The sequence below is a fragment of the Tachysurus fulvidraco genome, chromosome 18 (genome assembly GCF_022655615.1).
Source record: "Tachysurus fulvidraco isolate hzauxx_2018 chromosome 18, HZAU_PFXX_2.0, whole genome shotgun sequence".
Lineage (NCBI taxonomy): Eukaryota > Metazoa > Chordata > Actinopteri > Siluriformes > Bagridae > Tachysurus > Tachysurus fulvidraco.
In genome coordinates, this window is record NC_062535.1 from 15,315,106 (window position 1) to 15,385,068 (window position 69,963).

Sequence of the window (69,963 nt, forward strand, 5' to 3'; positions counted from 1 at the left end):
CTCTGCAAATCTCAGATGAACTACCCAGCGCATAGACTCGAATTTCTGGCTTTAAAGTGGGCCATTTGTGACAAGTTTAGCCATTGGCTAAAAAACGGACATTTCACTGCATGGTCTGATAATAATCCTTTGACCTATATTCTAACCAAACCCAAATTAGATGCATGTGAACAGCGATGGGTGGCAAAGCTTGCTGCTTATGACTTTGACCTGAAGTATGTCCCTGGCACAAAGAACGTTGTTGCAGACGCCTTGAGCAGAGAGCCCTTTGTCAAGTCTTGTGTCAGCCATCGTCTGTTGAAAGAACCATATGTCTCTCTCTTGGATGAGGTCAATGGTGTTGTTACCGGAACTGTGCAAGATGCCTTTCGTGTCACTAACAACTGTCAAAATGTGCAGGATACCAGTGATGGCATTGCTGGGAACGAACTGCAAGATGACGTGAATGACTCGTGTCCTGGATCCTTTGATGCTGCTGAAGTGTCTGCTGCCCTAGGTGTTCACTGCAATGGTGGAGTTAGTCCGTTAACTGTGGCCAGTCCGACGTCACTACAGCTCCCGGCTGAAGATCCATCTGTTGCAATCCCGTTTTCCAGACTCGCTAATCTCCAAGAGCAGGACAACATAGTCGGTAGAGTCATCAACTATGTTCTGAGACATAAACGTCCTTCAAAGAGTGAGCGGGCAAAGGAACCTAGCTCTGTGAAAAACCTTTTGAAGCACTGGAAAAAGCTAAAGATTCGTAATCACGTGCTGTACAGAGTAAAGAAGGATCGTCTGATGAATAAGAAACTCTTTTAATATGTTGTACCGGATTCCTTGAAGCTCGAAGTTCTCTGTGGTGTACATGATGCAGCTGGACATCAGGGTAGTGCCAGAACTCTCTCCCTCGCCGCTGAAAGGTTCTTTTGGCCAGGACTGAGCAAGGACATCAAGCTTTATGTGAAGAACTGCCGGAGATGTGTTGTCGGGAAAACTCCAGAGCCAGATGCTCGTGCGCCCCTTGAGCACATTCGGACCTCTGAGCCTATGGAACTGGTATGCATAGACTTTTGGAGTGCTGAACAGACTTCAGGGAAGGTCGTTGATGTTCTAGTAGTGACAGATCATTTTTCGAAGATGGCACATGCCTTTCCCTGTCAAAACCAGTCAGCTAAACAAGTTGCCCGTCGCCTCTGGAATGACTTTTTTTGCATTTACGGATTTCCAAAGAGAATACACTCAGACCAGGGTGCAAATTTTGAAAGCAAAATCATAAAGAACTTGCTTGAGATGGCTGGTGTTCGAAAATCGCACACTACACCATACCACCCTATGGGTAATGGTTTGGCAGAACGGTTCAATAGGACTCCGGGGAATATGATAAGAGCTCTCCCAGTGAAATCTAAGGCAAGGTGGCCACAGCTTCTACGAGCGTTGACATTCAGTTACAATTGTACAGTGCATGAGACGACTGGGTTCGCTCCCTTTTACCTTATGTTTGGGCACATCCCGAGGCTGCCGATCGACATCATGTTTCAGCATGTACTTTGTGATGATAGAGTGGTCAGCCACAATGAGTTTGTCACTGCACTAAGAAGAGACCTGAACACAGCTGCAGAAATTGCCCGAAAACACACTCTCAAAGAGCAGAATCGCCATGCCATTCTTTACGATCTGAAGGTCAGAGGTTCACCGTTAGAAGTGGGAGATAGAGTTTTGCTGGCTAACCCTGGAGAGAAAGGCATGAGGAAAGTTGCGGACAAGTGGGACTCTGCGCTGTATGAGGTACAATCAGTGAAACCAGAAATCAATGTGTATAAGATTAAGGATGTTCATACTGGCAAAGAAAAAGTGGTGCACAGAAATCTGTTGCTTCCTGTGAACTTCTTATCCTGGGATGATGATGGTGAGGAGTCAGTTCGATCAGATTCCACTGGTGCTACCCATGGCAGTGCTTTTGAATCCGCTCTAATGGATGATCCTGATCCTGTTTCAAAGACATCAGAATGGTTACTTCAGACGGATGGAACACATGATAGTGATGTTATGCAGGATGCTACTTATGGTGGAGCTTCAGATATCCCTGATGAGATGAATCGTTCAGAGTGTTCTGACAATGATCAGCCAGAAAGTCCAGAAAGTTCCTGAACCTGTTGAAAGTACAGAGAGGTTACCTGAATCTAAGCCAGATGATTCCTCCAGCTGTTTGCATGAACTTGATAACAGACTTGCCCCTGTCATTTGCGAGCAGCCCGCAAGTACACACACAGGCCACATCACTACACGATTAGGGAGATCAGTTAAGCCCCCTAACAGACTTATTTGTGAAATTGAAAATCAGAAAATAGTGACAAGTGATTCACACAGTGATGCCCATGTTATATGTCAGGGTACAAACTTTGTTGTGAGTTGATAAGGAACATTTTTGGTTAATGTTGATTTCTATCTGAGATAACTGATTAAGAGTCTGACATTGAAGTGAGTTATTTTCTTCTCTAAGAGTCTGAGGAGTTTATTGCATCAAAAGAAGAGCAGAGATACATTTGTAACCACTAGGAGTGTGTAGACTGCACCTCCTATAGTCTGTATTGAGTGTGGGACCTGGTACCATTCCATTCTTATACACTTCCTGAGAAGAGATTGATTATCTGACGAATTGTATCGCAAAGCTCTTGTACTCACACCTGTTTGTTTTTTTTCTTTTACTACCGTTTTCACTGTATGTTCTGTTTGTTACATATGCTCGTTCTTGCCCAATTTAGCAGAATTTTAGGGGGGGTGTATGTAACAGGGTTTAAATAATATTAGTTAAATTCATGCACAAATTGGGAAAACTCGCCATTGGCTGTTGCATCTCTTGTACGTACGTACGTTGTGTTGAGAGGCGGAGCTGTGTGTTCTCCAGCAGTTTCGCGATGGTTTGCTGCTGGTAAGCTGCCTTGATCATTGCTCCGTCTTAATAACTAAGTTTGGACTGTTTTCAAGTGCAAAGATACTACACACAAGTTTACTGCTTTTGTCTGTAAATGAGGAGTGTGTGTATTAACATGATTGTGAACTCCGAACTCTGTTTATTTTAAGATTATTCATGCAACGGTGATGCAGAGCCTCTAACCAGCCTTTTTGGCCGTGTGTCTTCTCCAGACCAATAAAAGAGAAACCTTGAGTGACCGTCCACCTGATTTCCTGCTGAATTAATTTCCATCAAGATCAACACAGTCACATAAATATACTGAACAAAATTAGAAACGCAACACTTTTGTTTTTGCCTCCAACTCAAAGCTCTAAGACTTTTTCTATGTACACAAAAGGCCTACAGTATTTCTCTCAGATATTGTTCACAAATCTGTCTACAGTAAATCTGCATTAATGAGCACTTCTCCTTTGCTAAGATAATCCTTCCACCTCACAGCATGATTATTGCACAGGTGTACTTTAGGGCCTTTTTACACCCGGTCACTTCATGTGTTGTCTCTGATCCGATAGCTATCTGATTTGTTAAAACTGTTCCATTTACATTAGGCCACATAAACGCGTCTCGGCGAATCGGATATCGATCCGATCTTTCTACTCCCGCCCAATATGCAGATATATTTTACCTCATTTCCGGGGTAATTGAACTGGAACACGCCTGGGTGAAAGATCGGAGCCAGCACTGGTGTGAAAACATATTTGTTTCTGGTGCAATGCATGACTCGTGAGTCACCTGCGAGTGATGTACTTCCGTTTGGGAGGAGTATAGCGCTGACGTACAGTACAGTATGTGGCTTAAACAACCACATTCATTTACACCTGTCACACTTTCATCTGAAATGCGTCCCAGACCATCTCCTGAAGGGGTTTGTACCATCGGATTTATATTCGTCTCCAAAACGTTTCGGAGGGCGTTTAGACCTGGTCTTTTTACCATCGGATAGCTATCGGATCACAGAAAATGCATGCAGTGACCAGGTGTAAAAGCCCCTTATCCTGGGCACAATAAAAGGCCACTTGAAATGTGCAGTTTTACTGTATCGGGGGGTCCGAAAACCAGTCAGTATCTGTTGTGACCACCATTTGCCTCACGCATTGCAGTACATCTCCTTCGCATAGAGTTGATCAGGTTGTTGATTGTGGACTGTGGAATGTTGGTCCACTCCTCTTCACTGGCTGTGCGACGTTGCTGGATATCGGTAGAACGTACAACATGGTGTCGAATACACCGATCCAGAGCATCCCAAACATGCTCAATGGGTGACATGTCCGGTGAGAACGCTGGCCCTGCAAGAACTGGGATGTTTTAAGCTTCCAGGAATTGAGTACAGATGCTTGCAACATGGGGCCGTGCATTAGCATGCTGCAACATGAGGTGACGGCCGTGGATGAATGGCACGACAGTTGGCCTCAGGATCTCATCACGGTATCTCTGTGCATTCAAAATGGCATCAATAAAATGCACCTGTGTTCGTTGTCCATAACATACCATAACCCCACCGCCACCATGCGCCGCTCGATCCACAACCGTTCACCCACATGACGCCATACAGTACATGCTGTCTGCCATCTGCCATGTACAGTGAAAACCGGGATTCATCCGTGAAGATAAACACCTCTCCAAAGTGCCAGACGCCATCGAATGTGAGCATTTGCCCACTCGAGACGGTTACGGCGACGAACTGCAGTCAGGTCGAGACCCTGACGAGGATGATGAGCATGTAGATGATCATTCCTGAGATGATTTCTGACAGTTTGTGCAGAAATTCTTTGGTTGTCTGGTCTCAGACGATCTTAGAAGTGAAGATGCTGGATGTGGTGGTCCTGGGTGTGGTTACACGTGGTCTGCGGTTGTGAGGCCTTTTTGATGTACTGCCAAATTCTCTGAAACGCCTTTGGAAACAGCAATGGTAGAGAAATGAACATTCAGTTCACAGGAAACAGCTCTGGTGGACATTCCTGCATGTCAATTGCACGCTCCCTCAAAACTTGCGACATCTGTGGCTTTGTGCTGTGTGATAACAACTGCACATACTGGAGTGGCCTTTTATTGTGGTTAGCCTAAGGCACACCTGTGTAATAATCATGCTGTCTAATCAGCATCATGATATGCTACACCTGTGAGGTGGATGGATTATCTCGGCAAAGGAGAAGTGCTCACGAACACAGATTTAGACACATTTGTCAAGAATATTTAAGAGAAATTGGCCTTTTGTGTATATAAACAAAAGTCTTATAGCTTTGAGTTCAGCTCAGGAAAAATTGGGGCAAAAACAAAAGTGTTGCGTTTATCATTTTGTTCAGCATATATGATGCTCACAACCTCAATGAGGATTCAGCATCGAGGACTTCACGGTACTGAAAGCGGAGGTCATTTGTTATGAGCTGGAAAAGAAGCTTTAGCTAGCCAAACGTGTCCATTGTACATTATAAGCTAATTCCTCTGTAACAACGTGATCTCGCTGGCTAGCGTTAGCTTGTGTCATGTCATTGCCTCAGACACTTAATTAGCTCGCTAATCCTGTTAAACTCTCAGTGAGATGACAGTTAGCCATTCAGTACATGCAGTAGAAAACAAATAAAATTAAATATATTGCCCCTGCAATAATCCTGTTGTGATAATTCCATCCTGTCATAACGTCCACCTTTGGAGCGAGGTATTACGTTTACTTAGAAGAGGACAGGGTTGCCAGGTTGTCACAGAAATCATTCACAGCATATTTTTGAAAGTAAAGTATACTCAGTGTTCGCATGAGAAACAAGTTCACACACATTTTGACCGCACTCTCTACAGGACAGCATTATTTCTGCTGGGGGACTTTCATAATAAAAAAAATTAAAAAAAAAAGATTGAATCCTATTTTAAAATATTAACTTGTGTTACACCCTCACACACCACAAACACCCCCACCCACTCACCCACTCACACACACACACACACACACTGTCCCTGATGAATGCTAAGCCACACGTAACTTGAAATAAAATGTAAATCTGTAAAACGCTGTATTTTTGAGGGGGCCGCGTGACCGCGAGGACATTCGATACTCACAAATCAAATCTTTCTTTGGCAAACTCGCATAGTCATGTACAGCTGCACAAATATGTAAACAAATCACCACACACACACACACACACACACACACACACACACTTCTGTGAAACCCATCTGCAGGGAAGTGGCATTGCGTTGAGGTTTTTTGTTTCTTCTGGAAATGACCATCAGTGTAAAACAGAATGACTCTGTTCTTCAGGTAAAACATACCACAGCCGTCACGCACTCAGAAAGGGGATGGGGGTGTTGGGGGGTGAGACATGGGGCATGAAGGGGTACATACAGGCCCAGATTAGTGACCAAATTGTAGGCATTTTGCGCTTGTTGTTGCTATGGGAACTGCGATAACAACAATACGGCCGTACAGATAAGTTCTAAAAAAAGTTGAATGTGGTATTGAATTTTAAAACGGAAGTCCGTTTAATCTCGTCACGTCTCAATTCGGGTTACTTTTTATTTATTTATTTTTCCACGAACAAACTGCTCTCACATCCCTTTTCCATTCACTGCCAAGTCTACGAATTTCTTATTTCTTATCACGCACTGACCACAATGACAATAACGAGGCTAACGTCCGTGTCCACCTCTCCACATGAAGAAAAAACAAAAACAACAACAACAACAAAACACGCGACGTACAAACGCTTCTGTTCGATCCGGTATGAAGAAACAGACTATTGCTAGGAAGAAGAAAAAAAACATGAAGAGGTGGATGAAGAGCCGTTTCCGTTTTTTTTTTGTTGTTGTTTTTTTTCTAAATTTCTTTTAATTGTTTTGTTTTCTCCTTTTTTTCCCCCTCCTCTGTTCTCTTTCGTTCTGTCGTTTGTGGGTGTCTGGTTACCGGAACATTCTGCCTGCGACACTGTTTTAATGCAGCGGCTTTGAAACGCAGGATGAATATTCAAGCCTTGACACGAATCTGTAAACATGAATACATGAACAATTAATGCACTCTGGAGAAGAGCTGAGGAGGGTTGACGTGGCTGGGTGCAAGAGGCTTTCTGCAATTGTGTGTGTTTGTGTGTGTGAGTGTGTTTTACAGTTCAAGCTATTATTTTAGTGAAATGATACCATCATGAAGTTGGGGAAAGCACCAAGCTAAAAATATTTCCACTCCTCGTACAGGAGCCAGCACATGAAGCTCTCTCAGAGCTCCTTCGACCTTCTGCCTGTGAAGACCAATTTACTCCTGATTCGTTCAAATAAACGCACGCTTCCTGCGAAGAGTCGATTGACATGTTTTTGATGTTACTTGCCTACAGTGTTTATTTAATGTGTTGTATGTTCTGGAGAAATCGAGCCTCGCCTGTTATGTAAGCGAATAAACACTCCGGGGCATGCGGTGACGGGAAAGTCGTCAGCGACCGGAAAGCATGATTAGTATCGGACGTTGATTATATTCTGATTACAATACTGCTTGTTTTTAATTACTCATCCTTAACAGTGCTTTGTTAGCGATTACGATTTTTTATTATTATTATTATTATTATTATTATTATTATTATTATTACTCTTTTTAGTTACATTTAATTTCCTTTAAACAGTTACAGTAGATTCCTGTTAGCGCTTTTATTAGAGCAGCTGTAAACACTTCTGTTTTTCCTTCATGCACATTTCTTTATATTTATTGTACTTTTTTTTTTTTTACTTAACTTTGAGAAAGGCATCACTGGTGTAAGACCACTGCTTTGAGAGAGGTGCCATTACTTTCTTGTGTGGGCAGATAGCTGCTCTGTGACTGTTTATAGATGCTCACCCTGGACAGGGTGCCAACCAATGCACACACAAACACACACACACAAACACACACACACATACACACACACACACACTTTAGAGATACCAAACAGCCTACAGCACATGTCTTGCGACTGGGGGAGGAAACCGGAGAACCCTGAGGAAACCCCCAATGCACAGGGAGACACACACACACTTCACACACACAGAGCAGAGGCGGGAATCGAACCCCTTACCCAGAGGTGTGATGCAAGCATGTTAACCTGTTAACCACCGTGACTCACTAACAGTTTAAAAAAAGTTTCAAAGAACTAAAAGTACTCAACTGCATGGTTTTCATTTGGAGATCTTTATCATTTCGGGTCACAGATTAAAGATTACAAACTACCAAACTTTCATTCTTTGCTTCTTCTTTAAACAATAAATAAACATTAATAAAAGGCTCTTGTGAGGTGTGTTGCAATCTGTGTGTTCGAGCTGAACCAGGTTATCAGGGTGTGTCCCGATTACTGGAAGGAGGCTTTACCGAGGGATCCAAACATGGCCAAGGTGTTTGTACGCTCTTTCCGGTATTTTCTGCACTGCATACGAATACACCCCCCCCCCCACACACACACACACACACAAATACACATACACCCCCCACCACCCCATACACACACCACCCCACACACACATACACTCACACACCCACAGGTCTGTGTGTAAGACGGGTTTAATTTGAACGTTGTTTAAAGTGTGGGGATGAGACATAGCTTACTCACCCACATAAGCACACACACACACACACACACACACACACACACACACACACACACACACACACACACACACACACACACACAGGTACAATATTGTGTGTGTCATATTTCCTGTATGAGATCATTGCCACTGATTCGATGACCTCCATCTCCAGCTTTGACATCTTATGAGAACTTGTTTCTCCCAAAGGAATAAAAACTGCTAAGATTCCCCCTCTCTCTCTCTCTCTCTCTCTCTCTCTCTCTCTCTCTCTCTCTCTCTCTCTCTCTCTCTCTCTCTCTCTCTCTCTCTCACACACACACACACACACACACACACACACACACACACACACACACACACACACACACACACACACACACACACACACACACACTGGGCATGTTCACTCTGCTGATCTCAAGCTTTCCTAAGGTTTATTTTAGCTTTTCCCCCTCATGGCTAGACTAGCGGCTAGTTTTTTTTTGGCACAGCGTCCAGTTGTTGACAGAATCAAAGCCAACAAAAAAAGCAAAGCCAGGAATTTACCTCTGACAAGTTTTGGCAGAGCATCGCAAAAATCTCTGAGCTCAGTGATGGAATATTTATCTCCAACGCATTGTGTTTAAAGTAGATCTTTAACCCCCAGTCTGAGAGGGAGTGAAAGAAGAAAGTGCCTCGTCAGCAAAAACACCACGACAGAAAATACAGCTTTGCATTTACTCTGATAAATCCCATCGATTTAGTCACAACACACCCCATCGACACGGAGAGGCCATGACCGAGGAGGAGGAAAAGAAAGAAAGAAAGAAAGAAAGAAAGAAAGAAAGAAAGAAAGAAAGAAAGAAAGAAAGAAAGAAAGAAAGATACTGCACAATAAAATGTTAAAATCTAGTTTTAAAAAATGTAAAAAAAAAAAAAAAAAAGAAAGAAAGAAAGAAAGAAAGAAAAAAGAAATGGATTAATAAAAATCATTAAAAAAAACATCTGAAAAAGAAAAACAGTAATATTGACCTTTGACCTTTGACCGGATGTTTTACCCCTTTCTCACAGAGCAGTACCTTTTTCCTTTTATAAAGGCTTTTTTGTTTTGTTTTTTTTCATTTATTTTTATATTTGTTACTTACGAGCTAGAGATTTTATACCACACACAAACTTTCACTGTTTTTATTGCCACAATCACAAAATTTCCACCAGAGAATGAACTTTTAGACATTAGCTTTGCTCTCGTGTCTCGTGATTAGAAGCGCGCAGCTGGCAACGGCTACAAAAATAATATAGTCATTTTCTTATTCATTTAAAAGTAATATATATATATATATATATATATATATATATATATATATATATATATATATATATATATATATATAAAATCCAAAAGGTATATATGTCAGAATTTACTATAAAGCATGTCCTTAAAATTGGTAAGAAAAGGGAAAAATATACAGAGCATATAAAAGTCTAGTCTAATATTTCCAGCAGGGAAAACATGTTTTTTTTGTAACGTTTCCTGAACTTATGTCTATGAAGCAGTTGAGAGGAAGCACATGGGACCTGAGCACAACCTCTCTGCTGATAAAAACAGCTAGTTTACATGTAGACTGTAATTCCATCAGAATTCCAAAGGATTTAGCGGTTAACAAAAAAAAGAGAAAACACTCGTTCATTAGCATCAGTGGAAAACTAGAGCCATCAGGAACTATTACTGTACATCAGATATGTACAGTGTAACAGACTGGCAGTGTGTGTGTGTGTGTGTGTGTGTGTGTGTGTGTGTGTGTGTGTGTGTGTGTGTGTGTGTGTGTGTGTGTGTGTGTGTGTGTGTGTGTGTGACCTAAGGGACCTTCAGCCTTTTCCTGCCACACTCATTTCACCCAGTGACATCAGTAGGTCTCACATTAAAGGTCTCAATGTGCTACAAGGCATCATGTCGCAACCCCTTAAACCCGCCATGCTGCAGCTTTCTGACTCCGAGGTCGTGTCACGAGGTGGCAATTAACCGAGTTTTCATTAGTGCGATTAGACGTATTCGAGACAAACTTCTGACCCTCGGCACTGAGGGATAACATATGACACGGACGTGCGTTTAAGTGATAATAACCATCTGTTATGGTGAAACGAGAGGAGTGCTGATCTCACTGATCGTTACGAAATTTAAAAGGAAAATCTGTCAAAACGATTCCGTGGTCAGACACCGGAGAATAACAGATTGACAGAATAACAGATTTTTTTTTCTTCTGTTTTTTGTTTGTTTTTTGTTTTTTTCAGGATGTTCTCCTTGCTGTCCGGATCCGAAAGAGAGAGAGAGAGAGAGTGTGTGTGTGTGTGTGTGTGTGTGTGTGTGTGTGTGTGTGTGTGTGTGTGTGTATGTGTGTGTATGTATGTATGTGTGTGTGTGTATGTGTGTGTATGTGTGTGTGTGTGTGTTACCTGACTCACCGCACCTACGGGGCCCTCACGGGTCACTGACTAGCATGCTAACTGTAACCTTGCCAGCTCGAGACGGCTCGAAGAAATTCATTTGGTCCATTTGGTAGTGTGGGCCAAAGTTAAGTGCTTGGCGAGCAGCTTGCTAGGAGGGAGTGGAGGCGTGTCAGGCTGTCACGGTGTGTGTGTGTGTGTGTGTGTGTGTGTGTGTGTGTGTGTGTGTGTGTGTGTGTGTGTGTGTGTGTGTGTGTGTGTGTGTGTGTGTTTGGCTGTCAGAATCACTGTGTATGCCAGCTTGCTCGAGGCGGCATCTTGTTTTTGTCCTTCACTGCTCTACACTAATCTAACTAATGACTCCAGATAGACTCAGATGTGGTTTTTTTTGGTCACAGATTCAATTATCTTGTAAAAGTGGAAACGATTACTTACAGTTACTCTTTAAAAGAATGCCAAGCTCTGTGTCGTGTATCTGATCAGCACGCGACAGACGATTAACGCTAAAGTCTGAGATAAAGCGTATAATCCTCAACAGTGCTTTGTTAGCGATTACGATTTTTATTATTATTATCTTTACTCTTTTTCTAGTTACATTTAATTTCCATTAAACAGGTAGGTTCCTGTTAGCGCTTACATTAGAGCAGCTGTAAACACTTCTGTTTTTCCCTCATAACCTTGTGACACAAACAATAAAGATGAAAGTATTATTAAACCTGAGTTATTACTGGCTGCCTTGCAGACTAATCTATCACATTGTTCCGTTTAATGTGTTTGTGTATTTTTTTTATTTACTGTAAAAAATATCTCTATTATTATTTTTTGGCTTTATTATGTCTTTTGCTTGTTCTCTGTGTGTGTGTGTGTGTGTGTGTGTGTGTGTGTGTGTGTGTGTGTGTGTGTGTGTGTGTGTGTGTGTGTGTGTGTGTGTGTGTGTGTGTGTGTGTGTGTGTGTGTGCGCAACAGCTATAGAAGGTAAACACAGGGACATGTGTTTAAGCTTTACAGAAGGACTTAAGGAGTCTTCAGTGTCAGTCGGTTTTCCACCGGTAAAAATTAACAGGACAAAAAAAGGAGGGAAAAAAAAGAGTGGACGAAATCTTTGCGGTTGCTGTAATGTAAGCAAGAACAGGAACTAACTTGTCCTAGAGATGTTAAAAACATGTTTGAAATAAATGAAATAAAGTGAGTTTGTAGCATGAAGGCTTGTGTGTGGTATAAACAGATGTAACTACTGACTGGTTGCTAATTCACAAGAGTTCCAATTCCGAGAGTGGACCTGTTCTCACTCTGGTTTTGTCTCACTCTTCTCTATGATAACAAGGAACGCTTCTTGTTCTCTCTCTCTCTCTTCTCCACTCGGTTCATATTCCGCATAAATTGGCACGAGTCTGGAAAAGAAAATGCACGTTTAACCTTTTGCTCACCATAAAACGTGCGCTTCATTTTCTTCTTTTCTCCTTTATTTATTTACTCATTTCTTTACTACTGTTTTATTCAGTGATTTTATCCTGGCTGTTTACAGTGCAAAAGTTTGTAAGAGCCACAAACCCACCCCAAAACAAACACTCACCCCCCCAACCCCACCCCCCTTGGTGTTGGACAAAGACGGGTTTCAAAAGGACTCGGTAAGCATCTGAAAAATGTTTTGATGGACGTTTGTCCCCCGGTATGAAAAAGGCGTATGACATCTGACAGAATTATGGCACAAATGTCAGGAGGAACCTGAAGGCAGTCAATATCATCCCATTACAAGGGAAAGAGTTGCAGGGAATTAGAAGCTGTTAGAAAAGACCGGACAGCGTTTTTAAGTTAAAGATGTAACCTGACATCATTTGTGATCTTTAAGAAACATCTGTTGAAGGAAATGTAACTGCTGTGAATTAAAGTTTATTTTCTTTTTCACCTTTCACAGGGGTGTGTAAACTTTTGCACTTAATACTATTTGTGTCTGAAATGGGATTAAATCTGGTAAAATTATTGTTAGAATTGCTTCCTCTTTCTCTCTCTTTGTTTGTCTGTCTATTTGTCTGCCTGTCCATCTGTCCCCTTCTCTCTCTCTCTCTCTCTCTCTCTCTCTCTCTCTCTCTCTCTCTATCTGTGTGTGTGTGTGTGTGTCTCTGTCTCTCTCTCTCTAATGGTTGGTGAACTTGTTTAAGCGTTTATCCCTGTGGTCCTACTGCAAGCATCATGTTCACTGGTGTGAATAATTGTGCTGCTGACATACTACTGCTGTCCCCTCATCTCTCTCTCTCTCTCTCTCTCTCTCTCTCTCTCTCTCTCTCTCTCTCTCTCTCTCACACACACACACACACACACACACACACACACACACACACACACACACACACACACACACACACTTTATTCCCTTTGTCCCCAGTATACCTTCAGACAAACCTTAAAATACGCCTTGTCGTCCTGTATTAACTTCCCGCTCTGAGAACATTCTCGACAAGTTCGAAAAGAAAAAGAAAAAAATGCAGTTACAATAAACGAGTGCTGGACATGCGGTCCAAATATCACACCTCCGTCAGCCTACACCTACAGGAAACATGCATTTCTGTCTAAACTCTCTTTGATGTGGACGCACTGCTGCAAAAAGCACAGACCCGAAACAATTCCCACCTATTTCACTCTTTTACACATTTTCAATTTCTCTTTCACTTATTGAAATTCACTTGAAAGACTCTCGTTATACATTATAACATCGTCAAGTGATGGATCACTGCAAAATCATACAAGATTTAATGACAGGATTTCTAAATTAATCAATAAACACTGAAAGCTAAGCTGAGTAACTAAATGTTTATAATCAACTCTGCTAATAATAGCTATCTAGCAAGCAGTATGCTAACCTGAAAGCATGTTTATAAAATGCAGTGCTAAAATGAGCTATCAAACTAATATTATGCTAACCTGAAAAAAACTGATTATAATCTGCACTGCTAAAATAAGCTATCAAGCTAATATTATGCTAACCTGAAAGAATGTTTATAAAATGCAGTGCTAAAATGAGCTATCAAGCTAATATTATGCTAACCTGAAAGAATGTTTATAAAATGCAGTGCTAAAATGAGCTATCAAGCTAATATTATGCTAATCTGAAAGCATGTTTATAATCTCCAGTGCTAAAATGAGCTATCAAGCTAATATTATGCTAACCTGAAAGCATGTTTATAAAATGCAGTGCTAAAATGAGCTATCAAGCTAATATTATGCTAACCTGAAAGCATGTTTATAATCTCCAGTGCTAAAATGAGCTATCAAGCTAATATTATGCTAACCTGAAAGCATGTTTATAATCTACCTTCTAAATATTAGCTATCTAACAAGCATTAGGCTAACCTGAAAGCATGTTTATAATCTACTTTGTTGATATTAGCTATCTAGCTATTATTTTGCTATCTAGCTATTATTTTGTTAACAGGATTTGTCAGATCATTTTTAAGCAATGTTTCGGAAGTCAATCATTTGTTTGTGTGCCGTGTAACATAACAGGATATGATTAAAACTTATAAAACAACCCTTTTTTTTTTTTTGAGACCTAACACGTTTAATATAAGTACACATTTATATCCCTATTTATTTGTATTTATTCACTGTATGAAAAACCTTCTCTAAGTAACATAATTAAATTATGCGTAATAAAATCCCCTTTATTTTTATATGTATGAATATTTAATAAAAATAAAACAAAAACATGAACCAGTTCAATGAATATCCATCAGTAAACAGTTTAGGTTTTTTAGGTGAGTCTCATTCACAACATTCTATTTATAAGCCGAGAGTCGACAAGCCGTGAAAGAGGAAACCAATTTCATACGCTGCTATTATGATTTTGAGATATCAAAGAAGAGTCACGGAAGCCACTGTTTTCTCTAACACCACCACACGATGCACACAGATACGCTTCCTCTCTCTGTCTGTCTCTTTCTTTTTCGTGCTTTCGTTATGACTCGCCCATTCATGATCTGGCACACGGCACCACATCAACAATTAAAAAAAAAAAAGAAAAATAGAACAAACGAACACAGAAATTAGTCATCATATAGTTCAGTATTCATGTTAATATAAACAATAACCAAACACTTTTATCTGGGTTTATTTTAAACCGGGTGGCCTTCATGCACATACATTTGTACTATTGAGACATTCTCAATTCTGATTGGTCAAAATCTAGACGCTACTTCCAGACACTTTTTTTTGATACGTTCTGGTTTCTATGGTAAAAGAGATGTCTGTTGTTTTTAATGAATGTGTTGTTGTTTAACATCCGAGAATAACGTACAATCGTGTTATTTAAGAATGACAGAAAGGAGTCTCCAGTGTCTGCACAGAAATTTCGGCAGGACAAATGAGTTTTATTGCATGTAAATATACTGCGGCGGTCATTTTGTGTTAAAAGAAAGCTACACAACATAAACCAAAGCCCAAAATAGTGTGATTAGTATTCATGTTCAGAAGTTGGAGTTGACTTTAAATACGGTGAAATGTCTTTCTCAACTTTTAGACTTTTACAGTAGGTTTCTGACGAGGTCTTAGATTGACAGACAGACTGACAGACAGTCAGACAGACAGACAGACAGACAGACAGACAGACAGACAGACAGACAGACAGACAGATAGATAGATAGATAGATAGATAGATAGATAGATAGATAGATAGATAGATAGATAGATTTAAGGTAAACAAGTTATTTCTACAAACTGGTGACTTTCTCAGACGACCTCCTCCTCGGTTGCCGTAGCGATCTGTGGAATACAATCTGATTAATCAATATTAAAAAAGCGAAACATACTCAGTAACCTGCTAATGCTTCTCCTTTCGAGGTGCTAAGCAGACACAGCAGGCACGAGGCCTGACCCCTGGGGTTACCCTCAGTAGCGGAGTGGCTGTGAGCTCGTGTGGGTGTGCAGTGCTTTGGCAGTTCACCTGCTGTGTACTGATTCAGCACACATTAACATATTCGGCAGACAAAACAGGTGTCGTGTCAGAACCACGCACTTTCTTACCATCATCCACAAACACCTAGGTGGAGTTTGTTTCTGTTTAAATGCCATCACTTGCAGGCCTTCGCCGAATACACAGCACTGTCATGTAATCTATAATAAGACATAATACTTAACACTCACTGGGTTCTTGTACCCCATTAGGGATTTAGATATTAAACACAACACTCTTTCAGAAATGAAACTTAAACTAATCTGTTGTCTGGAGTACTTGTGAGTTGTCCATCATTAAATGTTTTACATTCATCTTGAGTTTCATTTTTAATAAACAGTATAGAAATAATAATGAAGTGTATATCCCCCGAAAACTGGGAACTCCTTCCCATGCACAAATAACTGTTTTAGATTTTTTTAAACTCACTTATTTTACATTTATCAGATTTTTGAACATTTTATGTGCATTTTTAGTCTGCATTAAATATTTTCATTTCCCCTGTTTTACTCAGTTTGTTATTGCTCATTTATTTTATTTATTTCACGGCTCATTTCTGTCATTTTCCTTAATCCTATGTTTCCCTATTCCTTTGTTTATGTAAAATTGTGCCGTATATAAAATATCCTCTCTATGGTATTGGATTTGCTGCATTATTTTTTCAGCTCTTTAGAAAATGCGCTCGGAACTAAACAAACTTGAACTCGAGGCCACTTGCTTCCGTTGTCCTCCACACCTCCTCGTTCTTTTCTCTCCATCCTACACAGTGAAGGAGATTTCATAAGCCGGCTCAGATGGTCCTTCTTCTGAGCAGAGAAACTGAGGTAAAGGCCATAAGGGGACAAATAACTCAGTCGATTGCTTCATTATTCGCAAACTGCACGGTTACGGTATACAAGAGCTTTTCTTTTCAATGGATCGAGATGAAGAGCTTCAAAAAGACCCTCTGTATTACCAGATGCGTTCATTTTCGTTTCTTTTGAATATAGTTCAAGGGGTTCTTCTAAGAACTATTTACTGAAATGTTCTTTTGGGAACCAAAGATAGTTCTTTAAAACTGGCATCACTGGGGAAAACCCTTTTTTGTTTCATCCTTGCACTTCTATTTTTAAGAGTATTAGCCTCATTATTTACATCTGTATGTTAATATTTTGACCAACAGAACAGTCCTAGCTGTTACTGTGCTGTTACTCAAATCAGGTGAAAAGTCAAACATGCAATTAACTATAAGAACTCAATAATAACAGAGGGGATGGTGGTTTAGTGGTTAGCATGTTCGCTTCACACCTCAGGGGCTTGAGGGTTTGATTCCCGCCTGTGAGGGTGGGTACGTTCTCCCCATGCTTCAGGGGTTTTCTCTGGGTACCCTGATTTCCTCCCCAGTCCACAGTCATATGCTATAGGTTGATTTACATCTCTGTTGGGCAGCGAGTATGTGTCCTGAGTATTCTGGGATAGATTATAGGTTTCCCATGTAGGACATTATGTAGGAAATGTGGTACAGAAATTGGATGGAATGATAGAACTCAATCATAAATATGAGAACCTTGATTAAGGTTGGTTGTTGGTGTGCTGTAACATGTGCCTCAAAGACCCCAAATTTGAGAGTTCCAATATGTCTATTAAAAAAATAGTTCACTGATTATTTAAAGGTTTGATGATATAATAATGAGGTTCTTAGCCAGTGAGGTTCTTAGTCATTATTTCATAGAGTACTAGAAAAATGATCAGGTTCTACACTGTCTGAGAGTGAAGGAATAAGCCATAAGCCCCTGGAGGTGTGTTTTGGTGCTGTTGTTTGTTAGAAATCTTAAGCTTAGCAGGTGCCATGGTGGCGCTGTGGGTAGCACTGTTTCCTTACAGATCCAAGGTTCCTGGCTCCATCCTGAGCTTTTGTGTGTGTGTGTGTGTGTGTGTGTGTGTGTGTGTGTGTGTGTGTGTGTGTGTGTGTGTGTGTGTGTGTGTGTGTGTGTGTGTGTGTGTGTGTGTGTGTCTGTGTATGTGTGTGTGGTGCACAGTGATCACCAAGTCCAGATCTACCACAAACATGACGCTGTTTTACAAAAAGAACTTAAAATAATTGAGAAATTGAGAACGAAATAAAATATAATCATTCGTTCAAACGCTCATTATTAAAAGTTTGATTAAATTATGATTTCCAAAAAAATATATAGATATTTTGTTTTCATTCAGACACCAAAATGCAGACTTAATGAAACAGATGAGGACAGAAATACAGTAGTTCAACATAACAGTTTAAATGCACTTTGTGTTTGACAGACATACTAGAAGCTCTCCATAACACTAGATAAACATATAAACACACAAACACTGTTGTTGTCACCTATAAAAGGACAAATCTGCTTCCTCACCTCCTGAATCCCAGTTTCAGCTCAGTCTATAAGCATCTCAGCTTTATTTAGAACCCTCAGCCTATTTCTCTGACCACAGCTGATGTTATTGTCATTGCTTTTCCTTTACCCCCTTCTTCCCCATCCGTCCAGGGAAACTGCTAACACTTTGTTTTTATATTTGGTTTAGTGTAGTTTTGTTTAGTTGTTGTTGTTTTATTTTTTTTTTTTGTTTTGTTTTTAACAGGCGGTCGAGTTGCGTCTATGGAAACGAGACTACGCGAGTGCGCGCCTCCAACCTTGTTTTCAAATGTAGTTCCTGGCAACAACGTCATGCAGGCGGTGCGTGGCCTGTTTCCAGCCAATAGACAGCGTGCTTTGGGGCATGAGGGTATAAATCGAATGGAGTCAAAGCGCAGAAAGTTTAGATACGCGTGTTGCGGAAGGACGTGAGCGCTTAGACGGCGCTGTGTGTGTGACAGAGACAGAGAGAAAGAGAGAGAGGTTTTGGACATCATTTTCAGGCAGAAAAAAAAGGAAACGCGCCTGGCAACTTGGTACAGTAAACTAAACGTTTTTTTTTCTCCTGGAAGTCTGATTTTATAGCCTGTTAAATTTCTTTTCGTTAATATTTACGGAACGCACGAGATGTTTGGACAGTGTGCGCTATAGTGTGCTCATATATTTACATGTACATATTTTAATAAAACATAAAAATAAAAAGCCCTGCTCTCTAAATGTGTCACATATCAACCAAAATGGAGCAACCGTTTTATCATGACGACTCGTTTCTCTCTGCTTATGGCACTCCAGACGCCGTGGCCCTACGCGACTACAAGCTCCTAAAGCAGAGCATGAGCGCCAGCTTTGTCGAGCCTTACCGCAACTTCAAGAGCGACTTCTACCCGGCCGGGAGCGCAGACGCCGGCTCGCTGAAACTTGCCGCTCCGGAGCTAGAGCGTCTCATCGCGCAGAGCGGCGGAGGCGTGATCACGAGCCCAACCCCGGGTCAGTACCACCTGTACGGTCGCTCCATCACAGAGGAGCAGGAAGGCTTCGCGGACGGATTCGTCAAAGCCCTGGACGAGCTCCACAAGATGAACCAGGTGGCACCGCCGAACGTGTCAATCGGCGGAGTAGGAGTGCCTCCGTCCGTGCAGACCGATGCACCCGTGTACGCCACTCTGAACAGCTGCAGCCCCAACACTAGCGTCCAGCAGCCCGCCTCGCCTGTGCCCTTTCCCAGCGCCACCATCAGCTATCTGCCTCACCATCCTCAGTTCCACCACCAACACCAGCAGCAGCCACACCACCACCAGCACCAGCCCTATCCCTTCCAACACGCGCTGCACGCACCGAGACTCTCGGCGCTTAAAGAGGAGCCACAAATCGTCCCTGACGTGCACGGCGCCTGTGCGGACGGCTCGCCGCCGACGTCGCCGGTCGACCTGGAGGAACAGGAGCGCAAAAAGGCCGAGCGTAAGCGCCTGCGTAACCGGATGGCAGCCACCAAGTGCCGGCGGCGGAAGCTAGAGCGCATCTCGCGGCTTGAGGACAAGGTGAAGGTGCTGAAGACGGACAATGCCGGACTGTCCAACACCGCGTCCCGGCTGCGGGAGCAGGTAGAACATCTCAAGCAGAAGGTCATGACGCACGTAAGCAGCGGGTGCCAGCTGATGCTGACGCCAAAAATCAAGTCTTACTGAAAAGTTCACGGACTCACGGACAAGCTGTCTTGTTCTTTTCTTTTCTTTTCTTTTTCTAATTCAAAAAGGGGGAAACACTGGACCATTTCTTGATATTAATGCATTGCACCACAGAATGAATTCGAGCCTATGTTTCTTGTAGAAAACCTTTGCTGTGTTGCCATGTGTATGTATTTTGGGTTGTTTTTTTTTTTTTAAAGAAAGCATTTCCTTTAGAAACGTGTTGTTTGTATGATATGATACCAGATGAAATGCACACTGATTAATAATGGCAAGACTGTCAGCAGAACTTCATCATATGTGTGCCAGTGATATCCTATGAATACATACATAAGTTATTTTCAGGTTTAATCCGGACAAATCTTTATTGTAAATGTTTTTTTTTTAATTATTGTTATTATTATTATTATTATTTGTATTTAAGTAAAAGATTTAAAACATTGACATTGTGTGGTTTGTTATGGCACAATCCCAGACACAGTGTATGTGGATCGATCCATGTTTCTTAACTACTTCCACACGTCACACGTGTAAGAGCGAGCTGACGTCAAACATAGAATCCAAAAATGGGCAATATTTAGCATGTACGTCACAGAGTCGAATTGCCAGGAAACCCCGCCCACACTACCGGTTTCAATAGACCTTTTTTCTTTTTTCTTTTTTCTTGTTTTTTTTTTTTTTTTTGCCTGGCTTTGAAGTTCAGTGAATGAGCCACGTGTGTGAATGGGTGAAAAAAATGAGCAACCCGGGAATTTCCCTGACTCTCGAGTTCCCAAAACAGTTTCGGTGAAATGAAAAACTGAGATAAAAATAAGAACCACGGACATTTTCCGGGTAGTGTGCAGAAAATTCGAGCTATTGCAAGCACAAATGACATGAAAGAAAGAGCTGAGATAGATTGAGGTTGTTTCACTGAAAACTTGATCTGTTATGAGTCCTATTTATAGACTCAGGCTTGTTTTCACACTTTATTTGCTTCCCATCATTCACCCTTAATACATCCACCTTCATCCCTATTACTGGGTACCGTGATGGATCCTTTCAACAAATAGATCTTTATGGGGTCATTTTTACATCATCAGATTGTCAGAAATTGATCAGAGCTGATATCATATAGCTCACACCGTATGTACCAGACCTGCTGTTCTACTGTACTTGTATATCCATCACTAAGCTCTGTCTGTGTGTGTGTGTGTATATGTGTGTGTCTGTGTGTATGTGTGTATGTGTATGTGTGTGTGTGTGTGTGTGTGCGTGTGTGTGTGAATGTGTGTGTGTGAGGAGATGCAATGAATTTATTGTTAATGGGCGCATAATTACACACACTGTCTTACACACAGTACAAACTGTCTTTTGGGACAAAATCACACACTGCATCAGGACATGAATATTTCCCAATCATAAAATGCATCAACTTCTCTCTTTTTTTTTTTAAGATATATTAAGCCACCAGAAAAGTGTTGTTTCATGTTTTTTTGTCATTTCAGGTTTTTCCACAGGCAGCGTAGCAGTCAGTGGTTAACAATGTGACCTGTGTGGAGTTTCACAATCTTTTCCTTTGCCTGCTTGGGTTTTCTTTGGGTTGCTCAGTTTCCACCCTTAGTCCAAAAACATAGTAAATTGTCAACGTTATACAGGTGTAAAGAAGCACCCTGAGATGAACTGGAATCTGATCTATGCTGTATTCTTTTAAGCATCCAGGGGTTGTGTGAAAGTGTCCAGATTGACTGCGATTAAAGTCGATTATTGAAAATGAATAATTGAATAAATGAATGAATGATTTTTTTTTTTAGCCCTAGAAACTTTTTTTGGTTCCAAACAAAAATCTTTTCGCTTCATGCCATACTGTGTATTCAGTATGAATAAAATCAAGCTGACGTTATGTAAAGGCACGTACTTTTGTGCTTGTAAGAGATATTCTTCTAATCACAAAACCCCTGGCCTTCTGTGTCTCTGTTCATTTCTGACCTTCTTTTTTTTGACGAATATTAATCAGCATAGAAAGTCACTGCACGTAATGTATCCCATCATGTCAGTGTCGGTGTCAGAAGCTCCATCACGCAAATAACATCAGCTCCTTTAGTGGTTCTTTATACGAGCGGTAACATATGATTATCTACTAAATGTCTGGACTGGACTCACGTTTTAGGACGCTCCCAAATCTTTTGAGGCTGTATATACTCTTAAGATTTAAGTCTGGTTCCTCTTCAGGTTTCTTGCTTATGTCATTTCCGCTGTTGCTGCATCAAGCTAGTTTCTGTAAATATGCCTGTGACCCAATTAAGATTCACACCATGATGCAGCAGTAAGCAGTAAATCCACACGTCTTCAGACATGATATTATCAGGTCAAGGCCAGTCTGGGTACCTAAAAAAGATGCATGTGAGCACTTTAACCCAGTCAGCATAACTCCACTAATACATGTTTACTGTAGAGTCTGTAACAATAGGGTTAGCAAATTATGCCCAAATTGCTTGGACCAGAAGCTTACGGTACACCGCTGTGCTCCTGTAAACTAACTGTGAGGTGCGTCAGAGTGTAGCTTAGTATCCGCTTATAGTTACAATTAAGACGTAATGTGAAACAAGTCCGTTCCTGTTATTACTTATGTTATAGATATAATCAGTCATTCCCTAACCAACCTGTCTTGTTTTCTTTCTTTTGAAGTACAAAAAAATACACACACACATACTGCTTGTCATGTTACCGAGAAACCTTTTGAAAATAAAAAAAAAACAGCTGATTGTTGCAAAGCACTGAAAGCAGAGACTCCTTTACAAGGACCACTGAAACCAGTGACTCCTTTGCAAGGACCACTGAAACCGGTGACCAAAGACTCCTTTACAAGGACCACTGAAAGCGGAGAATCCTTTACAAGGACCACTGAAACCGAAGACTCCTTTACAAGGACCACGGAAAGCGGAGACTCCTTTACAAGGACCACTGAAAGCAGAGACTCCTTTACAAGGACCACTGAAAGCAGAGACTCCTTTACAAGGACCACTGAAAGCGGAGACTCCTTTACAAGGACCACTGAAAGCAGAGACTCCTTTACAAGGACCACTGAAAGCGGAGAATCCTTTACAAGGACCACTGAAACCGAAGACTCCTTTACAAGGACCACGGAAAGCGGAGACTCCTTTACAAGGACCACTGAAAGCGGAGAATCCTTTACAAGGACCACTGAAACCGAAGACTCTTTTACAAGGACCACGGAAAGCGGAGACTCCTTTACAAGGACCCACTGAAAGCGGAGACTCCTTTACAAGGACCACTGAAAGCGGAGACTCCTTTACAAGAAGCACTGAAACCAGACACTCCTTTACAATATCAGTTAAAAAATAATCAAAAAGTAATTTTTTTATTTTTTTTTGCAGTGTGAACAGCGTTAAACCGGTGGCTGAGAGCTTCACTCGTCAGCTACACTAAGCTCGGTAACTTCACACCCTTTAGATTGACACTAAACACAGGGTCAAATTTGATGTTCAAGATTTCCAGACACAATCCTTACTTAATGGGAAACAGAGGAAACAAAGCTTCTTGCGGGAGATAAGTGCATCATCATCTACTGCTGTGATGAAATGACCATTAAGCATCATAAATTGGTTAAATGTCCCCACCTAGTGGTCAGTAGGCTCACTACAGCTTTGATACACTTTATGCTTAATTCTCCCACTGTGACGGGGTGTGTGTGTGTGTGTGTGTGTGTGTGTGTGTGTGTGTGTGTGTACTGGTGATCCAGTTCATGGTGTATATTTGAACCCAGCTCCCAGTTCACAGTCAGAGATCCAGCTTTGGATCCTTTATTCTGCATCTGATGAAGTAGAGTTCGTTCAGCTGGATTCTTGGGCACCGAGTTGAGGCTATTTTACTGACATTGATGTGTAGAAGGAAAGTTTATTAAACCTGACAGAATTTGCAGAATAACAAAGCGGAGGTCATGTGAGATCCGGAACGATGAGAGATTCAGACATTTAAGGGAATCGCCACGATAGCGCAAGTACAGCTACGGCGAAGTGGTAATGCTTAGTCTTATCGATGTCACAACCGAACAGGACCAACAACAAAGTTGTGGCGGTGTCAGGAAATGTGGATTCAGTGTTGGTACAACTGCAGGTTACGTTGTTTATCTAAAAGCAGCTTAAAATGTACACCTATAACTGGGGAATTGGTAATGATAAAAACTAAATAAACAGAAGTCATCCTTTAATGTGATTTTTTTCCCCAATTCAATTCTATTAAATGATTAAAAAAAATTCTCAAAAAGGGTTGTTTTTTTTAAACCACCATCTTTATTGGACACTTCCAGGAAGTTTCACACAGCAGGCCTAGATGGTTAAACAGTACAAGATACTTCGTGCCGTTTTTATTCGTAACAGGAGAAAACAGACTTAAACTCAGGTGAGGTAACAGCAGACAAAACAGAAGTCATGTTAATGTCAGGATTCGTTCTCTAAGGCTCAAACAGCAGAAAAACAAAACAAAAACGAACCAAACGGGACTGTTCTAATCAGAGCTCGGCATTAAGTGCTTCAGTAACCCGGCTGGGTCCAAGTCTCCGGGGTTAGACGTGAGGAGTGTTACTGCTTGGAGAAGAACTCCTTGCTCTTCTGAACGTCAGGGACGATGGTGTCACTACCGGGTTTCCAGCCAGCAGGGCAGACTGCGGGGCAAGAGGGCAAAAATGATGGAAATGAGATCTTTATTTTAAGCTCATGCAAGTCTCATGCACACGCTGACAAACGTTTGCTTTGTATTCAAAGCCGTTGCATGATTTGTGTTTGTGTGTTAGGTGCAAATTGAGCTGGATCATAGAGAAGGTCATGACATGTGCATGGCATCTTCACTGGTAGTGGGGGGAAAAAAATTTACCTCAGTAAAATCCTTTAGGGACTGAACACTGAAGCTCCATCAGCATAACAACTTATATCGTGTTTGTTTACAAATTTGGAATTCGGATACGTTAATTTAGAATAAAGTTTAAATCGATCTTGATCAGATTTAAAGTTTATTAAACGTTACATGGAGCAGTTGGACACGTTTCAGCCAATCAGCAGTGGAGAAAGGATGCCCCGCCCCCAAAACAAGAAAAACATCCAGAAATTACACAAAATAAATAAATCTGATTTGCAGATTTCAGAGCCCAGCAGCACGGTGGGACTCACGCGTCGTGTGCGCTTGCTGGGTTGCCAGGTTGAACTCACCTTCTCCGAACTTGTCGGTGTGTTGGAAAGCCTGAACCAGACGGAGTGTCTCGTCCACCGAACGGCCCACCGGCAGGTCGTTGATGGTGATCTGCCTCAGGATGCCCTTATCGTCGATCACAAACAGCCCTCTGTGAGAACAATAAAGAGCGAATGAGGTCACTGCATTAGGTCATCGTGTGCAGACAGCACGAGTGTGTGGTACTCACCTGTAGGCGATGCCCTCGTCCTCCTTCAGCACGCCGTAGTCGCGGGAGACGGACTGGGTCAGGTCGGCCAGCAGGGGGATGTTCATGGAGCCCAGGCCTCCCTGCTTCCTCGGGGTGTTGATCCTAACAGGAGACGAGGAACAGGAAATAAAAGCTTCATCCTACAGTCTAAAGAGGTTCAGTTCCAGTTCCACATCTCCACTGCATCGCCAATGCCGTAACCGTAACCATAGAAACAGTTTAATGCTCAGGTGCGAGAGGTTAAGATTAAAAATGCAGGAACTGTCAGTATTAGCCCGTACATTCTAGACGTAAACATCGGGATTTAAATGATTTCGCTTCGGATCTTAATCCAGGAAAACGCCCTCGTTATCTGGATCAGGAACATTTGGGGGAATCTTGTGGTGTCGGGTGTAGAAGGCGTGATATAAACGCAGCCTGGACGTTCCAGAAGGTTCCAGAGCTGAGTGTCTGTTACTCTTTACTGTGTATCTGTGCTACTCGGCCCATCGCTCTGCTCTCGCTGCTCTTATCAGACAGACGCAAAGTAACAGGGGCAACGTTCGATAAGGATGCAGCTGGTAAATCTTCACACCAAACACCAGTCCAAGGTGCACCAACGCACGTAGACACATGTACACACTCACATCTAATACATATATTAGACACATTGCTTTAACTTTTAGACACACACACACATATACCACACACACCAACTTATCAGTATAACCCAATCTTTGTATAAGCTGATGTTACTGGTTTTTAATAGAATTTACACCAGTCAGAACCCAATACACATGTAGCTGGTGTTCTGGATGGTGGCTAATAAAAGGTGTGAAAAAATACTGTGTGACAGGTACATACTGTGTGTGTGTGTGTGTGTGTGTTGTAGACACTCCTCACCAGGCCAGGTGACTGAAGTGGGAGTCGGTGGAGGCGGCGAGGACTTCACAGCCGATCTTACGGAACTCTTCCACGCGATCGCTGAAGGCGATGATCTCGGTGGGGCAAACGAAGGTGAAGTCCAGAGGATAAAAGAACAAAATCACATACTTTCCTGTATGTGAAGATAAATAAAAAAAAATTAAGGTGTGTGCACACGCGTGTGTGTAACAATGCATCTCTCACACCTGCTCCCAGTTTGAGACGAGATCCCTCATGCTACGGGATCCGTCAATATTTGAATCTGTCACATGAACGGATGTATAAAGTCTTTACACTGGATAAAAACAAATGCAGTTATTATTGTCCTAACACAACTTCTGACCAATCAGAATCGAGCTTGGTGTCCAAGCCAAAAGACCCAATTCTGATGAGGAGGAAAAGACATCCAGGTATTGCGTCTCGCTTTTACACGTACTCCGGATCTTCATGCAAAACACTGGCATGCCTTCTCAAACCCTGAAGAAATGGTGCATAGCAACGGTTGCCAAGCAGTAACTGGACAAGCCAGAAAATGAAGGGCTGGGATTCCGAATCACTCAGTTATATAACCAGCACACTCACTCTTTCCATGCTTGACATTGACGTACCTTTGTAGTCAGAGAGCTGGACCTCTTTAAACTGGCCATCCACCACTGCTGTGACCTTGAACTGAGGAGCAGGATGACCGATCTTGGCGTTTCCAGCAGACATCCTAAGGGCTTGTTACTGCTGATGACAAGAGCAATCAGTTACAATCGCTTCAGACTCTTGTTTGTCTTATTTTTCCCCAAAATACATTCCTGTGAAGGAAAGCGGCAACTAACCACTTGTAACTGATCCCTGAAACCGGAGACTCCTTCCACAAATGTTAAATAAACGCGTCTTTATCAAAAACATGTTTCTTGTTCGTCTCTGATTATGCGAAGCGTTCGCATGTGAAAACGCTGTTTCTATAGAAACAATAACCTGTTATGGATGGGATGTACAGTCTAGAGAAGGGAGCTGTGATAGAAAATAAATAATGCCTCAAGGCTACACACTGTGGGCCACGTGCTGGTCAGGAGGCTGAAGAGGCTTACAGCCAGGAAAGGAATTTTTACTAAGCCAAAAGTTCACATTATCTAGAAACCTCCAGAGAGAAATACTCCAAAAAAGGAGGTCCTGGTGGTCAACTTTTCTGTTTCTTGATAAAATAACACACCCTGAGTTTGGGGTTGTGGAGAGACTGATAAGACCTGGCACAATGACAAAGCAAAATATCTGATCATATACAATGTCTAAGAGTGTGTGTGACTGAGTGAGTGGGGGTGTGTGAGTGTGTGTGACTGAGTGAGTGGGGGTGTGTGAGTGTGTGTGACTGAGTGAGTGGGGGTGTGTGAGTGTGTGTGACTGAGTGAGTGGGGGTGTGTGAGTGTGTGTGACTGAGTGAGGGTGTGTGTGTGTGACTGAGTGAGGGTGTGTGTGTGTGTGTGTGTGACTGAGTGAGTGTGTGTGTGTGTGTGTGTGTGACTGAGTGAGGGTGTGTGTGTGTGACTGAGTGAGGGTGTGTGTGTGTGTGTGTGTGACTGAGTGTGTGTGTGTGTGTGTGTGTGTGTGACTGAGTGAGGGTGTGTGTGTGTGTGTGTGACTGAGTGAGGGTGTGTGTGTGTGTGTGTGTGTGTGTGACTGAGTGAGTGTGTGTGTGTGTGACTGAGTGAGTGTGTGTGTGTGTGTGTGTGAGTGTGAGACTGAGTGAGTGTGAGACTGAGTGAGTGTGAGACTGAGTGAGTGTGAGACTGAGTGAGTGTGTGGGAGTGTGAGACTGAGTGAGTGTGTGGGAGTGTGAGACTGAGTGAGTGTGTGGGAGTGTGTGAGACTGAGTGTGTGAGTGAGTACACGATAAACTAGGCAACCCTAAACGACAAACTCTTTTTTTTTCTTCTCCCAATCATTTTTGACAATTCCAGCCTACTACGCCCTGATTTGCTCTTAAGCTGCGGCCTGAAATCCTAGCCAATCAAAGAACGGAATCGGAGACGTGGCAACCAATCGAAGCGCAGTAGGCGGGGTATGTCCGAATGCATTTGTGGAAAAAACTCGAAGCTATATCGTTTAAAGACGTTGTTTAGAAGGCCGTCAGCGAGCTAACGTTGAAGTTTAAGTTGTTTGTACGACATTCTGCTCGGTTTGACCTCGTATTTCTACTCATAGTAGTACTCCATTCGTGCGATGATTATTTTATTTCTATTTGTTTTGCTAATTAGCACGTAGGCTAGCAAGGAGAAAAAAGTTACACACAAGCAAAAGCTCCCCAGATGAATAGCCACCATACAGAATGTAAGAAAGCCAGAAAAAATAATCCGAAATAAACCTGAACTGTATATTAACGAACAAAAAATGGTTCCTGAACTCATTGTGCAGGTCTTTTGTTCACCAATGAGTCGTTTACACGCCAAATAGGCTCAAAAACCTCCCTGAATTAATCATTTAAAGCTTTCTATAGGTAATAAATATAAAGCAGAGACGTGATAATGCGATTAAACACTTACAGTTTGTGTTGTCCGACAGTAAAAGTGCTTCAGACGAATAAAACACACGCCACGAGCTGAGGAGACAAGTGATGGGTTCAAAGCACGTAGGCGGGATCTCTGGTCTTATTCATTTGCATCAACCAATCATAAACCAGCTGCTGGTTTGTACCGACCAATTAAAACGTGAACTGTGTTTAAACCGCAATAACGGTTTATTAAATATAATTAAATAAAATCTATGAAACTTTGAAACGGACACACTGTATGCAAATATGCTAATAAATTACTAATAAGCTTGTATTTGTCTCAGTAACTGATGCACCCAAACTCAGTCAACTGCTTCATGGGTGGAATGATAAGGACCTGTGGCTTTCTGGCAGATAATCCAGATAATATTTGACTGTTATGGCTTCAAAGTCCTTCGATGTCCCAGAGAGAAATGAGAAAAGAACTCATTTCCTTACTGTTGAATTAATATCATTATTTCAGGTTGATCTGAATTGAGAATAAAGTAGTTTCTATTATTTCCTTATGCTTCACTGTCCTGCTGAATCTGGTGGAATTGATCATTTTAATTAATGTTTACAAATTAAGGTTTAAGGGTCTTTATTTGTCACATATATAATTCCACACACGTCATATAATGTGAAATGGTTTTCCTTAGTTCTTCATCCTGCAGTGCAACAATGACCAGAACCGACAGCAAACTAAGGCCATACACACACATGAAAAATGTAGACAATATGAACATTCACTCATACATTCATTCATTTTCTACCGCTTATCCGAACTTCTCGGGTCACGGGGAGCCTGTGTCTCAGGCGTCATTTGGCATCGAGGCAGGATACACCCTGGATGGAGTGCCAACCCATCGCAGGGCACACACACACTCTTATTCACTCACACACTACGGAAAATTTTATAGAGATGCCAATCAATCTACCATGCATGTCTTTGGCCTGGGGGAGGAAACCGGAGTACCCGGAGGAAACCTGAAGTCAAGTCCAAAAATATGAATATAAAATATGAACATCATGAAACTGAGTAAAATGACATAGTGTTTAGACTGAATCCCAGGATCAGAATTGATGTGTCTCTGTTAAAAACCTTCTGAAATCTAGACCGAAAATATCATGCATGTGATTCGTATTTCGATGATTGGGAAACACTAATAATAACTTGACCTCTAAATCTATTTGGACTTTGGAAGCACCATTTTGCGCAGTTTTATGTTACTTTAAAAATTAAAAAATGAATGACTTTCTTCTACCTTTAAACCTACGGGTTGTGTAAAATGTCCCGATTATCAGATCAACATTTACAGCCTGTTCAAAATCAGATAAGAAGTATGTTTAAATACCGTTATGAGTTTGTTATTGAGGTTTCAACACCAGCTGACTTGTAAACACATATCTTGATCTTGAAGTCCAATCTGACTATGTTAAAGTTTAATCTATATCACAATAAATCTATATCACAAAAAATCTTGTTAATCAATAACATTAACAAGAAAACAAAAGACATACAGTACCAACCCAATGTGGTATGTCATTAGCATACTCAGATTGAGTGAAATGTTTCTATCATTTAAAGTAAAGTCAAATATGTTTAAGAAAACAAAACAAAATACTGTTGTCATTGGTAAAGTGTTCGTAAGTGTTCATGGTTCAGTCCAGTGTTTATCATGTGCCTGGCAAAGATCTTCACGATAACTTTCTGTGTTGTACGTGTTAAGACGAGCTCCTGAGGTTTGAAGGTTGAAGCATGAATCCAGAGTCTGGAATTTAGTCAACGCTTCATAGGACTCATCGCATGTGGGTCGGTGGAGTCCTGAGCAGGTGTTTGGAAGTGTTGGGACTGCGAGAGGTGTTTGCGAGAGGTTCTGGTTTGTATCCAGGACAAGCAGGGATCTGTTGATAGAGTTTAGACAAAGGGATAGAAGCTAATCTACACCACTGTCCATTCGTGTACAGATCTGGCTGAGAGTGTGCATCCTGTGTCTTGGTCCTATATGGCAGTGGTCCCCAACCCACGGGCCGCGGACCGGTACCGGTCCGTTGACCAAATGGTACCGGGCCACCCAATGAACATTAAATTATTTCCATTTAATTTAATGGGGTGTATTTCTCTCGGGTTTGTGCGACTTTCCATGGACGAGAGGTTAACTGGGAGCTGAGAGACGTCACCTAAAGCCGCACCAATACCGCGCATGCGCAAAATATCATGATATCGGGTCGGGTTTAGGTGACGTCTGGAGCTGAGCGGCTGCAAGTGGCAGTGGCGTTGTAGCTTTGGTGGAGAGAGAAGGTGTGTATCGCTCTTCTCTCTGTTCACCGGTACTTTGTCATGTTTAACAGTGCTTGGTGTACGTGTATATTGTGTTTGCTCAAATTTAACACACAAATTAGTAAAAATGAGCACGAAACAGACGTCGTTAGAAAGTTAGAAATTCTGCCGGTGTTCTGGATTAAAGTCATGGCGGAATACCCTGAGATTGTCACCACAGCACTTAAATCCCTATTGTCATTTCCGACATGCTATCTGTGTGAAGCGGGGATTTCTGCAGTGATGGCAACCAAAACAAAACAACGGACTAAACTGGACATAAGCAACACACTTCGGGTGTCATTGTCTCCTATTACCCCAGATGGAACCGTCTCGTTGCAAAGAAACAAGCTCAGGGTTCTCATTGATTTAGCGCTGTAGTGTAATGATTAATTTTAATTTAATTGTGTAGCCGAATTGATGGAAATGATAGCTGGAAAAAAAATCGCGAAAGAATTACGATGTTATCTTTATTACAGTTCAAAGTCACAAAAGCAGTGAAAAAATAGTACAAAGTGCAATCTATTCGAGCTATATTTAGGTTAATTAATAACTGTGACTACTTATTTACTTAACTACTTACTTTAAAAAAACATATAAATATAGAACACCTTTATGAATCCTGTATGAATTCGAGATTAGAGAAATGGAGAGACTTTTGGTCTTAGTCTCAGTGCTACTCCTCACCACAGCTGAAAGACAAGGTTAGTCTGTCGCTTCTTATCACTGATAATATGAGTCGATCCGGTTTACTGTATCTGTTTTAAGGACAACATTTTTTTCCCCGATGTGAAGATCTTTCAGGTAAAATGTTCACGTTTCCAGTGGAGTCCAATTCTCATCATGTACTCCTGAGTCCTGAGCTGAATAAGATCTTCTTCACCATTACCGTGTGCCTGCGTACCTTCTCCGACATCTCCAGAGCTCAGAGCCTTTTCTCACTGTCTCTGCCGTCAACAGACAACGGATTTTTAATTTACAAACCGAAGCAAGGGGTGTACATGTTAAATATATTAGGTACAGATGTCACTTTTTGGGGTTTGCAGGATGAACTGAACGTCTGGAATTCGGTCTGCGCTACCTGGGACGCTGGTACCGGACTCTCCCAGCTGTGGGTCAACGGAATCCCGAGCTCACGAAAAGGAATTAAGGCAGGAAGCTCTTTAATTGGAACTCCAAAAATCGTGTTGGGTCAAGAGCAAGATTCATACGGTGGAAAGTTTGACACTGCGCAGTCATTTGTAGGGATGCTGACTGATGTGCACATGTGGGACTCTGTTCTGTCTCCGGTTCAGATCGCGTATTATACATCCGGTGGACAGTTTCAGCCAGGAAACGTTCTCAACTGGAACTCTCTAGAATTTACTAGAAACGGGTATATGATTGTTGAAAGTAAGGAAACGTCATATAAAGTCGGTAGTGTTTAGAGTCAAGAGCGGATGCATGCTTTCTCAATAATTTCTCAATGTAAGGTTGTATTTTTCAACATGGTGAACAAACTGTATATTTCATGTCTATTTTCTTCCGTTAAAATGTTTTCTTGTGGTTATGGAAACACACCAAAGTGTTAAGCTGTAAATGTTTACTATTACTTTTACTATTAATTGTTTACTATTACTGTTTACTATAATATTGTGGGGATTTGTTAAAGCTTTGTCTGAAAGAATTATCGTCACACAATTTCTAAGAACAGATCGGGTTAAGTCTTTGGAATCGCTATGACGTTAAGACATTCAATAAATGTTTCAAACTGCATCACGACTTTAACCTCTTTGGCAGACAGTCAGTGGTTCCTTCATTCTCCATCATGATACTTCATGGTCTCTCGTTAAGTTTTGGAGAATTTCCCGATCGTTTGGTTTTTGCTGTGCTATGAGGTTAGTACCGCAGATGCCACACTGTATCTCATGTTGTCAGACCCACTGCTTGAACCTATCGGCTTTCTCCACACTTACTGTAAAGCACAAGATCTGAGAGCCATCTGAGATCTGAGTGTTGCACACATGAGCCTGGTAGTGCAGAGAACAAGAACTAGTTCAATCTACTTCTAGGAAATTGTGTCATACTACAATTTTACCACAATTGATCCAACTACCAGCCTGATCAGATGAAGCTTCATAACTCACTGGGGTTTTCCTGTGCATTGTGTATTTTTCTGCACATGCCTGACTGCCATAGGATGCAGTAAGAGACAGAGCTTCTGTTCCAGGCCTCATTAGTCTAATAAAAATAAACTCTTAACTCTTTACCCCAGAGGCCAAAAGATGGAGTGTGCTCCTGTTGTGTTGTGTCTGTGTTCAGTATTGAACGTCTCTGTCATGTCTCACTCCAGAGTTGCGTTAATATGAAGCTCATAAGAAAGTAAACACTCAGGACTTTAAAAATTTGTGCTGTTTTATAATTATTTCTGTTGTTATCTAGACTACTACAGCCAATATATTCATAAAAACGTTCCAAATTAACATAAAGGTTTGTTTTTTTTCCCACACAGATGTTTGTATCTTCCAACTAAATGTTGATGTTGATATCAAACCCATTTCTGCTCTCTGCGATGCTCCAAGTTCTTGTTCATAAACATCTAAAATTTGAAGGTGTTTATCTTCAACCACTAAAATTCAGTGTAAGATTATCAACAGAGGGAAAAACACACGTCTCACACCGAAAGACAACAGAGTCCTGACTCGTTATAGATCAGACTTGTCGAGATAAAATCATTCGTTTGTTTAAACTGGTTGAAAATATCCAGTAAGTCTATTTCCGTTCCTGGAAGTGAGACTGGAATGCCAGTGAGGTGAAACAGGTAGAACAGCCAGAGGAAAAAAATGGAGATCTTCATCCCACTCGTTCTTCATCACCACCTGGTGAACATCTGCTTCTGCTTGTGGTGGAAGAAATGATTATTACTAAGCGTGGAATTTGTCCTGAATTTGAAATATTCAAATTCTAAAGTTCTCCAAATGACACAAAGAAAAATGAAAAATGTGAAACAAATGTGATTCCTCACACGCACATGCTTTAACGATAAACGAGTAAAATGACTAATTTTCAGTTTCAGGCTTTTCTGCATTGATATTCCTATTTCCTTTTTTTCTGTTTAAAAGTTTCCCCCAAGTGCAAAATGTGAAATGTGATTCAATGCAAAACAGAATGCATTTTTTTTTTCAGGATTTTTTTTTATTCAAATCATCTGGCAGAAGTGTGACCGATCCATTAAGATAGAGTTACAAGAAAAAATCATGAATGTAATTAATAGCAACAAGTAAAATGATTTATTATTATTATAATTTTTTAAATACATCCTGTAGATGTTTTATTTATTTATGTCTGACACACAAAAGAAATCATCTAAATGCATAGTGAATATTGTGGCTTTTTCATGGTGTGGATTTAAAAGTGGGATTTTCCATTTTCTGCCTTAAAGATGCGGAGTGTTTCAAACCAAAGGATATGAAGCACAAGCGGCGAGGCCGCACATGTTTTTTCCTCGTTCGATGTAGAAATATCTGTAAGACATGAAGGGGCATGTGATGTGATGTCATGCATGGTGAACACAACGGGCTGTTTTGAGGTTGTTTAAAGGTGGGGTCTCTGATTTTTGAAAGCCAATGTTGACATATAAATTCACCAAAACAAACACGCCCCTAACCCAAATGGGTCCCACCCCTGTATCGATAGCTCCGCCCCACACATACATACGTAACCCAGGTAACTAATGGAAAGAAATGTGTCTTTATCATAGCTGAAGGGAAGAACAATACAATTGCAGATAAACAAACAAGCAAAAATGACACACAAGCATAATCATGTAAAGGACAAAGGCATATATTAGTTCTGTGTAACAAAGCAAAACCAACGTTACTCACCTATCGAGAAGGAAAAAAGCGCCTCGGTGTCTTAAGTAAAGTCGGCCACATATTCACAGGTCGGAGTTTCCCGAGTCAATAACTCCTGAGCTAAACGCTGTTACTACACAAAACGCGGTTGTAGCTGCCTCTCTACATTACTACGATAGAAAAGAGGTGTTATTTGTGTAGTAACAGCGTTTAGCTCAGGAGTTATTGACTCGGGAAACTCCAACCTGTGAATATGTGGCCAACTTCCTGCTCCTTCAGTTCTCTCCAGCGCTGGAAAGCTGATCCTATATTAACACGTCCTACTTCTTGCCTTATCGTAAGTCTTTCTTCGCTTTCTTTCTTTGTTTTTATCCTCCATGTCAATGTTAAAACCGCTTTCTGCTAATGTCACACATGCGCACTGAACACTCTCCCCGCCGCATATTGACAAGCCCCGGCCCTTTCTGCTCATTGGCTACACGTTTGTTTTGATTTTTGTTTATTATTCGGCCCGACTCGGTTTTCTGAAGCATTTCTCAAAAATCGGAGACCCTGCCTTTAAGTGTTTAAGGCACGCGGTCGTTGCAGGACTTACCCGTCAATGCCCCAAACGGGTCCCCAGGAGTTCTTCACGATCCAGTACGGAGTGCCGCTCTCCTCACCGTAACCCACGGCGAGCACGGCATGGTTCACCATGTCTGTAGTGTTTTTACACACAGTGCTGTAAAAATGCAGACGTTAAGAGTTACAGTGCGTCTTAGAACAAGCATCGGTACTGTGTAAGGAATAATGAAGTTGATGCTGTGGTGGATAATCATTCTTTAATATCGTCTCATCCCTTAAATGTATTTTTTTTCCTCTCTATTTATCTCCCACTGGTCAATCCATTTTATTTCGTTTCCATGAGCTTACAAGATCAACATGAACGCATTCTGTGGCTGATTGGATGAATGAGCAGGCGTACAGGTGTACCTAATAAACCGCCGGGTGTGTGTCTCTTGTTAATTAAAGGACGTTGTGCCTTGTTTTATGATGTCATCTTCATTGCGTTGGGTAAAGCCTTAGGAAGAGCACAGAGACTCTCAGATTCTCACCTGCTGTACACTCCGTCTTTGTAGTGCATGAAATCAGACACGACCTCGAAAGCGATGCTGACCGGGTTGAGCCTGGCCACGGCGTCCACGAGCTCCATCTCTTCATACTGACACAAACATCACTGACTGTTAGAAGCCAATCTCCTCCTTTTTATTGAATCTTTCTTTTATTTTTATGACCCGTGGTCACTTACTTTCGTGATGTTCACCACATCCTTCACGAAGGCAGAAGCAAGCTTGGGGTTGAACCTACAAGATCCATTCTGTGAACAGATCAGAGTTCATAATAGCTCGTTAAACCACAATACAATCGATTATACAGTTTATTACATTCATTATTTGATTTGAAACTGCTATAATCTTCTTTTTCTTTTTTTTAAATCTCTTCTTTTTTACTGAGTGTTCATTCCATTTAATGTGAAAATATCCCGTCCGGTTCATGTCCTACACAGGCGTTCTGTTTTATTTGTCGACTGTTCGACACCAGAGTCACGCCAACACCTGAATCCTCCAGGAGCCTCCACTTTTTTGTTTTTTTTTTGTAATTCACTGTTTTTATTTTGATAGAACGCACAAAAATACATCGCAACAGAACTAGAGAAAACCTATTTAAACTAGTGCCCTCACAAAACCACCCCCATCCCACCCCTATCCCATCACACCCCAGGACCCATGTAAATACAAAAGTAAAACAAAATAAGCTCGAATATATATATGTAAAATATACAAACAGAATTGGTAGTAATATTACCGACAGAATGACATCTTTAGACTAAATAACCAAAATCTTCGAGGTTATGGAGATCCGGTTCTGCCACATAGATAGATTAGCAGGCTTTGCGTGGTTAATCCGTGCAGAAGACAATTCCATGTATAGTATTTCCAATATGGAGTGAATCCAGTACTTAGCAGAAAGGTCATGAGGGGGTTTCCGGCGTTGAACTAATAGTTTCTTTGCCGCATTCAAAGCTGCTAGCCAAAATTTCTGTTCTTCCCCACTTGCAGAAAATTGTGCAGGAGCCTCCACTTGTACCTGATAAACTTTTCAAGATGGCTGACAACGTTCTGATGGACGATCATACTTCATGTTAGTAAGAGAGCGTCTGAGACGATACCACCGATCTAACGTAACCTAGTGTCATTGAGTCTTTCTTGCCTAAGGCTGCTTTAATATATCTGTGTGTGTGTGTGTGTGTGGGGGGGGCAGGTGTAACAGTTCACTTACACGACCGATGTAGGGATAATCTTCCTCCGTCATAAGCCCTTTATTGTACATGATGTACTCGAAGGCTTGACTGGGAAGTCCACTAAAAGGAACAGGAAGAGGAAGTTTGATTTGAATCTGAATCTGAATGAGGAAATAAACTGGCAATAACAATAACAACACCAATGATATCTGTCTGTATGGAGCACACAACATTCTCCTTTAAATGCCCCAATCAGACTGGATTAGGTTTTTTCCCCTGCACTGGGGTCTGAGATGATCACGCCATAAATATATCTGTGTAAATTTTATTGTTTAAAGACGCACATGAAATGCTTACAATCCCGAAAAACAAAATAAAAACAGTGTCAGACAAGGAGACGATGTTTATTGTAGAACACGGCCACGCCCTGTGATAGCTTACAATAAAATCGCTAAACGTAGCATGTTTCGATCCTCCTGAAGCCACGCCCACTTATGTTCCATCTAAACACCGCTCGGACGTTTCTACCGGTTTAACATAGGCTTGAAACGAAAAACAGAGGTGCGACTGGCTTCACACACTCACCCGCTGCAGCCATGATTGTTGAACGCACCGGCGCAATCCACCAACTGCTGCTCTGCCTAAACAGAGACAGAGGATAAACATTCACTCGGGAAGCAGTTGTAAAATCTATTAAACCTAACGTAGCTCTCGTGTCTGTGAAAAACGAACTGGAGGATCCGCTGCGTACCAGTAAAGGGAGTTTCCCCGTGGCGATGGCTGTGACAGACTCCAGGCAGCCTGTGGTAGAGAAAGTCCAGCAGCTTCCACAACCACCCTGAAAGAAAGGGTGTGCTACGTTCACATCAAGCGATGATTAGCGAAGAAATGAACGCGTCAACAACATTTAAGTCATTTGGCAGCCACCCTTATCCAGAGCATTAAATAAAATAAAAAAAAATGCTTATATAGAAGTTGAAGGTTAAGGGCCATACTCAAAGGCCCAGCAGGGGCAGAGTAGTAATCCCTGGGATTTGAACTCACAACCTTCTGATCGATGTTCCAACATTTTAACCACTAATATATATATTTCACTTTTCAGCACAGGGACTCCGGTAAACATCATGGTGTGTAACGTAGCAAAGAAAGTGGATCACAAATGATAAAAGTCCTGGATGTCATGAAGGTCTACATGTTAAAAGTAAAGCTTTTCAGGTGCATGAGATCACCTGATTTTTCACTTTGGTGACATAGTTTCCTTTCTGCCTCCAGTCGATGGAGTCTGGGTACAAGCCAGCACCTCGAACATGATTCCCTTTGGTAGCGCTGCACTCCTGCGATGATGGACAATAAAAGACTTTTAATATAAAGACCAGGGGATATGAAGGATGTTCAGTGGAAGTGCAAAAATCACACGATACCTGGGGTTCTTTCAGAAGGTAGAACTTCTTGAATTCAGCAAAAGTCATATCTGAGAACTGGTTTAGTCCCACTGTATAGTAAAAAAGAAATAACAGATTTATTTTTTACTTTGTAATAACAAGTGTGCCATTCTCAAGTGTCTAATGCGATGCCTGTATCTCTGAACACGTGAGACGTTTTACACCAAAATATTACTAAAAGTAGGGCTGGGCGATACGGCTGAAAACTGTATCACGATATCAGTGTTTCATATCGGTCGATATCGATAATTATTGAAATTTTTTTATGACCCATTTAAAATAAGAACCAGGAGAAAAATATATTACATGTAAACATTTTAATTTGAAACTTAACCTTCCTCTGATCAGAATCCCCTCAGTTATTAAGACAGAAATGTCAACAACCAGGAAAACTCAAATAATTATAATGTAAACAGAAGTCTAAAATCACAATGAACACTTAACAATTATCTCTTAACGTTTAAGGTGCAACATGAAAGAAAATGTAAGAAATGTATCGCGATACATATCGTTATCATTTTATCGCCCAGCCCTAATGAAAAGGTATAAAGTCAAAACCTCTGATTGTTATAGAGGTTTTTTTTCCAATTTTTTTTATTTTTTTATTGTAGTAACAACTTCCACAGATATTTACCTAAATGTATCCTCATTGCTGGTGTATTATTGGGGGATTGAGTTTAAACCCCATGGAATATGTCTGCAATATTTACAACCGGAGCGACGGGGACAAAAGCGCAAGTGTGGCTAAGACTAGTGTAGATTTTAAAAACTGAAATCATCCACAGAAGGCTTCATTTTTTGGTATTTAGGTTAGCTGAACGTTTTTAGGATTGATTGTTTGGAATTTTTATGAAACTGAGCACGACGACGACACCAACGACTGACTGATAGATCAGTGCAAGGAATATAGAAATCACTATTGTTCCCATCAATCACTATTCGTACCAACACCTGATCACTAATCATCATTTTCCCATCAACCAATCACCATTAGTCGCAACAACTAATCACCATTTTCACCATTTTCAGCTAATCACTAATCATCATTGTTCCTATCGGCCAATCACTACTAACCAGAGATAGGGGATTCGAGTCATATGACTTGATTCGGGTCCGACTTAAGTCGCAAATTTAAGATTTGAGACTTGCTTGACAAATAAAAAAATACTCGACTTGACTTTGACTTAACATTCATGACTTGAGACTTACTTGTGACTTGCACGTGTGTGATTTACTCCCACCTCTGATACGAACTACCAACATGTTTCTATTAGAAATAAGTTTTGTTTTTTTTTGTTTTTTTTATTTCAAATATTCTATTCAAGTGTCTTCAGAAAAATGTCCTTCTTCGTATAACTTAATCTGTGCACCGATGCGCATAATCTGATGATTTATTTTGGCTCTTTAAACACCGATTAAAAGCGTGACAGGGTACAAAGTACAGTGCAGTGTATAGTGTAGAATATGGACGAGGAAATTCAGCACAATACCACAAAAATGGCTGTCTACACAAAAGTATTGTCGCCTATCCAAGGTGTAGGAACAACAGATGATAACTTGACTTCTAGTTGATCGTTTGGAATCCTCTAGATTATGCTTATTTTACCTAAATAAAATCGTATCATGCCTTGATTTTTAATTATTAATTAGGACAGAAAGGTCAGACTTTGCTTAGACAAAAGTCTTGTGACTTAACAGAAATCAAATGATCAACTAGAAGTCAAGTTATTATTTGTTGTTCCTACAACTTGGATAGGTGACAAGACTTTTGTCAAGGAGTGTATATGTCTCTGTGTGTCTGTCTATATGTCTCTGTGTGTCTATATGTCTGTGTGTGTGTGTGTCTATATGTTTGTGTGTGTGTGTCTATACATGTCTGTGTGTGTGTCTATATGTTTGTGTGTCTATACAGTATATGTCTCTGTGTGTGTGTGTCTATACATGTCTGTGTGTGTGTCTATATGTTTGTGTGTCTATACAGTATATGTCTCTGTGTGTGTGTGTCTATACATGTCTGTGTGTGTCTGTCTATATGTCTCTGTGTGTCTATGTTTGTGTGTCTATACATGTCTGTGTGTCTGTGTGTCTATATGTTTGAATGTCTATATATGTCTGTGTGTGTGTCTATACATGTCTGTGTGTGTGTCTACATGTCTCTGTGTGTCTATATGTTTGTGTGTCTATACATGTCTGTATGTGTGTAACTGTGTGTCTATATGTTTGTGTGTCTATATATGTCTGTGTGTGTGTAACTGTGTGTCTATATGTTTGTGTGTCTATATATGTCTGTGTGTGTGTCTATACATGTCTGTGTGTGTGTAACTGTGTGTCTATATGTTTGTGTGTCTATACATGTCTGTATGTGTGTAACTGTGTGTCTATATGTTTGTGTGTCTATATAATGTCTGTGTGTGTAACTGTGTGTCTATATGTTTGTGTGTCTATATATGTCTGTGTGTGTGTCTATACATGTCTGTGTGTGTGTAACTGTGTGTCTATATGTTTGTGTGTCTATACATGTCTGTGTGTGTGTCTATATATGTCTGTGTGTGTGTGTAACTGTGTGTCTATATGTTTGTGTGTCTATACATGTCTGTGTGTGTAACTGCGTGTCTATATGTTTGTGTGTCTATATATGTCTGTGTGTGTGTCTATACATGTCTGTGTGTGTGTAACTGTGTGTCTATATGTTTGTGTGTCTATACATGTCTGTGTGTGTGTAACTGTGTGTCTATATGTTTGTGTGTCGATATATGTCTGTGTGTGTCTATACATGTCTGTGTGTGTGTCTATTCATGTCTGTGTGTGTGTGTCTACACGTCTGTGTGTGTGTGTCTACACGTCTGTGTGTGTGTGTCTACACGTCTGTGTGTGTGTGTCTACACGTCTGTGTGTGTGTGTCTGTCTATATATGTCTGTGTGTGTCTATACATGTCTGTGTGTGTGTCTATTCATGTCTGTGTGTGTGTGTCTACACGTCTGTGTGTGTGTGTCTGTCTATATATGTCTGTGTGTCTATACGTCTGTGTGTGTGTCTACACGTCTGTGTGTGTCTACACATGTCTGTGTGTGTCTACACATGTGTGTGTCTATACATGTGTGTGTGTGTGTATCTATACATGTCTGTGTGTCTATATGTCTGTGTGTGTTTGTGCCTATACATGTGTGTGTCTGTGTGTGTGTCTGTTTGTGTGTGTGTGTGTGTGACTGATTTACTTCTGAATTTGTGGTTTCCAGCATTGTGTGTGTCGATTTTCTTCTTATTCTCAGTGAAGATCTGCAGCCGGCGATAAAACTCATTCATGTCGTACTGTTTATTGTGCTGTAGATAAGAACAAGTAAAAAAAAAAAGGAAAGAACACTGTTGTTTTCATGTTTCAGGGGAATTTCTTCTGAAATGGTTTCACTTCCTTGTTTTTGGTAAAGTGATAGTTAAAAATAAAATAATCTCATCTCATGTTTTGTTTGATAAATGCTTGAGTTTCTTTCTTTTATTTTTCTTGTTACCTCAGACATCCAGGATTTGAAGACATTTTCCTCTGCAGCAGAAAAAAGTAACAACAAAGAGGCAAAGAGGAAAAACTTGTTATTATGATTATTCATTATTATTATGATTCTGATTATTATTAATTATTATTATTATTATTTGACATGAAGTCCATCATCTGAAAAACGCTGATCTCGTTATGTAAAGTTGTCTTATCATTTATAACATGCTTAAAACAAGAGATTAGGCTTTTAAACAGGGTGAAAAAACGAAAGTAAACTAGAAAGTTGACAGAACAAAAGCCCAAATCTTACCTTGTTCCGTATAGAGAGGAGATGCACAAATACAGTGCAAAATAGCAGCAATTAAAATAAGTATGTTCATGGTGTATGTATGTATGTATGTATGTGTGTGGGTGGGTGTGTGGGCGCACGCGCGCGAGACAGAGGCGAGTGTAGAGTGTGTGTGCGCGCGCGCGCGAGACAGAAGTGTGTGTGTGTGTGTGTGTGTGTGTGTGTGTGTGTGTGTGTGTGTGTGTGTGTGTGTGTGTGTGTGTGTGTGCGTGCGTGCGACACAGAGGCTGGTGTAATTCTTTTGATTTTTATTGGCGGATGGCAAACCAACTTAAGGTGCATTTACCGCCACCTACTGGACTGGGGTGTGGAGCGCATAATGGCGCATAAAAGTGAAGTGAAGTGAAAGAGTGACATAAGGCTAAGTAAGGTGACCCATACTCAGAATTCGTTCTCTGCATTTAACCAGAGGTGGGAAGTAACGGAGTAAAAATACTTCGTCACTGTACTTAAGTAAATTTTTCTGGTATCAGTATCTGGACAACTTTTTACTTTTACTCATTACATTTTTACACAAATATCTGTACTTTTTACTTCCTACATTTTCAAAACGGACTCGTTACTTTTAGTATTATTCCTTCTCATTGAGCGCTTTTTCCCCATGTGACTGGTGCACTGTATTATTTACTGGCTATCAGACATAGACTAAGGATAGCGGAGCTAACAATGAGCAGCGCCTACAAAAGGAATGGCTAATGTTCATTCAGAGGGAGTCACTGATGTTAAAGTAACTAACAACGAGGACATTCCTGAACACACATGGCCATATATGAGGGAGATGTTTGAAATAATCGGCGTCAAAAAGGATTCCTGGCGAATGCGTTGCGAATTGTGTCACCCAGGGGCGTTTCTAGCCCTTTTTTAGGGTGGCTTCAGCCCCCTGTCTGTAATCTCAGCCACCCTAAAACTATAAGGATCGTTTTTACTTTCATAAAAAAAACAATAAATATTACGTTAAAATGCAGGACATGTCGTCGATGGGGAAGAAAATTATTTATTAGTTTAATCCAAGAGCGATTTATTTTACTTTGCTTTTACGTGCGTGCGTTGTAGTCTTTCAAAAGTGCGTCATCAGCTGTCTGCTTTATATGAACGGAGAAGCACAGGTACGCGCAGCGTGCACGCGCAGTCAGAGCTGGAGGCGTTTATCTATAACGTTAATCGGCGGAAAACCGCAATGCAGTGAAATTTCACTATTCTTATTTGCTCTTTGTCTTGTGAATATTTTTTTTATTAATGACTGCATTCATTGGACACACTGTGTATAGAGATTACACACATACATGAACTGATTTGAATTAAGACTGGCATCATTACATCATGCATAAAATTTTGGTGTCCATTTTTGCCATTTTAAATAATACCATAACTTTTGGCTTACTATGTAGTCATATATAATATATAATATAAAACCCTTCTTGTTTTAAATTCTTACTGAGGGCTAAAACCCACTAAAGATGAAATCCTAGAACCGCCCCTGGGCTACACAATAGCCAATCAGAAAATAGCACTATCTGGTTAAGATTTAACGCTACAACCAATGAAAAAAAAAAGAAAACATTCATTAGCGAGGGTTTCTATGGTCGGTTTAAGCAAAACCTCAAAACGAAACAATCATAACCCTAAAAATGGCTGGGCTTGAGCCGAACTGTTTCAAATGGGAGCAACATTACAAATGATAAAGGAGTCCAAAAATGCAACAAACACTTACAATAAACACCAGCCATAATCAATCAATCAATCAATCTCTCTCTCTCTCTCTCTCTCTCTCTCTCTCTCTCTCTCTCTCTCTCTCTCTCTCTCTCACACACACACACACACACACACACACACACACACACACACACACACACACACACACACGCACGCACGTCTTCAAAACTTGAGAGCCTTGTGGATGGATTATCTCCATCTCCACATATCAAAGATTTCAACATGTAGAAGAAAAAAAAAAAGACATGCCCCCATATAAATCACACAAGATTTCTCTATTTATTTATTTATTTATTTATTTATTTATTTATTTATTTATAGCTGTGCTTTAAGGGCTCTTGACCTGCCGCTTTTGAAATTCGCCCCTTTTCCGGCTCTTGATGGCTTTCCTGCGTACTTTGTCTTGTGGCTTCAGCGTCTCCTTCACCATGGGACCTCCACGGGGCGTCCGAGACGCGCTCCTTAGCACGTTGGTGTCCATCAGAAAGCCTTCAGGAGGAGGAGGAGGAAGAGGAAGAGGAGGAGGAGGAGAAAGAGTTGAAGTAAAAACGGGCTGGTTCCGCTTCAGTGGAGCCGTTTTATCAGGACGTTCCTGCTCGGACGACCTGTTACAGTTCAGGGCTGACAGTTGACTGTACAGCATCAGAAGGACGGTCACTGCGAACAGACAGATCACCACAAAGCTCCCGACGCTGAACATGTCACGGAGGCCTTCAAACGACGTCTTGTACAGAAAAGCCCTGGATGCTGTGGACAGATCCTGTGAAGCAAATTGAGCTGATACAAAAGACGCCATCGGAACTTGTTCACTTGTTTTTATTAGTCTGTGGATCGCCTGCTATTGGTCTGGTGTTTAAAGCTCTGCTTCTGTGACGTCACAGTTTGGCGCGTTCTCGATTCCGAAGTCGAATATGGCACTAAAAAAAAAAAAATAATTCTATGCAAACAATAAATATGTGAAACTTATTTAATATCATTAAGTTCATGTGTCACAGTCGGTTGTCAGTTGTTAATTATCCACAGTAAAGTATATGTATATTTCATTCTGTTGAGTCTGTTGAACACATAATATACTGCATTTATGTGTCTATCTATTTGTGTTAAAAATAAATAAATAAATAAATAAAACAGCACTGTTTGCTGCTGCTGCTGCTGCTAATTAGCTTAGACAAATCTAGCAAAATTTTCCTCCACAAACTGAAGAAGGCAACTGAGGAAGGCAAGAGTCCCACCTCCCATCATGTGTACCATTGAGAGCATCCTCACCAACTGCATCACTGTGTGGTACAGGAGCTAAACTGTGAGATCATCTGTGTCTCTGCACTGTGTGATCATCTGTGTCTCTGCACTGTGTGATCATCTGTGTCTCTGCATCGTGTGATCATCTGTGTCTCTGCACCGTGTGATCATCTGTGTCTCTGCACCGTGTGATCATCTGTGTCTCTGCACTGTGTAATCATCTGTGTCTCTGCACTGTGTGATCATCTGTGTCTCTGCACTGTGTGATCATCTCTGTCTCTGCACCGTGTGATCATCTGTGTCTCTGCACCGTGTGATCATCTGTGTCTCTGCACTGTGTGATCATCTGTGTCTCTGCACCGTGTGATCATCTGTGTCTCTGCACTGTGTGATCATCGGTGTCTCTGCACTGTGTGATCATCTGTGTCTCTGTACTGTGTGATCATCTGTGTGATCATCTGTGTCTCTGCACCGTGAGATCATCTGTGTCTCTGCACCGTGTGATCATCTGTGTCTCTGCACCGTGTGATCATCTGTGTCTCTGCACTGTGTGATCATCTGTGTCTCTGCACTGTGTGATCATCTGTGTCTCTGCACTGTGTGATCATCTGTGTCTCTGCACTGTGTGATCATCTCTGTCTCTGCACCGTGTGATCATCTGTGTCTCTGCACCGTGTGATCATCTGTGTCTCTGCACTGTGTGATCATCTGTGTCTCTGCACCGTGTGATCATCTGTGTCTCTGCACTGTGTGATCATCGGTGTCTCTGTACTGTGTGATCATCTGTGTGATCATCTGTGTCTCTGCACCGTGAGATCATCTGTGTCTCTGCACCGTGAGATCATCTGTGTCTCTGCACTGTGTGATCATCTGTGTCTCTGCACTGTGTGATCATCGGTGTCCCTGCACTGTGTGGTCATCTCTGTCTCTGCACCGTGAGATCATCTGTGTCTCTGCACCGTGTGATCATCTGTGTCTCTGCACTGTGAGATAATCGGTGTCTCTGCACTGTGTGATCATCTGTGTCTCTGTACTGTGTGATCATCTGTGTGATCATCTGTGTCTCTGCACCGTGAGATCATCTGTGTCTCTGCACCGTGAGATCATCTGTGTCTCTGCACTGTGTGATCATCTGTGTCTCTGCACTGTGTGATCATCTGTGTCTCTGCACTGTGTGATCATCTCTGTCTCTGCACCGTGTGATCATCTGTGTCTCTGCACCGTGTGATCATCTGTGTCTCTGCACTGTGTGATCATCTGTGTCTCTGCACTGTGTGATCATCTGTGTCTCTGCACTGTGTGATCATCTGTGTCTCTGCACCGTGTGATCATCTGTGTCTCTGCACCGTGTGATCATCTGTGTCTCTGCACTGTGTGATCATCTGTGTCTCTGCACCGTGTGATCATCTGTGTCTCTGCACTGTGTGATCATCGGTGTCTCTGCACCATGTGATCATCTGTGTCTCTGCACTTTGTGATCATCTGTGTCTCTGCACCGTGTGATCATCTGTGTCTCTGCATTGTGTGATCATCTGTGTCTCTGCACTGTGAGATCATCGGTGTGACATCTTCCACACCCGCCTCACTAGCAGAGCCATTAGCATCGCTGCTGTTAGCTCACACCCGTAATACCTCTACTTCAGCCTGCTGCCTTCAGGGCGAAGGTACTGTAGCCTCCAGGATGTTGAACTCAGTCCATTACCTCTCTCTCTCCCACCTACCCCTGAACTTTAAAATTCTACAGCTCACATCATACTTGTTCATGGCACACAAGACATTCTCTGTATATATCTGACACTGTTGCACTTTAGACATTACAGTCTTTTTACACGGCACTCAGAATGTTTGCACTGTTTACATTTACTCATTTACTCATTCACATTTACGAGATATATTCACTCGGTTTATATCAGTGTATTTATTACAACTACACTGCTGTTACATCCACACAATTCTGTTTCTATATTGCACTAACTGCTCATATTATTATAACCCTCTATATTATTATAACCATCTATATTGCATTGCCAATGTAACACTTGATATGAGAAAGAGAAGCGGTATTCGACTCCTCTGTATGTCTGCACATATGATGGTATTGACCGTTCTAGGCTTTCATCTTTAGGGGTTTTTAGCCCTCAGTGAGAGACACCAAAATTTTATGCATGATGCAATGATGCCAGTCTTGAATCCAATCAGTTTATGTATGTGTGCATTGAATGTGTCCAATGAATGCAGTCATTAATAAAAAAAATATTCACAAGGTAAAGACCAAATTACGGAAGCGTATTGCATTCACTTGAGGAAAAAAATCTACTCTGATTTTCTGAATTAACGACTTAATTATCTCAGAATTATGAGATATTTTTTTCTTGAAATAAAATGTATTTGCTCTGTTTTTCTGAATTAACGAGTTAATTATCTCAGAATTAAAAAAAATAATTGTTCTGTTTTTCTGAATTAATGAGATCCTTCAAAATCCTGCCAGGAGCTCTATTGGAAGTAAACATGTCCCGCCTTTCAAGGTTAATCCGGTTTTATTTTACTTTGGGTTTGAGACATTGGGAGATACTGCTGTCTTTAAGTAATATAAATGGTATTGTTATTAGTGCGTCAACTTTATGCAGACACCTCAAGACTTTGCGCCTGTTCAGATGAAAAGAACATTCTGATCTGCTTGACGTTGCTGTGTTTCTCCAGGATCAGTTGAACCGATATGGTATGCTTCATGGATATAAGATGATGCATCTGAAATGCATTCAGGCTGGCTATGTGGTGACACAAGAGACAATCAGGCAATTGTTGAAAATACTGGATCCCCATGGGGTGCAACTGAGGCACCGGAATCGTCTTCGGCGACGTTTGTATCATAATCCAGGCCCGAACTTTTTACGGCATGTTGATTCATATGATAAACTCAAACCATATGGGATCTGCATCAATGGTACAATCAACGGGTTTTCACGAATGGTGATATGGCTACATGCATACTCTACAAGTAGTGATCCCAAGGTCATCGCTGGATACTTTATTGATGCGGTGTTATCAAGGAAAGGGACAGCCACCCGAATTCGCTCAGACTTAGGGACAGAGAACTGTTACATGGAACAGATGCAGATGTTCATGAGACATGATCATACGGACGACTTTTCGAGAAATTGCTATTTGTATGGCTCCAGCAATCATAACCAACGGATAGAGCATTGGTGGGGATTTTTGAGGAAAAAGCATGCACAGTTCTGAATCAACCTATTTTAAGATCTAAAAGACTCTGACGACTTCTCCGGTGACTTCCTAGACAAAAGTCTAATACAGTTCACATGTCTTGAAATAATAGAGGTAAGAAATGTGCTTTAGATATGTAAATTGTGAAATGTTATTCAGCTATAGATTTTGTCAATACGCCAAAATGTTGTGACATGCAGCATAATTATGTTATTTCATAGGTCTAACAACTGTTCCATAACAGAAGCAAATGGGCGATAACCATTAGTTATTTAATTAGATTATTAAATGAATTTGTAGATCACAATTTTTCCCTTCTTCCCATATAGTTGACTTTTTACGAGATGGATCTCAGTATAAGTAGTTAGAATTAGCAGCAGCCTACAGTACATCTACAACAATAAAATGCAACACAAACATTAATGCAGCTGTAATATTAATCCTGTTATATGTATGTTGCACAAACTGCTATCTAATATTAACTCAAAAACATCCTAATATAAATATAAAACACTGACAAGGAAAATTTACCGCACTATGACTATTTTATGTACATTTTGGTGAAAGAAAATTGTTTCTCTGCATTAGTGTGACACAGTATGTGAGAGAGGGATGACTTATCTGAGCCTGATCATATAACACAAATCTTAACATACAGAGATTTATTGTTTTCAAATATAGAATTTAACATGCATGAAACTGTTTGAGAAACGGCTCTACTGTATCATACTGGACCATAAGCATTTATTTTGCCTGCAGGTGGTATTGCAACGGTGTGGACTTATTTTCTTACTTTCCAACTCTTTTTCTTTATATTTAGAGAGAACTGCAGGATGTTGTTCACCTCTGGAACACACACCTCTGGAATTCGCCCATCCAGAAATGCGGTGTCTCCATGTGGACGTCCAGTGATGATGTACACCCTACCCCAACTTTTTGGTGCTAGGGAGTACCTTAAAGAAGAATCCCAACAGAAGATACAGGCTTGTAGGGAGGAAGGTCATGAGAGAGGACCATATCCTTGTGATAACAGTGTTTGACATTTGTTGCCTTGCCATGGCAGAAAACAATCTTCATCCACCAACCTCTCCAGAGGAAGCCATTGATCTATACATGTTCTTACATGCTTATATACAGTACGTACCCAAATTTAATAATTACAAGTTATTCTACTGGATCAAATGACTGAATGTGAGCACCTACTCATAGCCAAAAAAAACAACAGAATTGCCGTTTGGAAGGAAAAGGATATATACCATGACATTCACTGTAAATGTTTGACAGAAGTACTGTGTTTAAGCAATCGATAATAGACAACTCTTTCATAATGGACATCTCCCAACTGAGCTCCATATAATCTGTTTTTATTCATCATTATGTAAAAAGTACATCTCATCCACAGAACTGGGAACAATCCTGTACCTGCAAATGAAAGGTACTGTATCACATGTTGCCATTGTCAAAAATGGCACATTTGTCCTTATGGTGGAACTATTTCGCATCACCAGATGTGGTCTGACACACTTTGGGCTCATTGTAAACAGGGCAACCTCCATGATGTTTGGATAGCCTTTAAATCAAACATTTTATTATCATGTGTCTCTGGGCTGCACATAAAGCACTTTTTTACACAATTATTTGGCATCATAGAAGTACATGCTAAACCACTCACTCACTCATTTTCTACCGCTTTATCCGAACTTCTCAGGTCACGGGGGGCCTGTGCCTATATCAGGCGTCATCGGGCATCAAGGCAGGATACACCCTGGACGGAGTGCCAACCCATCGCAGGGCACACACACACACACACACACACACTCTCATTCACTTACACACTACGGACAATTTTCCAGAGATGCCAATTAACCTACCATGCATGTCTTTGGACCAGGGTAGGAGTACCCGGAGGAAACCCCTGAGGCACGGGGAGAACATGCAAACTCCACACACACAAGGCGGAGGCGGGAATCGAATTTGTCCTCAGGGTGGAACTATTCAGCATGACCAAATGTGATTTGACACACTTTGGGCCCACTGCAAACAGGGCAACCTAAATGGCATTTAAATGGTCCTGTATCATTATCAATAAATAAAAACTGATTATTGAATCTTGTTATCATGTGTAAATGTTTCTATGGGCAAAATGCTCATCAGCCAGTAAACATGTTTCCACAGTAAGTTTGATAATGACATTTTGGATAAAACCGAAACTGAAAAACAAAATAAAAAATAAATAACCAGTGCTCATAATGCACCACCTGAGTTAATTACTTCCCCTGTGTGCTCTGTCTTACATTCACACACTATCTAAAGGTAAACAGATGGCACCGATAAGGCTATAACTGGGCAAGAGGGAAGAGTGTGTACATGTGAGTGAGCGAGACACTTCTATGCAATGTCCATTGCATAGATGTTGCTGGACAGTATAGCCTCCATTTCAGCTTGGAGTCAGGATAGCTGTTGTAAGTTGATGGCAGCTCTAAAGTTGGGCCACAAGTATGTGCAATAGGCCGCCTTGATAACCCTTCCAAAGGGGTGAATATGACTTGAATGTCTTTAATGCAGATGACATCAGACCCTTTCATGAATCTCAACATCTTCTGGAGGCTTATGTCATCCAATCCCCTGATGTACTGATGTAAAAATTGCAAACTTTGGTTCTCTGCTGGAGTAGCTGGAGAGGCCGTGATCAACTTTAAAACCTTGCGGGTTGATGGTGTAAGATTCTCATAAATCTTCTGCATATCCAGCACAGTGGGGAAAAACTCCCTGAGAGTTGGTCCTGCGACTGTTGCAATGTTCTCCAGTGCATATTTTGGTTTCTGGATTATTTGCTTGTGGGCCACTTGGAGAAACACAGCTTTCAAGTTCTCTTGTGTTGGTACTGTTCTTAAACCCATGCGATCCATAAGATCAAGAAGCTCATCTTTATCATCACCATCAAGGGCGTCTTGCAAAGCAGTGGACAAGAGATTGCGCTCAGCCTGACTAAGATACAACATTAGTGAGTCAAATGATAAATCAGGTGAGACAGTGTGTTCACCAAATGTGATTGCTGCTGTAAAGGCTTGAGCCAGCCGAGAAGGAAAATATCCATGTTCCTTTAATCCCTTGACCATTATCCTACCAACAGATTTCCATTCTTCCTCTTGCCATTTTGGGGGATAGTGATGGCACTCTCACATCTGCACCCTCTGCTGCACAGTCTAAAAACTCTGTCCAGAAGGCAGCATATACATCCCTGGACACGCCATCAGCATCTGCCCCCATTTCATGAATGAAGCTGTATTTCACAGAGTAGGACATAATCACTTCATCCTTGAATTGGGTAATCAGTTCCTCCAAGAGATTGACTTTGCAAAGGTTCAGAAGTAGGACTTAATGGGCCAGCAGGCACTGTGTCAGAATGGACAGGAGTTGAGCTGTAGGCTTTGATGTTTATCTGTGCCTCTTCTATAGGCTCATGTAAGATTGTGTCATTAAGATCTTCTACACCTTGCAAAGGGCCAAAAATGACCTCCGATGTATCACACAAAGATGTAAGATCAGCAATCTCTACAGCAGTAGAGACAACATCTTCTACAGCGGGCATCACCAAATGGCAGACAGCGGTCCGGATCCGGACCGAGTGACGGGTTTACCCGGACCCGTTAAAATTGTAATATTATCATATTAAGCATCTCCTTATTATAATCTAATATTATAAGATTATATAAACTCTTTGATATTGATAAAAAAGATCAATCTTTCGTACATGCACAATTAATCTAGTTATTACGACAGGAGCGTCATCAAAAGCCAAGCCAAAAACAGATTGTTTCTGTTCTATACTCCAGAGAAGAAGGTGGCAGTAATGCACCTAATTACGCTGGCAGGACAATTAAGATTCAGACTGCTGGCAGGACAGTTACATGTCCATGTCTCTCACTAGGAACAGAAGATGGAAAGGGAGTAAGGAGAAGTGGAAAGGAGAGAGGAAAAAGGGAGCTGCTCAAAGTTCTGCACTTTTCTTTTATTCAGTAAATTCTGCCCTGTTCTATTTTACTTGAAATGTCATTTTGCCTAAGGTTCCTGTGTTATTAATATAGTTAATGTTTAAAAAAAAGGGGCAGCTCAAAAGCCTTTTGTTTCATTTTTTTTCTTAAATATTAAAAGCACTTATTTTATTCAAAAGATTCTGAATGTTTTACATTACTTGAAATATAAGCCCTAAGTTCAGGTGTAACGAAGCGTCAGGAGACGGAGGATCCATATGCACGCTTTATTAGGAGATCGTGCAGTAGTACAACAGGTGGGGGTCAGAGCCGGCAAACACAATGTAGAGAGCAAATAATCAGAATCGGTAAACACGGAAAACAGGTCGGGGCAGGCGGCAAACAGTCAGAGAATCAGAATATCAAACAGTCAAAAAACAGAATAACAACCAGAAAACGCTCAGAATGACAGTAAACACTAGTCGAGACTTCGCACTGGGGAAAGGTTCAAGTTCAGCTTTTATAGCGTGGGAAATGGGAAACAGGTGTGATCATGACAGGAGTGGTGGATTGTGGGGGATGTAGTCAGGAAGTCGCTAAAACTCGGGTGAAGGTTCCCTCTGGTGGCGGTCGGGAGATGTGGCAGATGTTTCATTCATAACGTCAGGCTGCTCAAAGCTGTGTTTGCACTTTTTATCTATTTTATTCAGAAGAAATTCAGTGTCTGTTGTCTGTTACTTGACATGTAGTAAAGACAACTACAGGATTGTTTTCCATTCAAGTGCCATACAAGTTCAGACTTTGAAAACACTCGAAATTTAACAATAAATGATATAGTAATGTATGTACGTTATTGATTCGATTAACATGAGGGTACACTATTTTAAGTGACAATATAAGATTTGGACCTTTGCTGGGAGGAAATTTTAGTAACTGGACCCCTTTGAATTTTAATTGAATACCCCTGATCTACAGTATGTGTCTGCTGTTCACCGTTATGTGTTTTTTGTGTCAGCTGCTCATTATCTTCTGTTGGGTTTTCCTGTCGCTCATTTAGCCTCGCTGCATCTGTCTGTTCATGAGTTCCTTCTGTCATCTCTGTGAGCACTTCATCTTCATTTGTCATTTGCTCTGTGAACAAGTAAAATCTTAAAATCTCCAATTTATCTCCATAGAGCTCTCCCACACAAACACCCTCATCAAGGTATGCTTCCTGAAAGTCAACAATGTTGTGACTGAACTCTTCCCACTTTCCCTTTCTCGATTTCTCATTGGGGAAGCTTTTTTAGCTTGTGATAGAATTTCTGTTTTTGTGGCTTTCTTGGAAATATCAAGAACTCTGCTTCCTCCACTATTGCGTTTTCTCACTTGTTTCTTGTCGTTTATCCATCCTAGTTCTATTTTCCTGGTCATCTTCATGGCCCTTTTGTTTTTTTCTCAGATGTATCTTTGTTGGCTGCATAGAATGCTCCTCCTCAAAATCTTGATCTGTGTCTTTATTGCTTGTCAATGTGCCCGTCTTTCTTTTAAGTTTTACAAAGAAGAACTGTCTTTTTAGATCATCACCACCTTTTCTCTGTTTTTCCATACAGAAACGCCTTGTAGCAATCCTATCACCATATGCTGGAATGTAAGCAGTTATAGTGGCATCATCTATTTCTCCAACTACCGAGCTGTCAATCTGTAATAAAAACAAAACAATACAGGAAGATATATCGTTTATCTTAAATCTAAGAGATGGCTATATTTCCATATGAGTGAAAATGAATTTCTAGGCAGTAGCTACAAATCAGCAATTTATTTCTATTTTTCTTCACTTGCTTGTTTCTCTTTTCGCATGGGAATAAAAAGGAGCTAAAATACTAAGTAATTTAACACAAAAACTGCTGTCTAAAAAATGGTTGTAACCATAACAATGAAGTTTGAGTGACATAATGATGCTGAAAATAAAGTCTATTAACAATGAAAATCCTTGACATCAAAGTTAGTCAGGGGAATGATTAACTAATGGTTAGAGAGTCTGACTCGTAATCCTAAGGTTGTGGGTTCGAGTCTCGGGCGACCACGACTGAGGTGCCCTTGAGCAAGGCACCGAACCCGTGTGTGTGTTCACGGTGTGTGTGTGTGCACTTTGGATAGGTCAAATGCAGAGAACGAATTCTGAGTATGGGTCACCGTACTTAGCCGTATGTCACGTCACTTTCACTTATATTACTGCTATTATGTACTCCAAAATATTGCTATTCCATATTGATTCCATACTTCAGCTCCCAACCAAGGCCTGTGCTGGCATATAAACATTACTCCATCATTTTAAAACAATATCAAATCACAACAAAATGGAAAGCAGTAATTGTAAGGGCACAATATTTATTTTGTGCATTTATTTATAATTTCAAACATATAAGTCAGCACTTTGCCTGAATGTATAATGGTGATGCTACTGCACAACTACTGTTACTTGTTTATGTAGGGTAAAGACCAAAATATAGTGTGAATTGACTCCTAAAGATACCTATAAACCTTATTTATAGGGCTAGAATAGGAAGACACGAATGCATTGTTGGGAGAGACAGGTGTGCTTGGCATAAAAAAGAAATCGGAAGCACTGGCACTAAATGTGATAGGGTTACAATTTATGATGATTACTTGTATAATCTGCAGAGATTCGGTAAAATGTAAAACAATTCAAATTAATATATTGCAGGAATGAATGTGCTGTCACCTACATGATCTTGCTGCATTTTCTGAATATTTTTCTCAGGAATCCCTCGGCTCTGAAGAAACATCCACAGACCATCATCTTGTGGGAGGGGGGTAATTGAAGACGTAGCCATAGTTGGCCCTGAACAAATGTCGGAAAAAGGCAGCATTTATGTAAATATGTGTTGCACCACAAATATAAACAGATTTAGGACTGGACCCTCAAAAGTGTAATTGCTTTAAATATCTCAAAAATGCATTTCGGCCAAGAGTGTGATAACGTTGCTAAAAATGGATGTTTCATGTATCAACTGCAACTATAGGCCTTTCTTATCACTTGGAAGTCAAACTGTCTTAAGCATTTGAATGTGCTCACCTTTAACAGTAACATTACTCAAATCGTAGAGAAGGCTAGACTCAAGAAGGTCAATAGTGTTGAGACACAGGCTATACTGTATGTACTCATTTTTCTGTGATTCACCGCACAACTGGAATCTAGTTTCTGAAAAATATATAACTTGCTTTGGAAAGCTTCAAAAAGGTAGCTTTGTTTCTAAATTGTTAAATGCATCAAGTACACAGTTCAGAAATATATCAACAAATAAAACAATTACAGGACACATATGCATAGTGACAAACCAAAAGAGAGGGCACAACTAAAGAAACCGAAGCAATGTCAGAATATATTCAACATTATTATTGGTGTAGCACGCTGAACACTATACCAAACGTCCGTGCAAAACTTAATCGGAATAGTATCCCTGCTGGCTTTGAAACTGGCAAAGCTCTGACTGTTTGTTTACTGTTATGTAATGTCGCGATGTCCAACGTGCTGAATGCACTGGGGATTTCTGACGTGACTTTTTCACTCCCCCTGACAGCAGCCGAGCTCGCTGTGTTCGAGGACCTCTTGATTTACAAATTAAGCACTAAAGTTACAGCAAATAACTTGGTTTACTTATATTAGCCAACAAACTGAAAGAAAGGTGGTTAACGTAATATTCCTCCTAAAAATCACACGTTATTATCCCCTCGACCTTAAAAGTAAGGTTCCTTTTGCTGACTAATGGTAAATATTGGCTACATAACTTAGCCTATCATCATACATAAGTTAGCATATACATAGGTTAGCCTATCGTTACATAAGTTAGCCTATCAACTGCAGTTGATGGTGTAACTTATTGTAAGTTAACGTAGTTAGTAAAAAATATGCCCGTAACATTATCGTAAACATACGTTTATAAACAGCTATTCTAACCTTGTTTTATTTTACATGTCGTAACACGAACAGTTAGCAGACATCATTTGGCATTAACATGTAGCCTAACTATAATAACTTAGCTATCTTACCTGCACTGAACCCATGTAGGCCTGGCACTGTTGTTGTTGTTGGAGGGTCAGGCTGTTTAGCATCAGCAACTGTGGCCTGACATTACTTCGTGCAGGTGAGAGCTTCTCGCAGGATTTTGAGGGATCTCATTAATTCAGAAAAACAACAATTTTTAATTTTTCATGGTTCAATAAAGAACCATGAACCATTTTTCTCAAATGAATGCAATACGCTTCCATACCAAATCAATAAATATTCTTTTTATTTAGTATTGGATGGATCGCATGCATTAATATTTTGGTGTGCTATCAACTCTGGTAATAAGAATTTCACCGCTTTTGGTTGCCATCTTTGTGGCTTTCCGCCGATTAACGTTAGAGATAAACGCTTCCAGCTCTGACAGACTCTCTGCTTCTCCGTTCATATAAAGCAGACAGCTGAAGACGCACTTTTGAAAGACTACAACGTACGCGCGTAAAAGCAAAGTAAGAAAATTCGCTCTTGGATCAAACCGATAAATAATTTTCTTTCTCCTACGACGACATGTTCTGCATTTTAACGTAATTTTTATTTTTTATTTTTGAAAGTAAAAATTATACTTCTAGTTTTAGGGTGGCTGAGATCACAGACAGGGGGCTGAAGCCACCCTAAAAAGGGTCTAGAATCACCCCTGGTATTGACAATAAAGAACCATTAAACTTTGATATTGACAATAAAGAATCTTGTACTTTGATATTCTAAAAATACTTTTTACTGTGTGTCTTTCTATCTTTCTGTTGATCTGTCTGTCAGGCTCAATATCTACAAAATCAACCAAACAAATATGGCATGCAGGTTTCCTTTGGGCCTTTGGAGGATGAGGAGGTTGAGGACATGCAAAAAATTAAAAAAATGGAAGGATAACATTACAGAAAATGTAAACAAGCATTTTGTAATAGTTCTCTTTCATCACTTTGGTGATCTATTGATGTAAAGCTTGCAAATTATCTGAAGTTTGGACCCGACTAAAGATATTGATCTGATCCAATTTTATGAGAGTTCAAGGACTGAGATTTCAAAACAACTGGACATATTTTGCAATTCTACAAATATGTAAGTTAATAAATAACAACGGACACTAGCTAAAATACATATAAATGCAGAAGACACTCAGCAGCACTGATATGCAGATTGAGCTGTGGACTACATTACAGAATGAAGAGACTTGTGGTTCTACTCTCCTTGTTTCTCCTTGCCGCTACTGAAAAACAAGGTTAGTTTTCATCATATAAATAATAAGTTGTATCATTTGTAAGAAAATATTAAAAAAACTAACTATTTGAAATTTAAAGATCTTTTAGGTAAAATGCTCACCTTTCCTGTGGAGTCCAAACGCCACCACGTGATTCTCAGTCCTCTGCTGGATGAGACGAATTTCACATGTATTACTGTGTGTCTGCGTGCCTTCTCCGACCTTTCCCGAGGCCAGACCCTTTTTTCGTTAGCTCTCCCAGAATCTGATAATGCCTTTGTTATTTACAAGCCCAAACGAGAAGTTTATCGTTTACATGTGGGAGAACCGTCTGTGGATTTTTGGGGCTTGGAAGATGAACTAAATGTCTGGAATTCGGTCTGCGCTACCTGGGACGGGAAAACAGGTCTCAGTCAGATGTGGGTGAACGGAAAACCGAGCACAAGAAAAGGGTTCTCTCGCTTAGGCTCTTTAAGCGGAACTCCAAAAATCATTCTGGGTCAAGATCAAGATTCTTATGGTGGAGGATTTGACATTTCCCAGTCATTTGTGGGCATGTTGACCGATGTTCACATGTGGAACTCTGTTTTGTCTCCTAGTGAGATTTCACAATATATGCACGATAGATGGTATCAGTCTGGAAATGTTCTTAACTGGGACTCTTTGGAATTTAGCAAAATTGGGTATGTGATTACTGAAAGTGTAAAAACTACTCAAAAATTAAAAATTGTTTAGATTTGTTGTTTGGGAAACTAAAAGAAGGAATGAATACAGACCTATCTTTACTATAAATGATAATGCAATTTCATGAAATTTGACCAACTATGAAAAATAAACACGTGAAAATAATGGCATGAAAAAATAAAAAGGTGTTTGTTTAATGAATTCTACTGATACTTAAAATAACATCATATATATGGTTGCATCTTTGCATCACATCACGATATATCATATAAAGGTCTTTTGGGTTAATTAGAAACTTCAAAACTCATCAACAAGAACAAGAGCTTCATAGGTGTTTGTAACAAACATTATATAAAATTTGCATACAATGAAATGAGACTAAATAAGACAAGTGTGTTTTGGGAAATCTATGATGTTCAATCCAAGTGAATCGAAACAGTGGCTCATTTTAAAATACAGAACAGTCAAATATACAGATCAATAATCTGTAAAGTATCTCAGATATAAAATGTTACAGCAAATTTTCTGGGACATCAGAATTATACTACACTACTACAGTATATACCCTAAAGTTTGTTTACCCTGACCATCACATACGTCACATATGTCGCTCTATTTCCCAAGCTGTTGGCACTAATTTATAAGCTCACAATTGTATGAGATGTATTTTGTTTGTTGTTGCTTGTACTGGATTTTTTTTTAAATACATGGACTTTTTATTTTTATTTTTGACTGACACACAAAAGAAATCATCTAAATGTATAGTAATTCTTGTGGCTTTTTCATGGTGTGCATTTGAAAGTGGGATTTTTTAAAATTTTCTGCCTTAAACATGCAGAATGTTTCAAACCAAAATATATGAAGCACAAGCAGCAAGGCCGCACATGTTATCTGTAGAAATATCTGTAAGACATGAAGAGGCATGTGATGTGAAGTCATGCACAGTGAACACATCGAGCTGTTTTGAGGGTGTTTAAGTGTTTAAGTCATGCGGTCATTTGACAGCCTGCAGCACTGGACTTACCCGTCAATGCCCCAACTGGTTCCCCAGGAGTTCTTCACGATCCGGTATGAAGTGCCGCTCTCCTCACTGTAACCCACGACAAGCACGGCATGGTTCACCGTGACTGTAGTGTTGTGACACACAGTCAAAATGCAGACGTTAAGATTCACAGTGCCTCTTAGAACAAGCATCTATACTGTGTAAGGGATAACGAAGGTGATGCTGTGGTAGTATAGAAAAATAATCAACACCAGTATAATGCTAGGAAGAAGAGCTACTCTCATAAGGCTAATCATTTTCTAATATTGTCTCATGCTTGTATTAAATACATTTTTAAATCTGTTTTTTAAACTTATTTTGTTTCCATGAATTTCCATTATCAACATGAACGCATTCTGTGGCTGATTGGATGAATGAGCAGGTGTTTTACCTAATAAACTGCTGGGTATGTGTCTCTTGTTAATTGAAGAACGTTGTACCTTGTTTTATGATGTCATCTTCTTGTCATCAATAGCATTTTATATTATTAGTTTATTATTATTATTTCAGATGCCACTTGAGCATCTCGTTGCATTGGGTAAAGCCTTATGAAGGGCACAGAGGCTCTCAGATTCTCACCTGCTGTACACTTCATCTCTGTAGTGCATAAAATCAGACATGACCTCAAAAAACAAACATCATCTGACTGTTAGAAGCAAATCTCCTCCTTTTTATTTAATTTTTCTTTTATTTTTGTGACCCGTGGTCACTTACTTTCGTGATGTTCACCACAAGCTTGGGGTCGAACCTACAAGATCCGTTCTGGGAACAGATCGGAGTTCATAATAGCTTTTTAAACCACAATACAATCTATTTTACAGTTTATTACATTCATTATTTGATTTGATTTGAAACCGCTAGGGCTTAGTCAATGTGAGTGTAAGAGCAACTAGGGATAGGGGAAGTATCAGAGAGAGGAGATATAAGCACAGGAATCTCTACTTCAAGGCGAGAGGAAGAAAAGAATGGGGAGTAGCTGGAACCGGGAGAAACAGCAGCAGCAGGGTCATGGCGAATGGACCCATCAAAGGCCCCACAGGCACAGTGTACGTTCCACAGATGCAGTGGAGTGTGAGTGTCTTGAGAAATGTATGTGTAAATGGTGGAAACTGTATCAGTTTTGGTGGAAACATCACAGGTAAAAGCACGATGAGAAATGGTCACAGGCGTAGAAGAATGGTTGGAAGGTTCAGTGCTGTGAAGATGATCCAGGAAGTAAGAGAATTCCACAGACATTGCTAATAGCTGAAAGCACCTATAATGGAGAAGTCACTGAGAATGTTGGGGGGAATTGGCCGACATTGAATTTAGGCCAAGAAAAAGTGAAAAAGAAGGCACTAAGTTATGCATGGCATTTAACAAGACTGATGTACAGTAGATTTGATAAGAAACAAACTATTTTTAGACAAGTGGCTGTAAACACTAGACACACACACAACCATTTAAAAAAACACTAAACAAGTAATAAAATCTAGGATACGACACCACACTATTAATATATTAGAAACTGTAGGAACGCATGAGACCGCACACATTAAAGTACTAAACAAAAAATTGTTGGAATACATTTATCATGAGTATAGAAGCAGATAGCAGAAAACTAGTAATATCTTACCTTATACAGAAAAACCAAAATGAGGAGAATGAAGAAAAATGATCCATGGAGACATTGTTGCCCAAAATAACACGAATAAGGAAGTAGGCGGTACCATCAGGAGATCTGGTAATGATGGGAATTTGAACATGCTATGTAAAATAGATAGGAGGAGACTAAATCTTAAACTTCAAAAATTATGGGAAATCAGCTAGAGCATGCAAATTAAGAAAAAGAGACTCCCAAAGGAACATGAGCATAAATACAGACAGCCTGATTGAGTCTTTTGAGCACTCAACTGCACCATAAAGTAATTAATACTGACCTACGTGTCCCTTAGTAACACATGCTTTCGGATTGCCTAGGAAACCCTTCCACAATCCCACTAAGGAATGTGTCCTAGTTTGCACAGGTTATTGATCAACTCTGATCAACTATCAGAGTTGGGCTTACCTTGAACACAGGTGTCCTTTGAAGTCCCTCTGTCTCCTAACAAAGGATCCTCTTCAAGTTCTTCTACCTAATGTATTGTTTGAATCTTTAAATGAAGGAGGCAGACTTAGACCTTCTTGTCTTTTTAGGGTCCTCACAATGGGAGCCCTTGTTTTTATTAAAAGTAGTAAATACAATACAAATCATATATATATATATATATATATATATATATATATATATATATATATATATATATATATATATATATATATATATATAGTCATGTATATATATGTCCATGTAGATTCTGTTGAGTATGTTGAACACATAATGTATTGCATCTATTCTATTAGATGTAATCTAATAGAATAGATCTACTGCCTTTTGCCATAACACCACACATTTACAGTAAGTGTGAGTGATGTGTGTGAAAATGTGAAATTTATGTGTATTTAATCGCCAGACCCAGTACGTCTACAATGTACAAAGCTGTTGGGGCGGGGGGTGGGGGGCTTCTGCATGGGGAAAGGGGTAACTGGTTTAGATGGGGAATAGAAAGGTGGGATCTAGGTAACTGTGCTGTGGAGGACTGAGTGGGAAGCCCCGCTTCCTGAATGCTCTCAATCTACATGTTCCCTCAGGTGAGTTTTCCAACTAAACATGATTCTGTGTTCCCAAGGGGGTGCTGGGTACATCGCAGGAGAGGGAATAAAGCAGGTGAAGAAAAGATGAAAAGAAGGGATCTTGGTGGAGCTTGGGCTTCACTCTTGACTGCTGTGAGAGGATGAACCTGACACCGGGTTATGATGCATCATCCTCCACAACCGAGAGTTTTGACGGGTGTTTTTAGGTAGTGCTGTAATGAAAGCTTTCCTGAGCTGTGAAAAGATCTGCTTGATCTGCTGAGGAGTTGTAGAAATGAGCAAAAAAAAAAACATAAGTTCTTTAACCGTGGTAAGTAAAGGCCAGTTTGGTACAACTGTGTCTTTGTTCTTGTCCATGGGTTTACATATTAATGTAAAGCTTGCAAAATTTCTGAAGTTTGGACCTGACTAAAAATATTGATCTGATCCAATTCCATGAGAGTGCAAGGACTGAGATTTCAAAACAAATATGTACAAATATGTAAGTTAATCAATAACAACGGACACTAGCTAAAATACATATAAATGCAGAAGACACTCGGCAGCACTGATATGCAGATTGAGCTGTGGACTACATTACAAAATGAAGAGACTTGTGGTTCTACTCTCCTTGTTTCTCCTCGCCGCTACTGAAAAACAAGGTTAGTTTTCATCATATAAATAATAAGTTGTATCATTTGTAAGAAAGTATTTTAAAAAACTAACTATTTGAAATTTAAAGATCTTTTAGGTAAAATGTTCACCTTTCCTGTGGAGTCCAATCGCCACCACGTGAGTCTCAGTCCTCTGCTGGAGAATGAGACAAATTTCACATGTATTACTGTGTGTCTGCGTGCCTTCTCCGACCTTTCCCGAGGCCAGACCCTTTTTTCATTAGCTCTCCCAGAATCTGATAATGCCTTTGTTATTTACAAGCCCAAACGAGAAGTTTATCGTTTACATGTGGGAAAACCGTCTGTGGATTTTTGGGGCTTGGAAGATGAACTAAATGTCTGGAATTCGGTCTGCGCTACCTGGGACGGGAAAACAGGTCTCAGTCAGATGTGGGTGAACGGAAAACCGAGCACAAGAAAAGGGTTCTCTCGCTTAGGTTCTTTAAGCGGAACTCCAAAAATCATTCTGGGTCAAGATCAAGATTCTTATGGTGGAGGATTTAACATTACCCAGTCATTTGTGGGCATGTTGACTGATGTTCACATGTGGAACTCTGTTTTGTCTCCTAGTGAGATTTCACAATATATGCACGATGGATGGTATCAGTCTGGAAATGTTCTTAACTGGGACTCTTTGGAATTTAGCAAAATTGGGTATGTGATTATTGAAAGTGTAAAAACTACTCAAAAAATCAGTATTGTTTAGATTCATTGTTTAGGAATCTAAAAGAAGGAATGAATACAGACCTATCTTTATTATAAGTAGGCTAATGATAATGCAATGAAATTTGACCAACTATGAAAAATAAACACGTGAAAATAATGGCATGAAAAAATAAAAAGGTGTTTGTTTAATGAATTGTACTGATACTTAAAATAACATACGGTTGCATCTGTGATAAAACCTCATTTGTTGTTATTAAAAAGTATCTGTTGTAAAAGAGCACGATATATCATATAAAGTTCTTTCAGGCAAATTAGAAAAATGGACCGATTGAATGCTGGTCCAATGAAGAGGATTCTATCATAGAGGCTCTTTGGGTGAAACTTGAATACTCATCAACAAGAACAAGAGCTTCATAGGTGTCTGTAACAAACATTATATAAAATTTGCATACAATGAAATGAGACTAAATAAGACAACTGTGTTTTGGGAAATCTATGATGTTCAATCCAAGTGAATCGAAACAGTGGCTCATTTTAAAATACAGAACAGTCAAATATACAGATCAATAATCTGTAAAGTATCTCAGTAATAAAATGTTACAGCAAATTTTCTGGGACATCAGAATTATACTACACTACTACAGTATATACCCTAAAGTTTGTTTACCCTGACCATCACATACGTCACATATGTCGCTCTATTTCCCAAGCTGTTGGCACTAATTTATAAGCTCACAATTGTATGAGATGTATTTTGTTTGTTGTTGCTTGTACTGGATTTTTTTTTAAATACATTGACTTTTTATTTTTATTTTTGACTGACACACAAAAGAAATCATCTAAATGTATAGTAATTCTTGTGGCTTTTTCATGGTGTGCATTTGAAAGTGGGATTTTCTGCCTTAAACATGCAGAATGTTTCAAACCAAAATATATGAAGCACAAGCAGCAAGGCCGCACATGTTATCTGTAGAAATATCTGTAAGACATGAAGAGGCATGTGATGTGAAGTCATGCACAGTGAACACATCGAGCTGTTTTGAGGGTGTTTAAGTGTTTAAGTCATGCGGTCATTTGACAGCCTGCAGCACTGGACTTACCCGTCAATGCCCCAACTGGTTGCCCAGGAGTTCTTCACGATCCGGTATGAAGTGCAGCTGATTAGCTGACTCGCTCTTACCCACCGCTACCTTCACTCTGTCTCACCTTCATCTGTAGCTTCTGGCACTCTTTCTTCTTTTCCTGATCCTGAGTCTTTTTCCTCAATACCCTTGGACTCAGCCACAGATACTTTCCTCTCATCTCTTTCCTCAACTATGGACTTCCTCTGCCCTATGTTCACTAAACCCAAGAAAACTTCTTGTTCTGCTCCTTGGCTTTCAAATGTGCTGCGCAACAATCGAAGAGAGCTAAGATCATCAGAGAGAAAGTGGAAGAAATCACAACTTGATGCAGATCTTGATTTTTATCGAACACTTCTTGTCAAATTCTCCTCAGATGTAACTTCTGCCAAGACTTCCTTCTACAAGGAAAAGCTTGAAGCTTCCTCACATGACCCTCGGAAATTCCACAACATCATCTCTTCTCTGCTCAACCCCCCGGCTCCACCTTCTTCATCCTCCCTGACTGCAGAAGACTTTGCTTCTTTCTACCAGGAGAAGACTGAGGAAATCTGCCAGACCTTCACTTCAGTCCCGACTGCACTTACATCTCAGAGTATGCATTCCCCAACACCTTCATTGTCACATTTCTCAACTGTGGCAGCAGAAGAGATTTTACAACTCATCCAGTCCTGCAATCCTACCACCTGCCCATTGGATCCACTCCCTACCACCATGCTCCAGACCATCTTGCAAGACCTTTTGCCCTTCATTTCCACTATCGTCAATAGATCCATAGCATCTGGTCAGGTGCCAACTACTTTCAAGAGAGCAAGGCTTATTCCCATCCTAAAGAAACCTGCTCTGGATCCATCAGACATCAGTAACTACAGACCGGTATCACTTCTCTCATTTCTTTCAAAAATTAATGAACGCATTGTATATAATCAACTGTCTGTCTATCTCTCACAGAACAACCTCCAAGACCCCAACCAGTCTGGCTTTAAAGCAGCTCACTCTACAGAGACAGCCCTTTTGGATGTCTCTGAGAAACTACATGCTGCTAGATCAGCCAAACTGTCATCCATCCTTATCCTCCTTGACCTTTCAGCAGCGTTTGATACGGTTAACCACAAGACTCTCTTATACACCCTCAAGAGTCTTGGGATTTGCGGATCAGCTTGGGAATGGTTTGCTTCCTACCTGGAAGGACACTCATATCAGGTAACATGGAGGGGAGTGACATCTGCTCCACGCAGACTCTCCACGGGCGTCCCACGGGGCTCAGTACTTGGTCCTCTTCTTTTCTCCCTGTATACTCACTCTCTTGGTGACATTTCATCACATGGGTTCTCTTACCACTGCTATGCTGATGATACACTACTTATCTTCTCTTTCCCACCCTCAGATGCCACAGCTTCTGACCGGATCTCAGCATGACTGGCAGAAATTTAATCATGGATGACTGCTCATCAGTTAAAGCTCAATCCTAGCAAAACTGAACTGCTGTTCATTCCAGGTGATTCATCCCCAGGTCATGATCTTGCTATATCCTTGCACAACGATCTGATCTCCCCTTCAGCCACAGCTCGCAACCTTGGGGTAACCATGGACAATCAACTGTCCTTTTCCTCTCATGTTGCTAACATGACTCGCTCATGTCGGTTTCTTCTCTACAACATTAGAAGGATTCAGCCACTTTTGTCCACACAGACTGCTCAGGTACTTGTTCAGTCTCTTGTCATTTCTAGACTGGATTACTGCAATGCACTGCTGGCAGGTCTACCTATGAATCCGTCCTCTGCAAATGATCCAAAATGCAGCTGCCAGGCTTGTTTTCAACCTGCCAAAGTTCTCGCATACCACCCCGCTGCTGCAATCCCTCCACTGGCTTCCGGTAGCTGCACACATCCGATTCAAAACACTCATGCTAGCCTACAAAGCCAAAAATGGACCAGCTCCCTCTTACCTCAAAGCCCTCATCAATCCTTGCACTGAACCTCGCAACCTCCGATCTACCAGCACTGCTCGACTGGTTCCACCATCTCTCAGGGTAAGAGGCAAGTATACTACAAGACTCTTCTCTGTTCTGGCACCAAGGTGGTGGAATGAACTTCCTCTAGAGGTCCGGACAGCTGAGTCACTGGCTATTTTCAAGCAGCGGTTGAAGACTTTAACTAGCACTTCTTTCCTTATCTTTTGCATTAAAAAAAAACAAAAAAAAAAAAAACCTTTGACACTTTTTCATTGTAACTTTGAACAATGACTCATGGTATCTTAAGTATGTAACTTAGTGAACCAGCATTAATGTATTCAATGTTAGAGATTTAAGCACTTATGTATGTCGCTCTGGATAAGGGCGTCTTCCAAATGCTGTAAATGTAAATGTAAATGTGTCCTAGTTTGCACAGGTTAGTGATCAACTCTGATCAACTATCAGAGTTGGTCTTACCTTGAACGCAGGTGTCCTTTGAAGTCCCTCTGTCTCCTAACAAGTCATGTATATATATATATATATATATATATATATATATATATATATATATATATATATATATATATATATATATATATATATATATATATATGTCCATGTAGATTCTGTTGAGTATGTTGAACACATAACATATTGCATCTATTCTATTAGATGTAATCTACTAGATCTACTGCCTTTAACCATAACACCACACATTTACAGTAAGTGTGAGTGGTGTGTGTGAAAATGTGAAATTTATGTGTATTTAATCGCCAGACTTAGTATGTCTACAATGTACAAAGGTGTTGGGGTTGGGGTGGGGGGGCTTCTGCATGGGGAAAGGGGTGACTGGTTTAGATGGGGAATAGAAAGGTGGGATCTAGGTAACTGTGCTGTGGAGGACTGAGTGGGAAGCCTCACTTCCTTTATGCTCTCAATCTAAATGTTCCCTCAGGTGAGTTTTCCAACTAAACATGATTCTGTGTTCCCAAGGGGGTGCTGGGTACATTGCAGGAGAGGGAATAAAGCAGGTGAAGAAAAGATGAAAAGAAGGGATCTTGGTGGAGCTTGGGCTTCACTCTTGACTGCTGTGAGAGGATGAACCTGACATCGGGTTATGATGCATCATCCTCCACAATGGAGAGTTTTGACGGGTGTTTTTAGGTAGTGCTGTAATGAAAGCTTTCCTGAGCTGTAAATAAGATCTGCTTGATATGCTGAGGAGTTCCACTGGAACCAATAGAATAAAGCTGCTATGCTGCTGAAGCACTTGTTATGAAGCACTTGTAGAAATGAGCAAAAAAAACATAAGTTCTTTAACCGTGGTAAGTAAAGGCCAGTTTCGTACAACTGTGTTTGTTCTTGTCCATGGGTTTCCTTTGGGCCTTTGGAGGATGAGGAGGTTGAGGACATGCAAAATATGAAAAAATGGAAGGATAACGTTACAGAAAATGTAAACAAGCATTTTGTAATAGTTCTCTTTCATCACTTTGGTGAACTATTGATGTAAAGCTTGTGTAATGTGTCTGTCTGTGTTTTCCCCTTGTTTCTGTCTGCCGTCTTTCCCTGATGTTAATTGTTGACCCCGCCCACCTATCTGTTACCATGGACACTAATTACATTCATTCTCTTCCCCAGGTGTTTTGTCTTAGTCCTTGTCTGTCTCTGTTTTGTGATTGGTTCTCGTTCCCCATATATACTCTGTCTGCTCCCACTCTTCATGAGGGCACTGAACTGGTAAAAGTCTGTTTCCATCTGGTGCAGTCCAGTGTGTGACTGGTGAAAGAAAGGCTTTGGAATCTGAAACCCTACAGGACATGACATCCGCTTTGTGCAAGGCTCAGCAGACTTTCCTCGCCCGTCTATTCCCTTAGACATGATGGCTAGTTTCCGTCTCACGTTAACTAGAAAGTCTTTGGCTAGTTTGCTGCTTGAGTTTGGTTTTACATCAGTCACGTCAGGACATTCGGGAAGGTCCATCCAGTTTTTAATGAGGTCGGCAAAGCTGTTGTCTCCCAGCACGAGAGGCTGCCTGTGTCCGCACTAACCGCATTCGGCCCAAATCGACCTCGGATGCATGTCTGGAACGCTGGACCTCATTTGAGGCCAGTGAACCTGAGGACTGGACCGCATCCCTTTTGACTAGAGGCCGCAACAGGCAGAGAACAGGAGGCCAGGGCGGCGCCGGGAGAGCAGGAGGCCAGGGCGGCGCCGGGAGAACAGGAGGCCAGGGCGGCGCCGAGAGAACAGGAGGCCAGGGCGGCGCCGGGAGAACAGGAGGCCAGGGTGGTGCCGGAGGCAGAGCCAGAGACCAGAGCAGGACCGGAGACCAGGGTGGTGCTGGAGGCGGAGCCAGAGACCAGAGCAGGACCGGAGACCAGGGTGGTGCTGGAGGCGGAGCCAGAGACCAGAGCAGGACCGGAGACCAGGGTGGTGCTGGAGGCGGAGCCGGAGGCCAGAGCAGGACCGGAGACCAGGGTGGTGCTGGAGGCGGAGCCAGAGACCAGAGCAGGACCGGCGACCAGGGTGGTGCTGGAGGCGGAGCTAGAGACCAGAGCAGGACCGGAGACCAGGGTGGTGCTGGAGGCGGAGCCCGAGACCAGAGCAGGACCGGGGACCAGGGTGGTGCTGGAGGCGGAGCCAGAGACCGGAACGGAGTTGGCAGCCAGGGTGGTGCTTTGGGCCTATGAACAGGGACAGGAGGTAGAAGGGCTGGCAAGTCCAGCGAAGCAAAACACAGGAAAACAGAAACATGCATAGGTTCAGGCCAGGCAGAGAGTTCAGGTGGTTTGGGTGTCATGATGTCGACCGCGTTCTCTGACTCAGTCATTTCGGTCGACCCGGCCGATTCGGCTGGTTCCGTCAGCTCGGCCGGTTCCGTCAACCCGGTCGGTTCAGCAGGTTCCATCGACCCGGTCGGTTCCGTCGACCCGGTCGGTTCGGCAGGTTCCTTCGACCCGGTCGGTTCGGCAGGTTCCGTCGACCCTGCAGGTTCCGTCGACCCGGTCGGTTCAGCAGGCTCCATCGACCCGGTCGGTTCCATCGACCCGGTCGGTTCGGCAGGTTCTGTCGACCCTGCAAGTTCCGTCGACCCGGTCGGTTCCGTCGACCCGGTCGGTTCAGCAGGTTCCATCGACCCGGTCGGTTCCGTTGACCCGGTCGGTTCGGCAGGTTCTGTCGACCCGGTCGGTTCGGCAGGTTCCATCGACCCGGTCAGTTCGGCAGGTTCCATCGACCCGGTCGGTTCCGTCGACCCGGTCGGTTTGGCAGGTT

General features: G+C 41.0%; 7 protein-coding genes and 1 long non-coding RNA gene across 10 annotated transcripts in view; 5 read left to right on the forward strand and 3 right to left on the reverse strand.

Annotated features, from left to right (window-relative positions):
- The first annotated feature begins 18,630 nt into the window (after positions 1 to 18,630).
- junba (JunB proto-oncogene, AP-1 transcription factor subunit a) lies at positions 18,631 to 20,356 on the forward strand. 2 transcript variants are annotated; one of them, XM_027179092.2, is made up of 2 exons: positions 18,631 to 18,765; positions 19,022 to 20,356. In XM_027179092.2, exon 2 carries the CDS (start codon positions 19,063 to 19,065, stop codon positions 19,912 to 19,914), a length of 852 nt encoding a protein of 283 aa, XP_027034893.1. In that variant the 5' UTR covers positions 18,631 to 18,765; positions 19,022 to 19,062; the 3' UTR covers positions 19,915 to 20,356. The 2 variants fall into 2 exon arrangements, with proteins under 2 accessions (XP_027034893.1, XP_027034892.1); XM_027179091.2 differs by having other exon boundaries at positions 18,646 to 20,356.
- Positions 20,357 to 24,186: 3,830 nt separating this feature from the next.
- prdx2 (peroxiredoxin 2) lies at positions 24,187 to 28,935 on the reverse strand. 2 transcript variants are annotated; one of them, XM_027179095.2, is made up of 6 exons: positions 28,780 to 28,935; positions 26,860 to 26,980; positions 26,231 to 26,384; positions 25,328 to 25,450; positions 25,119 to 25,249; positions 24,187 to 24,577 (listed from the first exon to the last, which is right to left on the reverse strand). In XM_027179095.2, the coding sequence occupies exons 2-6, from the start codon at positions 26,960 to 26,962 to the stop codon at positions 24,495 to 24,497; spliced, it is 594 nt and encodes a 197-aa protein (XP_027034896.1). In that variant the 5' UTR covers positions 26,963 to 26,980; positions 28,780 to 28,935; the 3' UTR covers positions 24,187 to 24,494. The 2 variants fall into 2 exon arrangements, with proteins under 2 accessions (XP_027034896.1, XP_027034897.1); XM_027179096.2 differs by having other exon boundaries at positions 26,860 to 26,977; positions 28,780 to 28,930.
- A 2,696-nt stretch (positions 28,936 to 31,631) lies between these two features.
- LOC113663685 (serum amyloid P-component) lies at positions 31,632 to 32,841 on the forward strand. The gene is made up of 2 exons (XM_027179083.2): positions 31,632 to 31,790; positions 31,882 to 32,841. Exons 1-2 carry the CDS (start codon positions 31,733 to 31,735, stop codon positions 32,511 to 32,513), a joined length of 690 nt encoding a protein of 229 aa, XP_027034884.1. The 5' UTR covers positions 31,632 to 31,732; the 3' UTR covers positions 32,514 to 32,841.
- A 1,397-nt stretch (positions 32,842 to 34,238) lies between these two features.
- On the reverse strand, positions 34,239 to 42,627 carry ctsh (cathepsin H). Its single transcript, XM_027179082.2, has 12 exons — positions 42,444 to 42,627; positions 42,150 to 42,181; positions 41,859 to 41,964; positions 38,622 to 38,692; positions 38,430 to 38,534; positions 37,952 to 38,038; positions 37,786 to 37,841; positions 37,239 to 37,320; positions 36,208 to 36,276; positions 36,014 to 36,120; positions 35,515 to 35,640; positions 34,239 to 34,589 (listed from the first exon to the last, which is right to left on the reverse strand). Exons 1-12 carry the CDS (start codon positions 42,511 to 42,513, stop codon positions 34,520 to 34,522), a joined length of 981 nt encoding a protein of 326 aa, XP_027034883.1. The 5' UTR covers positions 42,514 to 42,627; the 3' UTR covers positions 34,239 to 34,519.
- A 10,216-nt stretch (positions 42,628 to 52,843) lies between these two features.
- Positions 52,844 to 57,625, reverse strand: LOC113663583. The gene is made up of 3 exons (XR_003445519.2): positions 56,687 to 57,625; positions 55,363 to 55,478; positions 52,844 to 54,314 (listed from the first exon to the last, which is right to left on the reverse strand). It is a non-coding gene; the product is annotated as an uncharacterized LOC113663583 (long non-coding RNA).
- Positions 57,626 to 57,761: 136 nt separating this feature from the next.
- LOC113663582 (serum amyloid P-component-like) lies at positions 57,762 to 58,778 on the forward strand. The gene is made up of 2 exons (XM_027178915.2): positions 57,762 to 57,918; positions 57,998 to 58,778. The coding sequence occupies exons 1-2, from the start codon at positions 57,861 to 57,863 to the stop codon at positions 58,630 to 58,632; spliced, it is 693 nt and encodes a 230-aa protein (XP_027034716.2). The 5' UTR covers positions 57,762 to 57,860; the 3' UTR covers positions 58,633 to 58,778.
- Positions 58,779 to 62,777: 3,999 nt separating this feature from the next.
- LOC113663630 (serum amyloid P-component-like) lies at positions 62,778 to 63,804 on the forward strand. The gene is made up of 2 exons (XM_027178991.2): positions 62,778 to 62,937; positions 63,018 to 63,804. The coding sequence occupies exons 1-2, from the start codon at positions 62,880 to 62,882 to the stop codon at positions 63,653 to 63,655; spliced, it is 696 nt and encodes a 231-aa protein (XP_027034792.1). The 5' UTR covers positions 62,778 to 62,879; the 3' UTR covers positions 63,656 to 63,804.
- Positions 63,805 to 64,679: 875 nt separating this feature from the next.
- LOC113663641 (PAK4-inhibitor inka2-like) overlaps positions 64,680 to 69,963 on the forward strand; it is a 6,845-nt gene continuing 1,561 nt past the window's right edge. Inside the window, exons 1-2 of the mRNA XM_027179007.2 lie at positions 64,680 to 64,759; positions 67,705 to 67,721. Of these exons, the coding sequence (XP_027034808.2) occupies positions 64,680 to 64,759; positions 67,705 to 67,721 (97 nt within the window). The remainder of the gene's footprint in view (positions 64,760 to 67,704; positions 67,722 to 69,963) is intronic.

What these genes read in the sequence shown, in the direction of transcription:
- LOC113663630 (XM_027178991.2), top strand. Translation starts at nt 62,880, where the DNA reads ATGAAGAGACTTGTGGTTCTACTCTCCTTGTTTCTCCTCGCCGCTACT. An exon ending in CGCCGCTACTGAAAAACAAG is followed by an intron (nt 62,938 to 63,017) that starts GTTAGTTTTCAT and finishes TGAAATTTAAAG; the next exon opens with ATCTTTTAGGTAAAATGTTC.
- LOC113663582 (XM_027178915.2), top strand. Translation starts at nt 57,861, where the DNA reads ATGAAGAGACTTGTGGTTCTACTCTCCTTGTTTCTCCTTGCCGCTACT. An exon ending in TGCCGCTACTGAAAAACAAG is followed by an intron (nt 57,919 to 57,997) that starts GTTAGTTTTCAT and finishes TGAAATTTAAAG; the next exon opens with ATCTTTTAGGTAAAATGCTC.
- LOC113663685 (XM_027179083.2), top strand. Translation starts at nt 31,733, where the DNA reads ATGGAGAGACTTTTGGTCTTAGTCTCAGTGCTACTCCTCACCACAGCT. An exon ending in CACCACAGCTGAAAGACAAG is followed by an intron (nt 31,791 to 31,881) that starts GTTAGTCTGTCG and finishes CCCGATGTGAAG; the next exon opens with ATCTTTCAGGTAAAATGTTC.
- ctsh (XM_027179082.2), bottom strand. Translation starts at nt 42,513, where the DNA reads ATGAACATACTTATTTTAATTGCTGCTATTTTGCACTGTATTTGTGCA. An exon ending in TCACCAAAGTGAAAAATCAG is followed by an intron (nt 38,039 to 38,429) that starts GTGATCTCATGC and finishes CCTTTCTTTCAG; the next exon opens with GGTGGTTGTGGAAGCTGCTG. An exon ending in ATGTGGTGAACATCACGAAA is followed by an intron (nt 36,121 to 36,207) that starts GTAAGTGACCAC and finishes TGTTTGTGTCAG; the next exon opens with TATGAAGAGATGGAGCTCGT.
- junba (XM_027179091.2), top strand. Translation starts at nt 18,946, where the DNA reads ATGTGTCACATATCAACCAAAATGGAGCAACCGTTTTATCATGACGAC.
- prdx2 (XM_027179095.2), bottom strand. Translation starts at nt 26,962, where the DNA reads ATGTCTGCTGGAAACGCCAAGATCGGTCATCCTGCTCCTCAGTTCAAG. An exon ending in CACTTCAGTCACCTGGCCTG is followed by an intron (nt 25,451 to 26,230) that starts GTGAGGAGTGTC and finishes GTCTCCTGTTAG; the next exon opens with GATCAACACCCCGAGGAAGC. An exon ending in CACCGACAAGTTCGGAGAAG is followed by an intron (nt 24,578 to 25,118) that starts GTGAGTTCAACC and finishes CTTGCCCCGCAG; the next exon opens with TCTGCCCTGCTGGCTGGAAA.